We start from the raw sequence: 72,089 nt of genomic DNA, 5'->3' as shown, positions 1-72,089 counted from the left end.
TACACTTTTAGTCCGAGAACAGGCGAAAAGAAACCACCGGTGATGTTTTTCCATCCCCACTCTAGTGTCGGGGGGAAATTCGACCATGGTGCCAAAGAATCATTTGATCAAGTATTCTTGACGTTACTTATGATAGCATGAATTTATTCATATTCAACCATGAATATAGAACAGCAGGTTATATACTTGGTACCATCATTGTTAAAAAAGGCTGGACTTTCTACCAATTTACGTCACAGCCAATCGTTTATAGACTCCCTAAGTTTTAAATTAATCATGGTTTAAAAAGTGCTTTTGAAATGTCCGTTTCTACGAATATGATTTGTTCAAAGTGAATCTTTTGAAAGCCATTTTTTCCACCTATTGTGATCATTTTAAAAATCTATCATTAGTTCATTTACGTAACTTATCGGACCTAGGCTTAGCATCATTTGGAGCCAGGTTGAATAATTTTTATATCCTTGGCTACCGCTAAGAATTCTGTTTGAATTTTGGAAATATCATTTTCAATTCAGTCAAAATACTTGATTGATAAGTATCACAGTCAAGACTTGGTTTCTTATTAACTTCTGTTAACAAACGTAAATCAAAATGGTCTAGATGTTTGAGATTTTGTGGTTTTGAAATTCCTTCTTCCTTATCAATGGCTAACCTAGCAATAACCTTTTGGGTTAATTATTCACTGGCTTTATTTATTTTAGAGAAACTAAAACTAATTTCACGCGCAACTTTCGCGTTTTTCTTACCCATAATTGCTCTTATCAAACGGACTCAAAATATTTATGGACGCGAAATTTTATGCAAACGATTGTATTCGATGACGCCACTGTGGGTGGGGCGAGGGGCTGATCACTCAGCGTAATCGGTGTACAGAGCCGTACCTTCGACTGTACTAATGGGACTACGCGTAATCTTTGAAGTCCCTGCCTTTGGCAGTGCTAATCTAAGCGTAGTCCGGTGTACAGACTTTCTAAGAGTGGTTAGCCCCTCGGGGTGGGGTTTAAAAGTTCGGCCTTTTTTTAACGTGATGGCTCCAGTATCATAGGAGATCTATATTTATGGTTGAGTATGAATAAATTCATGATGATAGTGCCAGTTACTGTTAAATTGAATAGATTCAGACAGCAATCCATAGCTCTACTTGGAATGCTTATCCTGCCGTATCGCGTATGTTAAGATCACTTTGACGGTTTTGGCCCCGCCTACGAGATAAAAAATCCCCTCTGCGCGCGCTCCCCTCTCTCGTTGTTGTTTGTTAAGTTAACATAGTGACGTCAAAAAAAAAACGTCAGCCACATCGAGACGAAAATCTGCCGCGATAAGCATTCCAAGTAGAGGTATAGATTCCTAGAGTTCGGCGTTTGGATAAAAATTAACCACTTATTTTATTTTTATCCATAACCTACAATTATCCGAAAATATAAATAATTTTTTGCGTGTTAAATCGTTGTTTATCCATGAATAATATACATAAATAAACAGTTAACCAAAATATTTACAATTATTCGAAATTTTGTCAGTTAATTTATCTGTTACGTGGAGCTCTATGGATTCCTGCAAATATGGAACCCTACACTTTTCTTCATCCAATATTTTTATTTTACTTTTCAGAACAAAAAATATATATTCCGAAATTAAAAGGCATATAACGATTCAAAAACAGTACAAAAAGGAATAAATTTAAAAAGCTCCCTCTATCGGGAACAAAGGCTATCAATGGCAGTGGGAGGCGGATAAAAATAACGACGGCGGCTGTACAACTCTTAAGATCGAAAGTAAAGAGGCGGGGTGGGTGGTTCGGGGGAGGGAGTAGCCGAAAGATGTAAGACTTCCTTCATAATTTTTACATTTTATTCTCCGGAAATTACTACAAACCGGAAGTTGACCCTACCGGAAAAGAAAAGTGGAAGGCCGCCTTCGAAAAATCCCAGCGACGCGATATTAAGAAAGTGGTTCCCTTTAATTTACTTTAATATACTTTGCCGTGGTCCTTAAATCCCCCCCCTGTCTCCCCCCTCATGCACCCGCTTAACGCAACTCCGGAACCGAAACATTAAGCTTTCCACCGTTTTTGGTTTGAAGCAATAACATACTATGTGCTGAAAAAGCTATTTTGTTTTATAAAGTAAGTTATATATTGAAATTCAAATACATATAGCAAAAATAGCGCCATCTGCCTTAATATCCGTCAACTATTTAGTTCTGATATTAATTCGTATCTTGGTTGCAAAATAAACAAATTTAAAAAATGCGCTTAGGAAATACAGCGCCATCTGCCTTAATATCCGTCAACTATTTAGTTCTTATATTAGTTCGTATCTTGGTTGCAAAATAAAAAATGAGCTTAGGAAATACAGCGCCATCTGCCTTAATATCCGTCAACTATTTAGTTCTTATATTAATTCGTATCTTGGTTGCAAAATAAAAAAAATGAGTTTAGGAAATACAGCACCATCTGCCTTAATATCCGTCAACTATTTAGTTCTTATATTAATTCGTATCTTGGTTGCAAAATAAACAAATAAAAAATGAGCTTAGGAAATATAGCGCCATCTGCCTTAATATCTGTCAACTAAGTATGTGAAGAAATAGCAGACGACTTTTGAACTTCAATGTTCTTCGGTTGAGACTTTCAGCTGTTGTGAATTGAACGAGCAGACAGCTTTCATATATTCAATTGAAAACTCGATCGGTAGGAGGCGATACTTTTGGCCAAGGAGCAACGAACACAACACCCCACACAAGGAGAATGCAACCCGTAAAAGTCGTGGATTTTCTTGCATACATTATCCATTGGTTAAACGCTTTAGGGCCTGCTGCCGTCGGAAGGAGAAAATTCGGACATTGTCTTTCCCCCTTTCCGTAAAACGTTCAGCGTAAAGGCTCGTCCAATGAAATTTGTATACAACACCGCCTTAACGTGTTTAAAGGCTAGCTGCGTTCTCCTTGTGTTTGTTGCTCCTAGCTTTTGTCAAAAAAAACCTATTTTCAAAAAATCAAAGATGGTCAGACATATTTTTAGTACAAAATCTGTCAGTTTTAAACAGTCATATAATAAGATACCCTATCAAAGTTAGATTTATCAGTATTTAAGGGACATAAGGCACTACTCACGTCATTTGAGTACTAAAATAAATCGAAATCTGGGGGCTCACTAGTCAATTTGACTAGTGCAAAATGTACCTAAATATTCATAAATAATGGCGAATATGGTGTATCATAAATTCATCATTCATCAATTCCATTTTTTAAAAACAAATCACATCATGTAACTCAAGTGACAATGAACTCTTATTTTAATTCTGACGGATAAATTTTTTTTTTTTAATAATAATCAGCTAGGCTAATACCCAAGGCACCACCTTAGGCCTAAGTCATCATGCGACTTTTGAAGCCTTTTAATTCAAGCGGCCGGGTTACAACGCGTAGGAGGGTGGTGGCAAGCCCTGCATGCCACGCGATCGAGCCAACAGCTCCCTACACTAACTATTACCGTTAACCTAGACAAGTTTTTATGTAAGGGGAAACCGAAGAACTCGGGGGAAAACCCCTTAAATTAGTGGGGAGAGAACTTGCAAACTCAACGCAGAAGGAGTTGTTCCGAGTTTTCACCCAGTGCCACAAGCTGGGATCGAACCCGGCTCCTCTTGCTGCGAGGCGAAAGTGCTAACCACTCCGCCACCCCAAAATGTTGGCTGACTTTTTTGTTTTCATACCCCCTTTTTACCCCCACTAGTTAGTGACAACTTAAATAAATTAAGATAGGAGGCTCACTAGTCAGGCTGACTACTAAAAAAATCCTTATGTCCAACCCTGTTTCCCACTCGCAATAGTTGATTTTATAAAATGTCTTTACGCTTGCCCAACTTGTTGAAATGTTTCCCTGGAATAGTTCAGCCAATGCCTAAGAATGAGCTCATAAACTCTTTAGTGGGAGAGAAAACAGATCCACAGCTGAAGCGGGGTGGCAACATTTCAACAAGATGGCCAATGTTATTTTATAAAAAGAACTATTGAACCTTAAGCAGACGAAAATAAAACTAATTCTGTCGAAATATTTAAAAAAATACTTCTGATCTAAAGTAGGATTTCTACTTAGATGTCATCATAACATCATAAATTAATGGCGTCGACAAAGGGGGTGGTTTCGTGGTTCAAACCCCCCTGGGCCTACCTTTGACTGTACTAAATTTCCACCCCCTTCTCGACCCCTCTCTTAACATTCACATAGTTCGAACCCCCCCCCCCTTTGACGAATTTCTGGCTACGCCACTGGAACTCCTAATATTATCAAATCAGCTCGATATCTCATTGATGCCCGCAAACTGAAGTCTTTCAATCTCGTACCAATGCCGAAAATTCAACCACGATACCCACCAATCCTCTCAACATTATAATTCTCAATAATTAGAAATAAATACATTATTTGTCACATATGATGTTATTGTCTTAAGTCTCCGATCGTATAAAACCCCGATCTACACCTTCGTCTGAACAAAAGACACGAAGGTCCTAAGTTGCGACACGATTGGGGATTTCTATTAGCGGTGGCTGTAGACTATATTCTCGAGAAATAGTTTTTTGCTGATTATTATTGCAGGGAAGTAGTGAATTAATAAGCGGGTGTAGGTGGTAGAAGGCTGTATATATTTGTCGTTTTCTAAGGAGCTCGAAATGTAATCAAAGCCGCCTTTAGGAAATTGAAATGGCTTCTGGCGCAGTACCACTTCGCTTTGCATATCGCGTTTTGCACGGAAAATACGCCGGATGTATCGTCCCGCCACTTTCAAATCGAAGCCATAGCTTCATTTGACGTGGGACGAACGACCAAGTTTTGTCATTAAATGCCTCCTAAATTTAATTTGTATTAATTTGTAATTAATTGTAGCGCTTTCCCTCTAAATAATGAATACGGCTTTAAATTTAATTAAAGGGAGTATGGGAACTAAATCGAAATATCGCCTACTTGGTAACGTAACTATAGCGGCAATCACTGCAGTGGCGTAGCTGAGAACTAACGAGGAGACTACCCGAGGTTATAATCACCGATTTTGTTGAAACTAGGTGGGTACGTAGACCTTATGGTAACAAAACATTTCACCAAGGGAAAAGTTGCAATGGGCATTAGTTTTGCCATGGCAACCGAAAATGTTTTTGACAACACAGTATGTATATTTCACCATTGAAAATGACATGGGAAACTGAGCACTTCTAAAAAATAATAATAATAATTCTAATTAAAATTATTAATTTTGATCAAATTCAAACAACTAAATTATATTTATTAATTTTGATAAAATTCATTTATTACCGTCGATTTGGCGATTAGTTGGTAAATACAACTTTTTATTTTTATTTCGGATTTCTCCATTTTTACCGATTCTGATCAAATTTGATCAAATTGACCAAAATTCATCAAAATATCATAAAATTAATTTCATTTGTCAATTTTGATCTATGTTATTGGTTTTGAAAATTTTCACAGGGCCCTTAGAAGCGCTCAAATTCCCATGTTATTTTCAATGAGAAAATATACGTACTGTGTTGTCAAAAACATTTTCGGTTGCCATGGTGAAACTAATGTCCATTGCAACTTTTCCTTTGGTGAAATTTCATGTTACAATAAGGTCTACATACGCACCTATAGTTTCAACAAAATCGGTGATTATCACCTCGGGTAGTCTCTTACTTTCACAAGCCTACTAGCGCGCGCTAGAGTCGCGAGGAGAATAACTTTTTCTAGCGCGCGTGCAAATCGCTCGTGCGAAGAATACACTAATAAAGCTGGGTCTTGTGACGTAAGAGCAACATTTGAACACGTTGGGCAAGACCACTTTTTATTTTATAAAATCAACTATTAAGTGATGCACCATAAATTTGGTAGTTCATATTCCCTTTACAGAGGGAATGTTTACGCCATTGCCACCAGAAAGCGTTCATCAACGTGAGGAAAATAGCCAAGGCTACCTGGTGACGTTGACGGGATTTCCAAACATTTTCTGAACAATAATTATATTTTATTAATATAATTACAATATACAGGGTGTTTCAAAAGGTTAAGCAAAAATGTTAAGGAGTTGTAGTGGGTGAGTCGAGAAGTATGCCTGTTTTTCCCCCATTTTCCTACGATGAGTTAATAGAGCGCCAGAGAGCTTCAAATTTTGGCCTACTACCCCCGGAAGTAGGCTGCGACAAGCGCAAAACCAAGCAGCAGGGAACTTAAATACTGTTTAAATTTACTTTTTTACACTGGTTACCTCGATTTGTTTCCAAAGTCCTTTTTTACCTATCACACGAACCCAAACCTTAATGTTCGCGTTTCCCTGCTGCTTAGTTTTGCGCTTGTTGCAGCCTACTTCCAGGGGCTACCACACTATGAAGCTCTCTGGCGCTCTTTCAACTCATAGCATGAAAATGAAAAAAACAGGCATACTTATCAACTCACCCCCTACAACTCCTTAAAATCTTTGCATAACCTTTGAAACATCCTGTATAATGTATATTAATTAATTTACAATTTTCAATGCATAGGGTTAGTCCATAAACACTAATCTCCTTTTCTGCCTACCATGGACCAATAGAAGATACCATTGAGGATTCTTAAAAAAAAACTCATTATACCAATTTTTACCCATAGATCGCGCCACTAACGGTCGTTTTTGATGTTTGGTCATGGATAGTAGATTTTAGTGGATCGGTAAAAAGCCTGGTTTTTAGCCCCCGTAAACCAATCACATTAAGGGAGTCGTCCAAGGTTATTTGAAAAAACAAGTATCGCTAAGAGTGGACGATACTGTTCGAAAAAAGAAAAAAGATAAACACGAGGTACATTTTTACGCCAAAAGGTATTTTTTCACGTTTTTATAGATTAAATATGATATACTAAATATCAGTTGATAGTTTTTATTGAATAAAAAAACCAAAATTAAATATACTAAAATATAAAGCGCAAAAAATTACGTAACAATATCAAGCGCATTAGATTACCCTTTTTAAATTTTAAGATCACGTGGTACAAACGACCTTGCAATACTCCCTCTCAGTCTCTCGAGCTGATTGATACGCGAGGAGCAATAAAATGCACTGTGGAAGGGTATCGAAAACCTGTCCTCTTAATTTACTGTCCATGGTTGGGTGTTAATTTTTGGAATAATGTATGTCCTAGAAGAAATCTTTTACTGTCCCATGTCCCTATTATCGTGGGAACCAAAACATTACCAAAGTCCACCGACAATATGAAAAACCTATTATAAAATACCCATCAAAAACCAACCAGGTGAACCAGTTAAAATTGATGGACATCCGCTGGCAATCATTAGTACCGCGGGTTTGTTTGCCAAATATATATTTTAGTTAATAATTTCGGATATGTTCCTGCAGAGTATATAGAAAAGGTGAATAGATGAAACCCACTTGCTGACGTCAATATAATCTCTGGCTTACAAAAATAAAACCAAATTATGAAAAGCATCTGTAGGTCTAGTATCGGATTTCAATGGGTACCCATAGTACTAATTGGCCTAAAATAACGGCAATTGCGACCGTTTATTTTTTATAACGGGGTGGCTGGGTTACCCATTATTTGGACCAGTGTCTATTGTAAGAATAATTTAGAACTACCCTAAAATAATCAAATAATTTAAAACCATGGAAACCACTGTTGTACAATAAAAATTATTTTATTAACAATAAAATAAAAGCTACGCTACGGCCGTTTCGACGCCAAGTCCAGCGTCGTATGTAATCGCCTGACGATGACGCTAGAACTTGAATCTAAATTATATGACCATATAAAATATATTGTTAAAACTTACTATAATTTAATCATATATTTTAAAATTATTAAATGTCATGGTTAAAACAAAATTATAAAATAAACTAATTTAAGAGACAAGATACTTCTTACCAGTCATGAAGTATCTTGTCTCTTTTATTTTATAATACTATAATTTAAGTTGTTGACAAATTTACAAACGAGCAAATCAACAGGAGGGGTGCTTTCATGTTCCGCCTTCAGGGTCAAAATGTAGCTTAACTATCTTGTTTTGATTTATTTAATGTAATTCTAATGTGCAAATAAAAGTAACGGTTAAGGAAAATGGTCCGAATAATACGAGATATAAGGTGGTTATTATTCGCTTGTCCGAGGACAAAAAGTGTAAACCTTTTACCTTAAGACGTTTTATTCGCCTGTTCTCGGGGTAAGATTTACCCTGTCCCGAATTTTGTTCACTTGATCCAGTCTGAGAGCTCTAAGGTTACACTTTTTACTCCTCCTCGAAAGGAGGTGTAGAGGGAGTAATCTAGCTTTGTCGTCTGCTTAAATTTCGTTTCACGAAAAGATGATGGGCAAGCTTTTTATAAATAACCTTTAACCTTTAACTACTCCATTCTTACTCCAACTCGTTTTTTTCGTCAAGATAGAATTGGAGTAAAATGACGACATAGGGCTACTCTTTTTAACCTGCTCAATAAACCCAGAACAGGCGAAAAAAAAACCACCTAATTTTTAATTGTTTTCATCAAGTGCATCCGATGTATCGGAAAATCCTTCTCTTGGTTTATTTTTTTATTTTTATCATGTTCATTTGTATATCTACCTAGGAACACAATAAAATATTTGGAGGAATGCTGTAAAAATGATGTAAAACTTTTCGAATTTGGTGATGTTTAGAAGTTTGGGGGATTTTTGATGTACAGTATTTTACGAATTATTGGATATATTTAAATTAATTAAATTTTTATTTCCCTTTCATAATCATTGGTGTTTCAAGTTTGCAGTAAGTGTTCCAAGTTGACGTAAGACCGTTCCAATTACCATCCTCTTCGCAATAGGGACTTGGCAGTGCTACGTCACAGTTTTTTTTTCAATAGTTTTTATCCTGGGGAGAAAAAGTATACCAGAATGGCGGCCATGGCTAGAGGATAGCGCCGCCGATCAAACGCCGCCGCCGATTATTTAGATAACGCCGAAACGCCGCCGCCTATAAATTTAATATCGGCGCCGCCGCCGCCGCCGCCGAAACATTTTCATTTCGCCGCCGAATTAATTTCCATTATTAAAGTATAATAATTACGTTTTGAGATCTAAACTACATAGATTTTTCTTTTGGTAGTGCTACGATTCCTAGGCTGTTGGGTGCACCGTACTAGCGTTATAAAATTAAAAATAATTAATAATTTCCAAAAGATCTGGCACCACTGCACCGCGCGCACCAAGATTTTCTGCAGCAGATAGCTGGGATAGGAGAGAGAGAAATGAAAACGGCTTTGGAGTTGCCTCGCATCGTATACATAGTTTGCATCCCTACGTCATCAATGACGCAGTTCCAAGTATAGATATAAGAACCAAGAATATATATTTAATTTGAGCAAGAATGAACGGTTCTTTGCCGCCATTTTGAAGGTGTAGATTTCTTAGTAAAACGGGAGGGTTAACAGTTTCAATCGTCTGTTTGCGGATTTTAATTATTTTCAAATGATTAAGGAATTATTTTCACGTTAAAAATGGTTATCTGCCTGGTTAAAAATTGTTCGAGTAGTTCAATTACCAAGGGAGAGCGAAAATTGTTTATTTTATTCGATAGCGAAGGTAATTGTAAAAAGGATGACCGCAAAGGCCTAACTTTGATAAGCTTTCTTAACTTCTTTTCGTAAATATTTCTGTCGTAATTTGATATTTTATTTAAATAACCCGGCCTTAGAATCTTATCTGGCTTTGTTTAGGGCCCATTTAAAATTTTAAAGCATAAATCTAATACGTTTTGTAGCTTTGACGAGATTACCAACAAAATGGCTACCTATTTAGTAGCTACGCGCGAAATGGTTTAAATTTTTGATCGCCCTCCCAGTTTCCTTGGAGACCATAGGCCCCTCCCTTCGGTGCAAACTATGTATTTTGTAATAAGTACAGAAACGTATCAGCTGCAATAACTATTCTATTACATTTTAAAAATTCCTTTGATACAAAGGTAAAATAATTTGTGATAATAGACTTAAATGCGCGGGGAAAAAACCGGATTTGGTTGGATGAAATTTATGCGGTAGAGGGCTGGCTCGTTGGTTGTCTGTACGATAATGGCGGCGCCCAGCAAAAGTTTCTAAAAAGAGTGTATAGATAATAATACTAGTGAAATGGTAGTAAATTAGTACAGTATTGTTATTACTAGCGTAAATGTTTTAGTTTAATAGTATCATATGTGACATAGTTACTCATAAGTGTCCCTCTGTTTAACATATCTGTATTAAAAATTTAAATGAGACCTTGTTTCACAGCCACCAAAGACTATATAAAGCTACGCGTAACTTTATATAGTCTTTGACAGCCACCAAAGAAAATACAGCACTAACGTCGCGTAAAACTGGTTTTAACTTCCTTCCCCCCTACGCGAGAACTAGTTTTGATGACGATAAAACCGTCATCGACTGGGAAGTGACGTCAATAACGTCATATCCTTGCAACAAGGTATCATTATGAAAAAATTATTTCAGGCACACTTATGATTACATAAGTTACATCTGATAGTATGTAACCAAAGTTACTTTTTCTTTGTTTTGGAAACTAGTGGTTCCTATTTTAATAAAATACATTCTATTAAACATGTATTTTTTAAATGTGTTTAACAATTTAAGTTCTAGCGGTCTATTAAAAGGCTGGCGCTATTTCTGAGGGGGGGGGGGCAGTTTTTCCCCTTAGGCGCCGCCGCCGCCGATTATTTTCTGAAGATCGGCGCGCCACGCCGCCGCCGAACTAATTATCGTTCTCGCCGCCGCCGTTGAAAATTGGTTCGGCGCTATGCTCTAGCCATGGCCAAAGGTACGGCGTGACGTCGTGCTGCCAAGTCCCTATAGCCTTTGGGAAAATGAAGATTGTGCAATATCTAAACGGGCTTAAAAGCTGAATCCAGGGTGAAAATGTGTCTAAAGAGTCATATTTCATATTGCCATATTAATAAAAATTATGTCTTTATTAAAACGGAAGTTATTTAAGTGTTTGTGAAAAGGGTTCTATGTCACCCGTCCCTACCCTAGTTTTGAACTGATTTCATTTTCCGTGCCAAGTTACTTGTTGTAAACCTTATTCGGTCCCAACTGTTTCAGTGGAGACTTATGACGGAGCTCACTCGCTAACTTTCGAGATATAACAGGAGTCACGAAGATAAAAAAATTGATTGGACGAAACTATAACAAATCTAAAAATCCAATCGTTGCCTACGTTATTATAAAGGCTCGTGTATGCCCTTCCCGACAAGTGGGGTACATTCTAACGACTTGACGACGTGCTTCTTTGCTTCTGATTCACGAGAGGTGGCACTCTGCTCTGGACCTAATACGACCAACGTGGTGACACAACCGCGTTCTTCCCACTGTGCCCCTAACGCGAAGCGATTGGAGCCTCCCTGTACCAAAAGGGACCTACCCTCCTACGCATTGTAACCCGGCCACCTGAATTAATGGCTTCAAAAGTCGCTTGACGACTTAGGCCTAAGGTGGTGCCTTGGGTATTAGCCTAGCTGATTAACTGAACTGGACCGAACTGAACTAGGAGGTTGAACTAGTGAAATATGTATCCTCATTTATCTAAATTTCTGATATTAAAACTGAAACTAATCTTCATAAAAAAGCTTAAAAAAATTAAATGACCGTTTGCAAATCCATATTTTTGGTGGGCCTTGACTGTTGAAACCTTGGCAACGTTGTTCAGATACAACTTAACTTAGTGAAAACCCAGGCTAACATAATTATTTTCGCATCAACACTAAATATCTCCGTTAGGTTTCATTCAAATATTACTCGCGTACGTTCTTACCATCACAGTGCTATTTTGAATACCAGCCTTTCCATATAAAGAGTAGCTGACACGTACAAGCTCTATATATTAAAGCAAGTGTCGGCTCGACGTGAAGTAACTCTTTTTTCAACAGAGGTCACTAGCATTGAAATCAAAACAAGATAGTTAAGCTACATTTGGACCCAAAAGGCGGGACATAAAAGTACCCTCGCGTTGATTGGCTCGTTTTTTAAATTTGACAACAACCTAAATTATAGTAATTTTTAACAATATATTTTATATGGGATATATAATCTAGGTTAAAGTCCACTAAGTAGAGTATAAGTTGTTTAATTATAATAATTATAAATGGTTATCTGACGACGTTATTGTTTCGCTGTTTGGAATTTTAGTTTCCTTTTCCATTAATAGATGGCCCCACGCTCTCCAGTAAAGTAGTTTTTTCTAAGAATAGACGCTTCAATAAATCAACCTCCCAGGACATCGCCAAGAAGTCAAATTTCCGAGAGCCAGGAGTCCCTGCAAGTCACTGTTTATATAGTGCTTGTTAAAATAATGGAAATTTTTCACCTTTACCGCAGCAACAAGCGTTTCTTTTTAACCAGGTAGATTTTTCGACATATTAAGGCTTGGCAAAAACACGACGTTCTGTTTACAGTTGAAAAGTCTCCATTATTTAAACAAGCACTATATAAAAAATACCTTGCGGGTCCTGGCTCTCGGAAATATTACTTCTTGGCCATTTCCTAGAAGATGTGTTATTTAAGCGAATATTGGATATATTCATGGCCATCTCTAATAACAAGGGCCTTTTCATAATACAGGTGCCAATGATACAGCCGAGAGTTGTTTTAAGGCAAGTGTCGGTTCGACGTGAAGTACCTCTTTTTTCAACAGATGTCGCTAGCGTCGAAATAAAAACAAGATAATGAAGCTACATTTTTACCCAAAAGGCGAGTACTTATAGGTACCCTTCGCGTTGATTGGCTCGTTTGTAAATTGATCAATAACATAAATTGCAGTAATTTTAAACAATATATTTTATATGGGATAAAAAGTTTAGGTTAAAGTCCACTAAATAGAGTATAATAGATCTAAATATAATACTTTAGAATGGCTTAATGACGACGGTATCATTTGGCTATTTTAAACTTTAGCTTCCTTTGCCATAAATAGATGGCACCACGCTCTCCAGAAGTCGTTTTTTCGAAGCAATGCCTACGTTATTTAAATTTTGGCTACCTAGCCAAAATTTCAAATTTTTAAGAAATTCGCGCCAAAACGTTTTCAATACAAAGGCTTAACAGAAAATCTATCAACAAGAAAGAATTGTTTATACAAATTTGTTACACGTATTATTACGCAATATTTAATTATAATCGAACACTAAATAGTTTAATTTTAAACATTTAATCTTTGTAATTATTAATGATTACGAACCTTTTAATAATTCCTAGGGCAACATCTAGGTCCAACCTAATACCTTAGAGTAGTATCAGTGCTACATCACGAAACGTCACCCATGCTTTTTCCTATAGAGAAAAAAATGCGCCTAAAATGGCGGCCATAGCCAAAGCTACGAGGTGATATTATTCTATTGAGACAGTCACTCTCCTCTTCATCACTCGAGTTGTCTGCTAAATCAATGCCTACGTTATAACGTACGTAGGCATTGGCTAAATATAGCACCTCGAAAAAAAGGCGCGTAAACTTTTCAAATCGGACCGAGTGACGTAAATCGCAATTGCGACAGATTTTGGCGAAATCAAAATATCCGTAAAAAAATATAAAATAATTAGCGCGCATCGGCCTCTATAAATAACGTAGGCATTTTTCGAAGAACCGGATAGATTCATAGCCATCTCTAATAACAAAGGCTTCAATGATAGAGCCGACAGTAGCTTTAATACTTCCTGGCGAATCGCTGAATGGATTTTATTGAAACGTTTATAGGACTTAGGAGAACTTGACTCGCCAGTTTTTCGCAAAGTTGTAAGTTGGGGAATCCGAATGTCATAAAGAGCAAGAGGGAGAGGGAGAGGGGGGAAGAAAGTGACTTAAAGTGAAGAGCCACTGCGGGGGGGGACGAAGGGGGAAGGAACGGGGTTAAAACGCGTCGAGCTCGGGTGGGCTCTTAAGCGACATCGTCCGCTTAACCCGGTCGCATTAGTCGGGCAGCAGCGCCATCTGTACGCTGAAGCGGCGAATGCTGAAGGCCAAGAAGCTGGAAGCCGATGCATTTAGAAGTTACCTAATTATAATCCCTTAAGGTTAATATTGGCGAGTTTTCGACTCAATTAAGCGAGTCCGACCGGCCGCTCTGATGGAAGGACTCTCTCCGCGGCGCGGTTAAAATCTCTCCGAAACACTGCCGCGCTTTAAATTCGGTCTTAATCCGGTAGATGGCGCTCTTTAAGAGCCGGGCAGGCTTTCCGTCACTCGAAATGAGCGTCTTCGCGCGGAATGCAGAGGGGAGAGTTGGCGGCGTTTCTTGCTGCGACGCGTGTAACCCGCTTCGAGAAATCGCTTAATCTCCACCACGGTATTTCTGTTCATATTAATTTCCAAAATGCCCTACAATAAAAGATATCGACAATAGGGACTTGGCACAGTGTTTTTCAATAGTTCTTACCGTGGGGAGAAAAATGTTACCACAATGGCGGCCATGGCCTAAGCTACGGAGTGCCAAGTCTCTATAGTTTTCGAACGTTGCCTACGTTATTATAAAGGTCCGTGCACGGGTAGTTTCTTCGATTAATTTCTTAAATTTTAGTTCGACAATAGGCGCTTAAATAACACATCTACTAGGAAATGGCCAAGAAGTAATATATCCGAGAGCCAGGACCTGCAAGTTACTGTTTACATAGTGCTTGTTGAAATAATGGAAACTTTTCACCTGTAAACAGAACGTCGTGTTTTTTTATGCCTTAATATGTCAAAAATGCTACCTGGTTAAATGGAAACACTTGTTGAGTACCGTAAAGGTGGAAAGTTATTTTAACAAGAACCAAATAATCAGTAACTTACAGGTCCTGTCTCTTGGAAATATTACTTCCTGGCGATTTCCTTGAAGATGTTTTATTGAAGCGCCTTTTCTGGCCTCTAGGTTATCTCTATACCCCGTTGCCTAGGCAACAGGATGGTTTTCAACTTTCAAGACTCAAGACCAGCAAACAAACATGGCGTCTCAGAGTGCATATTTCATTCATTTAAATAATTTAAATTTAAATTGTTATTTTGGAAAAGCCTAACTTTTTGGAAACCCCTTATTCGGTCGAGATCAGAGTGCCATCTTACGTTAATCAGAAGCAAAGAAACAAGTCATCGCGTCGTTAAAATGTAGCTTACTTATTATTAAAAACTTATGGTCATAGGTTATGCAAATTAGCATAACATTGGCCTTCTTGTTTTGATGTTGCTGCTGCGTCATGGGTGACGTATCGATGACGTTCTACTACGAAAAGCCCTGGACATAAGAGAAAATTCAACGAGGCACCCTGTTTTTAAGCATAAACTGAACTGAACTTTCACGTATTACGTGACGAATGAGGTACATAAAAACCAGCTCAGCAAGCGTAGCTTATTTTATAAAAAGGTCTATTCACTTTCGAGTATAGGGTAAGACACGTTAAATAATTATGGACCCGATTAAAGGGAATATAACCTGCAAAGCAATCTTTATGGAATACCCTTCAATTTCCATGCATAGAGGTGCCAAACATTTATAAAGACGAGAGCGGCCAGAGCTGCAAACGTTGGTGTTCCACAACAAATACCTGATGTTATATTCCCTATACGCCCCGAATGTATTTGGCGCTGTATGCAACATCCAGTAAAAAAAAAACCTTCGCCAACTAATATTTACTTGAGACAAAGGTCTAAAATGAAATCGCTAAATTATTGAATATAATAATCAGCTAGGCTAATACCCAAGGCACCACCTAAGGCCTAAGTCATCAAGTGACTTTTAAAGCCATTAATTCAGGTGGTCGGGTTAAAATGCGTAGGAGGGTGGTGGCAAGCCCTTCATGCCACGCGAGCCGACAGCTCCCTGCACTAACTTTTACCGTTAACTTCAACAAGTTTTTATAGAAGGGGAAACCGAAGAGCTCGGGGAAAATCCCTTAAACCAGTGGGGAGATAACTCGCAAACTCAACGCGGAAGGAGTTGTTCCGAGTTTTCACCCAGTGCCACAAGCTGGTATTGAACTGAAGCTTATTTCGGCGAAATCATTATAAATTATTGAATTGGAACATAAAATTGATTATTATAATAGGTTTCCTATTATAATAATCAATTTTATGTATAATAGGTACTTATTTTGAAATTTCAAAATCTACCAACAAAGATAGATAAACTAGTAGCTTGTCCTCGGTAGCTGAATATAGTGATTCGTCTTTGTAGACGAAGTTTCAAACCCCTTTAAACTAGGAGTATTAAATTAATTAATTAGGATAAGATTGAGTTAAAGTCTTACATTAACTAATAGAGAAACACAGCGCGAGTTAAATGGGGCACAAAATTAAATATATATTTAAGATAAGTCTTGTTTCCTCCTGAGCTATTTGCGAATCTCTTGGCAGCTCAGAGGAGAAGTCTTCGTACAAAGTGTTTTGTTACTTCAATCGGTTTGAATGCCAGTTTTGACCGCCTACGATAATTCTTACAAGTTAGTTCACACGTGCGAAATCGCGTCAGCCCGGTTCGCTTATAGCCAAGGCTTAACGCCATTTCAAATTATGACTAGAATTTTGAAAATACTAAAATATATCCCAAAACAATTAGTTAATCAGGTTTACTATACATATAGTAATATTATTTGACATTATTTAGAATTTGATCCCCATTATTTTTTAAAATACGAGCAATTTTACTTCCCCGCCTTGTCGTTTTGAAAGCGATTCTAAGCGAACTGACTTGGACGAGTTGCTTCCCGAACCAACACGAAGCGATTTCTCACGCTGGTTTTGAAAACCAGTTATCTAAACGAAGCGAATTTAGGGGTAAGTGTGAACGTAGGTTTAGAAATTGGACGTCCCTAATCTAAGGAATGAGGTTTCGGGTCCTGGTGAGGGTCCTGGTCGACATTAAGACGAAAAGCTCCCGCTAATTCCATTAACAGAACGGCCCGGCAATTACTCTTACAGCTAGTTTCCCCGCCGCAGACGAAAGAGGCGCACCGCTCTCCTTAATTCAAGCCATGCTTGCCTTTCTGCACTTTCTTTTCAAATTGATGCTCCCGCGTAATGTAGGTTCATTACAGTTATTATCAAGAATGCGGGAGAATACGCAGCCACCAGCCAGTGATTCCCCGGAATTAAACCACGCCCCTTCGCGTAATCTTTCCCCCTTTGGCTGGTAAGGGAGAAGACACTACGTTACGATCTCATGCTGTTTCTCTTCGTGTATAAGCAAAGAATATAAAGCCCCAGGAATGGAAAGATTGATATTATTGTCCGCGTGTTTTGGTTGCGTTAGAGACTTCCGGCAGAGCAAACCAGAGTAACCGGAAACGGTTAACGCAACCCGGTCTCTCTTTGAAAACGAGAGGCGCAAAAGTTCCACTAGACGGAGCTACACCTTCCATTCCTGGGGCTTGATATTGTTTGGTGAAAGCATGGGCCAAATAATGAAAAATCCAGGACATGACTCTATGCGAAAAACCCGTCCAACAGCGCTAACACCCGACCACTATTGCCCCCTATTGGGAAAAATGCACGATCACGGACCTACGTCATTTTTGGGGCAAATTTTTTAGGGGCAGTTTTCAAAAATAATACACGTGATCGCCGTAGTAAATATCCTGGAATATTTATTCACAGTTATCATATCTAGTGTGGTTTTAAATGTAAGTACTTTTTTTACGTACTAGGTTCATAATTAGTATAATATATATAATTATATAATATTAAACATATACTTTCCTAGAATCGTTAACATTAATCTAAAAATGAAGGGCCAATATGGCAGGATTTTCGAATTACAACCGCCACTTATTTCCGAATTTCGACTTAGTCAACACAAGATGGCGTTCGGGAAACCGGAAATTTCTGCTTGATTTTGCTCCCAATTTATTTTATTTGCACCTTTTCCCCCTACTAAAATGGGCGCCTGTATCTTTTGATGGACGACCGGTTTAGTACGTGTGAAGGTACCAGAGGCATGTCCTGGATTTATCATTATTTGGCCCATGGTGAAAGTCAGAGTTGGAAAGAATCCCGTTTTTATTTTCATAAAAACCCAAAAAACCGGTTTATTTGGTTTTAACATGGACTAAACTAAACTTAGGGACAGAAGAATTTTGGCAGCCAACGATTGTTAAATGTGCGCTCTAGCGGCATTTCTCGGAACTAACGACAAACCGAGTCAAGGGGGGTGAAACCATGGGGGGTGAAACCATGGGGGAATGCAACACAAGTCACCTTATGGACGTTTTGGAAAAGGTATAAAGAATACATTTTTCATGTATTCTTCATGGTAATTACCATACTTGAAACACTGTTGCAAGTGAGGTAGACACGCAACTTTTTCCTCATAATGTCAACTATATTATTTAATTTAGTACTAATTTATTGTCTAACTATATTTTAAATAGTAAATAAAAGCAACTAAAATAAAAGAACCGTTCCTTGACTAAAATAGCAGATAACAAACTTTCAAAATTAGAATAAAATATTTCAGACGGCTGCAGAAAGAAGGCAGCATGTGTTTCCATTTTGACTCGTAGGGGGGGGGGGGGGGTTGTGGGACGCGACATTTAACAAGCTGTTCTTCATCTGCTACCCGTCCCTACATTTTGTTTAGTCCATGGCTTAAACCTGTTTTTTTTGTGGTTTAAATCAGGTTTATATAAACACTGCTTTATTTTACTTTAATCTATTTTTCACTTTTGTTTAACCGTGCATACTTATTACAGATCAACTAAAAATTAACATGAGTATTATAACAAGCCTCACGTGACCAGAACCAAGTTTTAGTTTCATTTTTGATTTTGTATAAATGCAGGGTGACCAGGAAAATGCCTCGAAAATTTTATAGAAAAAATAGGAGATTTTCAAGCGAATTAAAGGAAAACATAGTAAAAACCATAAGCAAAAATAAAGATTCTTATCGAAAAACAGTAGATAAAATAAAGTGAAATATTCGATGACGGAATGTTTTCGGTTTATACTACATGAGAAAACCTAAGGAATTTATAGGAAGGTATTGAAAATATAGGAAATGTGGTCACCATGTAAATGTTTTAGAAATGTAATCATTTCGGTAAGAAAATGTACAAACATTTTGGAATAATTTTAAGTTAAAAAAAATAAATTATTAAATAAACATTGGTTATTTTAAAAAAATCACTTGGTTTAAACCATGATTTAAACTAGCCAACCCTGGTGTATGTATCATGAAAACAGAGGTTATACTTGCAGTCACATATTCTCTGTTAAAATGAAAACATTCTTGGTAACATAATTGTAGCTGGTTCTTCCCCGGCGTGGTGACACCGTCTTGTCCTCCCAAATCTCCCGACGTGCGGACAACTGGTTCGCGTAGCCGACCTTATTGTGGGCGGGGGTAGAAAATAGGTTTCTATATTTAGCGGAGCGCCTTGCCTAATTCCCGTTGCACCCCTTTTTCCTGGAAGTTCACTTCATTAACTTGCCCAGTAATTGGATTCGCTTCCTTCATTTCCATTATTGGAAGAAAGGATTAACATTATAAACTCTCATTCGATGTTGCACATAATTTATTTAAGAAAACGAAATTGAATTCAATGTTCATTTATGATTTCACTAAGTTGCTGATAATTTATTTAAGAAAACGAAATTGCTGATAATTTATTTAAGAAAACGAAATTGCTGATAATTTATTTAAGAAAACGAAATTGCTGATAATTTATTTAAGAAAACGAAATTGCTGATAATTTATTTAAGAAAACGAAATTGCTGATAATTTATTTAAGAAAACAAATTGCTGATAATTTATTTAAGAAAACAAATTGCTGATAATTTATTTAAGAAAACGAAATTGCTGATAATTTATTTAAGAAAACAAATTGCTGATAATTTATTTAAGAAAACAAATTGCTGATAATTTATTTAAGAAAACAAATTGCTGATAATTTATTTAAGAAAACAAATTGCTGATAATTTATTTAAGAAAACGAAATTGCTGATAATTTATTTAAGAAAACGAAATTGCTGATAATTTATTTAAGAAAACGAAATTGCTGATAATTTATTTAAGAAAACAAATTGCTGATAATTTATTTAAGAAAACAAATTGCTGATAATTTATTTAAGAAAACGAAATTGCTGATAATTTATTTAAGAAAACGAAATTGCTGATAATTTATTTAAGAAAACAAATTGCTGATAATTTATTTAAGAAAACAAATTGCTGATAATTTATTTAAGAAAACGAAATTGCTGATGATTTATTTAAGAAAACGAAATTGCTGATAATTTATTTAAGAAAACAAATTGCTGATAATTTATTTAAGAAAACGAAATTGCTGATAATTTATTTAAGAAAACGAAATTGCTGATAATTTATTTAAGAAAACGAAATTGCTGATAATTTATTTAAGAAAACAAATTGCTGATAATTTATTTAAGAAAACAAATTGCTGATAATTTATTTAAGAAAACGAAATTGCTGATAATTTATTTAAGAAAACAAATTGCTGATAATTTATTTAAGAAAACAAATTGCTGATAATTTATTTAAGAAAACGAAATTGCTGATGATTTATTTAAGAAAACGAAATTGCTGATAATTTATTTAAGAAAACGAAATTGCTGATAATTTATTTAAGAAAACGAAATTGCTGATAATTTATTTAAGAAAACGAAATTGCTGATAATTTATTTAAGAAAACGAAATTGCTGATAATTTATTTAAGAAAACGAAATTGCTGATAATTTATTTAAGAAAACAAATTGCTGATAATTTATTTAAGAAAACGAAATTGCTGATGATTTATTTAAGAAAACGAAATTGCTGATAATTTATTTAAGAAAACGAAATTGCTGATAATTTATTTAAGAAAACGAAATTGCTGATGATTTATTTAAGAAAACGAAATTGCTGATAATTTATTTAAGAAAACGAAATTGCTGATAATTTATTTAAGAAAACGAAATTGCTGATGATTTATTTAAGAAAACGAAATTGCTGATAATTTATTTAAGAAAACGAAATTGCTGATAATTTATTTAAGAAAACAAATTGCTGATAATTTATTTAAGAAAACGAAATTGCTGATAATTTATTTAAGAAAACGAAATTGCTGATAATTTATTTAAGAAAACGAAATTGCTGATAATTTATTTAAGAAAACGAAATTGCTGATAATTTATTTAAGAAAACAAATTGCTGATAATTTATTTAAGAAAACAAATTGCTGATAATTTATTTAAGAAAACGAAATTGCTGATAATTTATTTAAGAAAACGAAATTGCTGATAATTTATTTAAGAAAACGAAATTGCTGATGATTTATTTAAGAAAACGAAATTGCTGATAATTTATTTAAGAAAACGAAATTGCTGATAATTTATTTAAGAAAACGAAATTGCTGATAATTTATTTAAGAAAACGAAATTGCTGATAATTTATTTAAGAAAACAAATTGCTGATAATTTATTTAAGAAAACGAAATTGCTGATAATTTATTTAAGAAAACGAAATTGCTGATAATTTATTTAAGAAAACGAAATTGCTGATAATTTATTTCAGAAAACGAAATTGCTGATAATTTATTTAAGAAAACGAAATTGCTGATAATTTATTTAAGAAAACAAATTGCTGATAATTTATTTAAGAAAACGAAATTGCTGATAATTTATTTAAGAAAACGAAATTGCTGATAATTTATTTAAGAAAACGAAATTGCTGATAATTTATTTCAGAAAACGAAATTGCTGATAATTTATTTAAGAAAACGAAATTGCTGATAATTTATTTAAGAAAACGAAATTGCTGATAATTTATTTAAGAAAACGAAATTGCTGATAATTTATTTAAGAAAACAAATTGCTGAAAATTTATTTAAGAAAACGAAATTGCTGATGATTTATTTAAGAAAACGAAATTGCTGATAATTTATTTAGGAAATGGACATTGAATTCAATGTTCATTTATGATTTAACGAAATTGCTGATAATTTGTTGAAGAAAATGAAATTGAATTTGAATAGTCATTTATGATTTAACATAATGAAAATGAATTAAAGATTAAATTATTACTAATCAATTGGTTTAAGTTCACAAAATTCAATAAAAATGTATTTATAATTAAATGCAGTTAATTTGATAAAGATAAATTAATTTGAATTAAAGATTAATTTAAGACTGATAGATATTACGGATAAAATTATTATGAAACTCAAATCAAAATATATTTAGTAACTAACCATATCGCAAATAACGTTTATAAGAAAACAAAATTGTATTGAAAATTAATTAATAAATTAGCTTAAGAAACAATAAGATTTTTTTTTTATTTTTTATTTTATTTAATACCCAAGTCATCTAGCGACTTATAATGCCACTAATTCAGGTGGCCGGGTTACAATGCGTAGGAGGAAGTGGTGGCAAGCCCTTCATGCCACGTGAGCCAACAGCTCCCTACACTCACTATTACCGCTAACCTCAACTGGTTTTTATGGAAAGAGGAAACCGAAGAACACGGTGGAAAATCCCTTTTAACCAGTAGGGAGATAACTTGTAAACTTAACGCGGAAGTTTTTCTCCTAGTTTTCACCCAGTGCCACAAACTGGGATCGAACCAGGCTCCTCTCGCTACGAGGCGAAACTGCTAAATGAGGAAATCTTTCTTTTGAAACATTTATTTGGCTCACGACAAATGAAAATTAGGAACCATTGCTATGAATAGTCCCGGGTAAGTTCAAACATGGCGATACGGAAAAATATCCAGAAAGCTTTTTGTTTAAATATTGGTTTGCATGTTTAATTACGAGCTTCGAAATTAAAGATCAACATAGACAGGAAGACCGCTTTGTTTGTTTTTAAATAAAACCGGGGAAAAAGGTTTCAAAGAGGCAGACATTAAAGTCGAGTTTGGTGGATCTAAGGCCGGCTTTCTAGGAAGGGGGCGTTCCCCAGAACAAAGAAAACAGAACCCCACGCCAACGAGGACAGCCGCACTCGTGTATAAATAAGGATCGAATTAGTTTAAATAAGAAGCTTAATGGATCTCGAAGACTACGAAACTCGACGTTGACGCCCGAGGCAATTCCTTAACTTTTGTTGATTTATTTTTATCCTGTTCGCACTAGTCACGGAATTGAGCACGACACGGGCTCAGTGGTGGGGGATTAAGGGGTACAGGGGTACATTGTACCCTGACAAGATTTCAGACGAAGGTACACTGTCTTAATGTATACCCCCTTTCGTCCAGGGGTACATTGTACCCTCACAAGATTTCAGTCACAGGTACAATGTCTTAATGTATACCCCCTTTCGTCCAGGGGTACATTGTACCCTCACAAGATTTCAGTCACAGGTACAATGTCTTAATGTATACCCCTTTCGTACAGGGGTACAATTTAACCTCCTCAAATTTCAGTCGGAGGGACAATGTATTTCTAACTACCCCCTTTCACCCAGGGGTACAATTTAACCTAATCAAATTTAAGTCGGAGGTACAATGTATTTCTATCTACCCCTTTCACCCAGGGTTACAATTTAACCTACTCAAATTTAAGTCGGAGGTACAATGTATTTCTATCTACCCCTTTCACCCAGGGGTACAATTTAACCTACTCAAATTTAAGTCGGAGGTACAATGTATTTCTATCTACCTCCTTTCACCCAGGGGTACAATTTAACCTACTCAAATTTCAGTGGGAGGTTAAATTCAGTGGACTCCCTTAAGCTTAAGGATTCATTTTACCCTCACCAGATTTCAGTTAAAGGTACAATGTATGTGTTTGTACCCCTGCGCTTCTAAAAATTTCATTAGTCTACAAATTTTATACATTTAAATTATAGAGATTTAGTAAAGAAGGATAATATTAATATTTGAACAAAGTAATTTGATCGATTTTATTAATTGTGTGGTAAAGCAGGGTATACGAGGACAGTCAAAAAGTAGCTGTCTGGACCAATATTAACAAATTGATTTCATTTTTCTTAACAAAATATAAAAAAAGTAAATAAACAATGGCTTGACCATATTAGTTAAGCCGTATTTGTTGTTAGCACACAAATTCTGAGTCCATTTTCTTTCCAACAACTCTACAACTACAATCTTCAAAAGACAATTTCAAATCGATGTAAAACACCGCAAATATACGAAATATTTCTAAAAACACTACAAAAATTATCTAAATTATATTTTTAATTTACGAAAAATTCTAGAAAAATTTACAAATACAGGAAATTTATTTATTGAACCTACAGATTTAACGAAAATGTTATAAATTCTGACAAAAAATTACAAAATCCTAGTAAAACCCCACAAATATAACTTGTTGAGCCCAATTTTCAACTCTCTCGAGCTCGCAAAACATGTTGCATTTTCGTTCGCACACGCTCGACCAAAAGTTATCGAGATTTCGCGGATCACCCGGCAAACTAAATTACTCGTAATTCTTAAACCAATACCTCTTCTACTTCCAAATATGTCAATTTACATTAGTAAAGGTATACAAAATCAATATCATAACTTAGTTTTAAAGGATTTAATTTTAATAACTAAGCCTTTGTCAGAAAAAGCAGTTAATTTTTTACCTGGCCAAGTTATGAAATATTTTGTTCGATTCACAATTAAGGGAGCAAAGTAACCGACGTTTAGAAGTTGCGTTGAAACGTCAGGAGAGTACGCTCGCAACTTTCCAAACAAAGCAGTTTCTCCGATAATTTAACAAATAAGCTTTTAAAAATATGTATCGAAACCCCAAACGAGCGTCGTCAATCTGGAAAAGAGTTAGTTTGCTCTCGAAGACAAACAAATATATTTTCGAGCTCACTTTCAGTTTTTAGAGTTCTTCGGCGCCCCGTTGCCTCCGGCCGCTGGTCGTTCAATTAATGACCGCTCAATAAAGCGATTAAAGCGAAAGGGACACTGGCCACCAGTCGATAAGAATAGGCCGCACGCGGGGGGGGGGGGGGGCGGTCAAATGATAAACTGACCAGTGTCTCTCGTGTTGACCGTTAAAAAAGATTTCATTGGTATATTGGTTCTGGTTTATTCCTACACGCGTGATTAACTTACGCGGTCTCGTAATTGAGATTTCGTCTTTAAATAGGTTCTTATCGAATGCACGCGGCTCTTAAATTAAAAATTCTTTAAAGGGAAAATCATTTAAAATGAAATACTTTATTTTTGGGGTCGTTCGAAAAATTCCATGAAGCATTTTTGAGTTCATTTAAAGCAAGTGTCGCCTCGGCGTTAAGTAACTCATTTTTCAACAGAGGTCACTAGTGTTGAAATCAAAACCAGATAGTTAAGCTACATTTTAACCCAGGACGCGGGACCTAAAAGTACCCCTCGCGTTGATTAGCTCATTTTTAAATAGATAAATTGTGATTTTTGAAGAAATTGATTTATTTTGATCTATTTGGTCAAACTCGTTCAAAATGGTTAAAAATAAATCAAATTTAGCAAAATTTTTAAATTATGAAAAAAATATTTTATATCAAACTATTTTAAATAGTAAAATTTAGTAATTTTTTTAATTGAAAATTTTACCCATTTTGATCTATTAATTCGAATTTTGATAATTTTTGACCAAATTGACCAAAATATTGTTTTTTTTTTCAAATACACTAATTTATCTATATATTATTCGGATATATCACAAATAATCTATTTCAATCAATTCCTATCAATTATACTCGTTTTTCATAAAATTTACTGCTTTTGATAAAATTGTTTTTAATTTATTTTTTTTAATTTTTAAAAAATTATTTATTTCAAACAATTTCGAAATATTTTTTTAATGTTTGTATTATTTTAAATTTCCTCTCACATTTTTCCATTTTGGTTTATTTTCACTCATTTTGTTCAAATTGATCAAAAGTTAATCAATTTTGATTTTTTCGTCAATTTTAATGTATGTTTTTCTATTTTTGGCATTTTCAAAATTTTGAAATATGTTCATATTTTCCAATGGGAAAATTAAAATTTTTTTTTAAAAACATTTTTCGTTTGCCCATTGAATAGATTCCCTTTAGGATTTTTCATGATACATGAAGGTCTACCAATCCCCCGAGTTTGAACAAAATCGGTGGGTTACACTTCGGAATGTCTCTGTAAGTAGAGTATAAGTTGTTTAATTATAATAGTTATAAATGGTTGACTTTATTGTTTCGCTATTTTGAATTTTAGGTTCCTTTGCCACTAATAGATGGCACCACGCTCTCCAGTTACGTAATTTTTTCGAAGAATCGGATAGATTCATTGCCATCTCTAATCGACCTTGATAAGTAAATACATGAGCATAAAGCAAAATATTCAAAATTTAAATTTATATGCTACTTAATTGTAATCATTTTACGTAGAGTTTAAATTAAATTAATTAAAAATTTAAACTACCCACGAAGCCTATAGGCGAAACTATAAAGTAAATTTGGTCGCAGCTAACTTGTTAAAATGGGAAAACAAAATAACGTTACAACCATATCACAGCCAACTTCGATTCGGTAACTCGTGTTCATAGTTGGCCGTTCGACAGTAAAGAAAAAATCATTCCTTCCAGATGCTGCAGAAAGCTAATTAACTTCCACCTTTCTGTTTTAAGATGTTTTAAATAATACTAATAATTAGATAATTTAGATGAATCGATCAAAATTTAAACCGCCATTAGCGAAGAGAAAATGAATAATAATTCGTATTTCTTACGGTAGATGGCGCTGCAGTTCTCCACAAAGTCACATGACTACCATCTTTTCAGCCTCCCCCCCCCCCGGACTTTATAGTTTCGCCTATTCCACCCTCCCCCATTACAATTTCAATGTATGCCTTAACATACCTTGTCTCTCCCTTGCTCCACCACCGAAAATTTGCATTCTCATTTAACATTGAGCCAAGATTTAAAAAATTAAATATCTTTTTAAAAATTCAAACCTAGAAGTTTTTGGTTTAAATCTGGTTTAATTTTAAATACGAGTTTAAATTAATTTACACTAATTGTCGCTTATCTAAGTTATGTTTAATTGTATCCATTCGCATTAAACAATAAAATTAATTTGAAAAAAAAATGTAAAAATAGTTTTCCCTTTTTTGAAAAATATTCAATTTCATTTTCTGTAAAAGACAGAATTTGGTTAACAAAAGGTTTTTCCAAAATACCCAAAACCCCAAAACGTTTTTATTAAAAACAAACAAGTGGTTTTATCGTTGGTTTAAACCCTGCTAAAGCCTTTGTCGTTAGAGATGCCAAAGAATCCATCCGATTCTTCGCAAAATCACGACTTTACTGGAGAGGGTGGTGCCATCTATTAATGGCAAAGGAAACTAAAATTCCAAATAGCGAAACAATAACGTCGTCAGATAACCATTTATAACTATTATTATTAGACAACTTATACTTTACTTAGTAGACTTTAACCTAAATTATATATCCCATATAAAACATATTGCTAAAAATTAGTAAATTACTATAATTCAAGTTGTTGACAAATTTACAAACGAGGCAATCAGCGTGATTTTCAAGGTATGAATTTTGAGAATGCATAATCACTGAAATTCGACCCGAGCTATTGAAACGATTCCGTGCCCCTTTAAGCGAGGCCTCTCTTAAATTCGAACTAGTTGAGCTTGAGGAAGAGCTGGGAAATCCAGAAGACGGAGGTTGGCGGCAGGAGCGTTGAAGAGTGATTACAAAGAGAGAGAGAGAGTCGAATTCGTGAGTCACGCGCGTCGAGATTCACGTGGCGCGGAAGAGGACAGAGTTGGTAGACGCGCGTGCTTATCCGCAATAAGATGGAAAATCTGATAACATGCCGTGGTGATTTGGTTCCGCCGTGGTACCCTGGTTTGTTTTTGGCGTGTGTTTTACAAACATTGCTTTATCGTGATTTTATTTCTTATTATCGGTGATAAATATTGAAAAGATTAAATTCTTTGTTAAATATTTGTAATAAATAAAAGTTTTGAATTGATTTTTAAATTTACACCAGAGCAGGGTTGTGCGAGTAGTGGTTTCAGGCATTCGAGTCGGTTATCGAGTGCTAAATTCTTTTTCATCGAGTATTCGAGTCGAGTAATATTGAGTACTTGATTAAGCGGAAACTTTCTCTTATTCGAGTCGAGTAACTAAAAAAACATCGAGTAATATTTTTAACGAGTTGGGTTATCGAGTACTTGATTAGGAGCTGGTTTTATTCCTGTAATTAGGAAATTAAATTTAAAAGGAGTATAAAGTAACTTTCAATGCTGAAAAATATTCCTTTAATTTAAATGAACCACAGTTTCCACAACTTTGTAGGTACCGTTTATTGTCCCCCAAAAAGTTTTAAAAACCGCTCTTTGAACTTTGAAGCAACGAGGATAGAAAAAACAAATACTCGACGAATTTGGAGAGCAGCTTATTCGAGTAATCGGGTACCCAAATATGCAACTTTTAGGTACTCTGTAATCGACGAGTATTCTCCAATTTCTTATTCGAAGCCGAGTACTCGATTATGTTCGAGTACTCGTACAGCCCTAAAAAAACGTTTTTTTTTTGTAAAATCCCAAAAACCGTTTTTTGTTTAAATCAGGCTTTTATAAACACTGCTTTATTTTACTTTTAATCTATTTTTCGCTTTTGTTTAACCGTGCATACTTATTACAAATCAACTAAAAATGAACATGAGTATTATAACAAGCCTCACGTGACCAGAACAAGGTTTTAGTTTTCGTTTCGTTTTTTACAAGTCTCACCAGAACCAAGTTTTAGTTTCAATTTTGATTTTGTATAAATTTAGGGTGACCAGAAAATACCTCGAAAATTTTATAGAAAATAGGAAATTTTCAAGTGAATTAAAGGAAAATATAGGACAAACCATAAGCAAAAATATGGATTCTTATTGAAAAACAGTACTTAGATAAAATAAAGTGAAATATAGGATGAAGAAGGGTACACGATGATGGAATTTTTTCGTTTTAAGCTACATGAGAAAACCTAAGGAATTTATAGGAAGGTATGGAAAATATAGGAAATGTGGTCAACTTGAAAATGTTTTAGAAATGTAATCATTTTGGTAAGAAAATAAACAAACATTTTGGAATAATTTTTAATTAATTAAAAAAAACACGGTTTTTTATTTAAAAATCACTTAATTTAAACCATGATTTAAACCATGGTTTAATCATACAGTATCCTTGGTTTAATAAATTTAAAACTCGGTCGGTAGGCGGTGATACTTGTGACACGAAGCATATAAAACAGAACCTTCAAGATACTGTAAATATCGGGACGATAATTTTAAATAATTTTTCTAAAAGAATTGAAGGTATTAATTGGAGGTTTTATAACCTCAACCAGTTAAAAATTGTCAAAATATACGGTTTTAAGTTTTTTTTTCAAGTTTAAGATTGTTATAAAAATAACTAAAAGGTTAACAAAAAATTGCACGGAGCAAATTCGAAAAAAGGATTGATACATTTTAAAAATAGAACAGCGTGGTTTGAAAAGTATAGCACTAGAGACAACTGAGTTATTAATTCCACCTTAGAAAATAGACATAGTTGCACAGACTAAGTCTCCATCTAGCGACACCACGAAATTATGGGTTTTCACTTTGTAATTAATGTTTTCAAATGGTATTTTTACCTTTGTTTTTAAAGTATTACTCTAGAAAATGATGATGAGCTGTTTCAGGTATTGTGGACTATGAAGTAATGTCTGCATGACACAAAAGGTTTGGTCATTTTCTTGGACATATTGTCAACCGTATTGGTCATTCTAATTAAAACATTGACGCAGATTCATAACATTATAGGCGGTATCATAAATAACATAATAACCCATAGCATAAGTAAATAAGATTGTTACATAAGTGTGACGCTTCCTATTCTTCACATACAAAGGTTTTACAGAGAGCTTTTCACAAGACAGACTGTATTACGGGCTTCATCGCCGTTTTGCTTCCGCTTGCTAACAGCACCTCTCTCCGTCACTAGCTCTCAGTAAAAAATTCCCCAAAGTGACACACTTATGAACAATATTACAGACTTATGCCCTATGGTTTTACTGCAATTTTTCTAGACGAACCACTTTTCGACACTGACACACTCTCGAAGCTCCAGCTTGGACTCGCAACTGAACTGGGTAGAATATTATCGTCCTTAGTAATAGTATATTTCGCCTTGGACATAATTAGACACTAGGGGGCTCTGTACTGAGAAATAAACTTTGATTACGCAATAGCTCTAAAATTAAGTTTGGTGATAATTTTTGCTAATTGTCATACTTATTGGTATTTAGTTACTTATGGCACTAGGCAATACATTACAGAACACCCTAACAACCCATATAAAAAAAATCAAAAAATTATCTAAAAAATTCAGAAATCAACGCAAAAATCAGATTTAAAATCTCGAAATCACTCTCTGATTTCCAAAATCTCCACAAAAGTCGTCTGCTTAGCAGTCGGAAATTTAGTAGTTAAGTGAGCGTCTCGCGTTAGCCGCTAGGTGCCTCCATGTAAACTAAAATGGCTAAATGCGATTGAAAAATCCCACAAACTTCGCAGAACTTTCAAGAATAGTATAATCCAAACGATCTAATCATAAAAATTTACGATAGTCATTGGTCCAGTTTTACCAACTTGTTTATTTTTTTAAATTTTTCCAAGTTGAGTCACACCGAGAAAGATTCGAATCACTCTTCTCCCGCTTTGATTTCCACTTTTATAATAATGTAATCGGAGGGGGTCCGAGAAGGGGCGTAGAAAGATAGCCCCAGCCTGCAGGTGGAAGGACGGCGGGGCTGCAAATGAGAAGACGGACTGACGGGACCCACGCTGAAAGATTCGCGCAAGGAGGGTTGGCTGGAACCAGAGAGGGCACGAGGCGACGTGCCCCGTTGAGGGGGCTCTGTGGGGACCGTAGAAAAGAACACCCCCGTAACAGGGCAATCCAAAAGAGAGAGAGAGAGAGAGAGAGAGAGGTGAGACAAAGGAAACGGCGCTAGGACGTCGTGGAGAGACGCTGTGACTCAGAGCGTAAGACGCAAAATCATCGCGGTGCTTCCTCGCCGTCTCGCGTCGCGCCGTTTTTCTCACAAAAGAGCGGGACTGGCGTTCGCTAAGGTGACGTCATAAGTGGGCCCGCTGCGGATCACGAAAAAGAGAGTGGAGAGAGAAAAAAAGCGCGCGGGGGTGGCGGGATGATGAGGCTACCACTCGCGCTCTCAGCTGTCAGTCTGGCTCGGCTTTCGCGCGTTGCCGTTTCGTGAGGAGTGGGCCTTAAGGCGTAAAAGGGGACAGTCTCTCCTACACTGTCGTTCTTTTGTTGTCCGCAGACGACGCAAATTATGCTGAGCTAAGAGATCAAATAGAATACGACAGATTTCGTAAACATAATTCACATGTACTTCGGCAGCAGACCACGGCCGAGTTGGCCCTTACAGACAGTGATAACAGCAACGGTACCAGGGTGACGGTACCACGGTTTTGCTATTTTTCAATTTTAGTGAATAATTTTATATCTACTATCAGAAAACTAAATCCGTGGTTATGGAAATTGGCTGATAAGCCAATAGGCTTAGTTGGCTTAAGTGTATTATGAAAAGGCCCCTGTTATTAGAGATGGCCATGAATCTATCCGATTCTTCGAAAAAAAGTGGCATTAGTGGAGAGCGTGGTGCCATCTATTAATGGCAAAGGAAGTTAAATTCAAAGTAGCCAAATGATAACGTCGTCAGAGAGCCTTTGTAGAGTATTATATTTAGACAACTTATACTTTATTTAATGGACTCTAAACTGAATTATATATCCCATGTATAAAATATTGTTTAAAATTACAGTAATTTATGCCATTGACCAATTTACAAACGATCCAATCAACGCGAGGGTTACCTATAAGTACCCACCTTTTGGGTAGAAATGTAGCTTAACTAACTTGTTTTGGTTACGACGATAGCGACATCTGCCGAAAGAAGAGCTACTTGACGTCAAGCTGACACTTGCTTTAAGTCTGAGGGCAAAGAACTTTCCAAAAGACAGGGGCCCGAAACAATGCACGGGAAAGGTCAGAAAGGGCCCTAATAAAGCTTGAGCCTAGGGTTCCCGGGGGTCCATCACGGGATACAGCAGAGGGTGCCCAAAGGAGCGAACTTTCTTAAATGGTGGCCTTGAGAATGGCGAGTTCAACCTTCAAAATGGTGATCTTTATATTTGGAAATTTGGGCAATTTAGGTTACAGCTTTGAAGGCCTTCCCAGAATACCTAGCGGTTTGATAGATTCGTTTGCATTAGGTGACGACGACAACAGATAAAGCGAGAAACACTAAGCCACCCTTCAAAACTGCAAGGGCTTTTGGGTAACATTTCGATTCACACAATGGCCACCCACATCCCTCTACATCGACCGTCTCTTTTCCAAAGTTTAAGTGGTCTTAATTAGTTATAACTGTAAATTATATATTTATAGTGTGTATTCACGAGGCGGGGTTTCGAATTTCCCGCGTAAAGACCAAACCGCCATCTCGGATCGGAACGGTTTTACAAAACGTCGGGCGGCCATATTGTCTATGATATCTCCTAGTCGCTAATCGTGATGCTATTAATTTTTAAAATTAGTTTAAATAACGATAAGGATAAATTTTGTGCTGGATATGCCGAAGGCATTTCTGGGAGTGGTAAAATTAGGTTTATGCGAAAAATATGTATTTGCGGAAATATAGAAATTTGTTGGCATTGTTAAAGTCTACACCTTGTTTACCAATAATCTTCAGCCATAAATGCCTTCGCTGTTCCGATAGTTTTAAGGTTTCAGGGCACTGATTTTTTATAACGGCTGGAACTTTGAAAAAACTCATATCTAATGGCTTATAGCGTCCATTTCTATTATCACAACCTTGTATTGCACATTTAGACATTTTTACCAGTTATCTGCCAAGGCTTAGAAACACAGCTAAACTTCCAAAATGGCCACCGGCACAACTCACGATAAAAAAATTCGCTCGTTCATCGTCATCAAACGTCATTCGTATAAGGCGTGGCTTAGACTAATACGTCTCAAGAATACACACTTTACACTTGGAATGCCCGAAACCCCATTGCCACAGCCCACACTGCCAATAATGCACCAGGAGGTACAGGCATGGCTTAAACTACGTCGAATGTATGACCTCTCACGTATTTTCAAATTCATTGGCCAATGAAAGACCATTTTTCAATAACCAAAGCTTTGAGAAATTATTGAACCGGATTATTTGCTACAAACACTCGTTACGTCTTAATAGCTAATATCAGGAGATTGTAATGTATATCTTACGAGAATAGTACTCATATCACTGTCCTCATTCTCGGTTTGATCGAAAGCCTGCAAAGATACATGTTTCAATTTTAGATTATCAATTGAAAATATCACCATTTTGATGGCCAAATATTAATTTTATTATACTATTGGTGGATCTTAAAATTCATTTTGCGCATGAAAATACGACGCCATGTTAGGGTATAAAGGCCGGTAAATTAGCCGGCGATGCCTCACAGTGTAAAGGTACTGTCACGCCCAAAAACGTAATTTTGAAATCGGTCAGTTATTCAAATTTCGCGCCATAAACTTCGAGCGAAGGAGCGCGGAAAATAGCGTTTTGACGAACGAAAAATTATGGAGCTCGTGCTGCCATCTAGCGAGGAAACTGGTGACCCTATTTTATCGAGGTAACGCTTCTAGAGGGCAAACGGTAGATGATGAAGTAATCGATCATAAAACCAATTTTTAAAACTTCGCCAACGAAGTATTTATTGACTAACTCTCATATAAATTCGAAATTCTGTGAACATAGGTAAATTACGTCAATAGGTAACATGTTTTCTTACAAAAAAACACTAATTTTCCGTGTGTTAATATAACCTCATTTTCACTTCATTAGTTCTTCCTCGGTAATCATGGCAGCCTTCATCGTAAGCAGTAGTAGTCGGCTTGCCCGTGTAATTCCATCTGTTAGATGCCTCAAGGGCAGACAGAATGTGGTCAAGGTAACTCAAAAACCATTTCTTTAATTATTATTACAGTCGAGTATTTCACATTTGGTTTCCCCATATTGGAGAAACAGGAAATATGTTATCGATTGGGATCCTCTAAGCCTTTGTCACACCTTTTGCCGGTCGTGTCTCATAACCACAGAAATATTAATATATTGGGCGTATCAGATCCGGAAACAAACAACGGTTATTGACGCTGTTTTAATTCATTTAGGTGGTTTTTAAAACTTTTTAATCGGAAAATGGTTTCAAAAGGGTAACCCTTAAGATTTGCTGTGCGTGCTAATTGTTTGACTGGTTATGAATATATTTCTTCGTTCATTGAAAGTTATAAATTCCGTAACCTCATTATTGCTGAACTGTTGGAGAAGGTATTCTTTTAATAGAGGTATTAACCTTGTACAATGAGTTGGGAGAACTTGTACATAACTACGCCTAAACAATGCCTTAATTCCAGACATTTTGTTTTAATGTCAGACTTCTTTCATTCTTTAATTAGATTGTGATGAATGCGACACAATGGAATAATACTAATAAATAATTTAAGTACTGAAATCTTCTGCAAGGTATACATGTACCCGCTACTATTTTAACGTGGGCTTAATGTCTCTAACTAATCCTACAGTAAAGCCTTGCTATCAGATTGCCCAGTTTCAAAATGGTCAACTTGATTATACAATAAACCAATTTTAAAATTCATTTCACTCTTAAAGAACTACTACAGTGTCAGGCTAGACTAACAATGTAGTGATATTGCTACACCGCAAAAATAAATGATTAGTCCGTTACATCAACGACATTTTTAATAACTCAAAAATACTCATTACAAATCCATCCACAACTTTAGGATTACAAAGATAAACATCTTTAAAAATGGGCCTAAAAAAGTCAGGGAATTTCAAAATGTGCCTATAGAATTTTAAGAATTTGTAAAAAGTCAGGGAATTTAAAAATGGGTCTAAAAAGTCAGGGAATTTAGTTTAAACTTGACACTTTTTAAAGGTAATTTTACTCTAGAGCTGTGGCAAATCCTGCTATTATTATTTGAAATATTTTTTAACGTTGAAATAACTTTGGTACAGAAATATAGGTGGATTAAATTTATTAGTTCCTGATAAATGTTAAAGTTTAAAACTGGCTAATTTATTCATGGAAAATAACTTCAAATAGTCAGGGAATTTGAATCTGAAAATATTGTGGCAAACCTGACATATCTCTTATAGTATTTTTCTTTGATGCTAGTAAAGCATTCCTCGACGGTATTTTGTGTTAAATTTCTAATTCTGTCCCTGAAATTAGGAAACCCAGTTTCATTAGTATAAAAATACTTTTGAAAAACACATTAAAATTCTTTTGTAAAGGTTCTTTTGCAAAATAATGATTATTATTCGAATAAAACAAAATTGCCTGTTTTCGAATTTTAGGCCTACCAGGTTTGCCATAGTAACTGGAAAAATTAGGGAATTTGAATGTGGATCGAAAAGTCAGGGAATTTTAAAAATTACCTTAAAAGTCAGGGAGTTTAATTTCAGTTGCAAATATAACGGCTAAAAATTGCCAAATTTAGGCATTAAATAATTCGGGGAAAATCTTCGGAAATTGCATAGAAAACCTTTAAAAGTCGGGGAATTTTAATTTGAAAAAACTGTCAAACCCGCATTTACCCTCTTATTAACAATCACACTAACTTGGCAGTAAATTTGCCAACGAAAGACTAGTTTGTGACGAGTTGCCTCTTCCGTAACTGCTTCGCGAGAAACTATCATTACCGAAATCCAAGGGTGTATCCATTATTTCATTTCCGGTGGGGTTTAAAATGTGCAACCCCCCTTGATACTTAGAAAAAAATGAAACATTTCGAACCCTCCCCCCCCCGCTTGGGCCTACCTTTGACTGTACTAAATTTCCACCCCCTTCTCGAACCCCCTCTTAACATTCACCTACTTCGACCCCCCCCTTGACGAATTTCTGGCTACGCTACTGCTCGATACATTTGGGTCTTTTCGTTCAGTGTCATATATGTTTGTTACTTTGTTGTATTTTTAAAAGCGATTTTTTTTAACTAATTTAAAAAGGAAAAATCTTGGATTTACCATTTTAACTTCCTCGATTTTTGGCATTTGACCAACCTACTTGAAAGGATAACAATGATATATCACTGTAAATCAACGTGGTAGATGTAATCGGGAAGTATTTTGCAGTTTAATCTTCTACTTAATTAGAACCACGCGTAAGTGCGTAACGTATGATCATAAGTTAGTTAAAATAATTACTGATTTCAGTGTATGGAGTAACGTAGCATAGACACGATATTCGAATAAGACAAGCGCGTCTACCGACGAAAATGGGGAACTTGAACACAAATTTCGGACATACTTTGACGACAAGGCAGGGCTATTAAACTTTAGAAAGTTATATTACTGACCCTTTTGATGGTGGCCAAAATTCCCTTCCTTTATCGATATTGCAAGGGAGCGCCATCTAGGCTACCTATTTATTAACTTGTTAATTACATTGAGTAATGATAGACATAATTTTAAATATTTACTGATATTTGTATTTTAAATTATGAAAGTGAAAAAATATTTTAAATATTAACATTTATTTAGTTTTTTCGATCTTCTCTTAATTTGCAATAGAGGGCGATGCTGACAAATAACAAAATCTCCCTCCTGCACTCAGGCGAGTCGTGGCGAGGGCGTAGCCACTTCGATAATAATTGTACACCAGATTTCTGATTTCCAAATATTTCCGTTTATTTCTCTATATTTCCAATTTTTCTTTGGATATCTCAGTTTCCAGAAATATCGAAAATATTTCCGTTTATTTCTCTAGATATACAATATTTCTCCTGGATTTCCAATATTTCCAATATTTCTTGAAGATTTCTAGATTTCCGGAAATAATTATTTCGATTTCTCACTGTTGGTATACCAGATTTCTTAAGTGGCTACCCCCTCGTGTCGTGGAAGAAAGTCTCGGTTTATTGTTGGGCACGCCTTTCGTTATCTAACCTCATAAAATTTGAATAACCCTGAACTAGGCAAAGATTGAGATAAACCTCATGAAAAAGGTATGGTCATTTCAGAAATAGCTCTATGTAAAATATTTATGTGCAAAAGATGACACACATTAGTGAAACATAATTTGAAACTTAAGTAGCGTTCCGGCGTGAACCAAATATTCTGTAAAAGGTGTTAGAGTGCCACTCTTTGTGTTGCGTTCGCTCACAATTTTATATAGCGGATTTCGATCCTATAATTGACTTGGTTGGATTGTACTTACGTTTGAATATAGCTAGCCAATTTGGTAATGGATCAACCGGAAATATTTCATTTAGCGATCCAACTTTCGTGTCGTGAGCTGGGGCGAATATATAGAAAATTTATTTTATTGAATCACAAATTGTTAAAGTGATGAATATTCGTGACTGAAAACTATCGCTACGCCCCCTTCGGTTCGCCATTGAAAGCTAGATAGGTAGTGGTTAAAGCAGACGCTATTAGATTTTACTCATCGTTATTCGTAAATTTGATTATAAATAATGTTACTTGCATTTTAATATAATTTTTGAATCGTTTCCTTATTTTAAGATAAAACGTTCTTATGACTTTTATAATAGTCAACGAAAAGTCGGCAATTTGAATCTGAAATTATCGTGGCAACCCTGTATTGTACGAGCGCCGCTATCTCGGATAGTTTGGCAAGCCAGTATTGTACGATCGCAGTTATCCCCGAAACATGGCAAGCCAGTATTGTACGAGCGCGGCTATCCCCGAAACCTGGCAACCCTGTATTGTACGAGCGCGGTTATCCCCGAAACTTGGCAACCCTGTTTTGTACGAGCGCAGTTACGCCCTTAAATTGGCAACCCTGTATTGTACGAGCGCAGTTATCCCCGAAACTTGGCAACCCTGTATTGTACGAGCGCAGTTACGCCCTTAAATTGGCAACCCTGCATTGTACGAACGCAGCTATCCCCGAAAATTGGCAACCCTGTATAGTACGAGCGCGGTTATCCCCGAAACTTGGCAACCCTGTATTGTACGAGCGCGGTTATCCCCGAAACCTGGCAACCCTGTATTGTACGAGCGCGGTTATCCCCGAAACTTGGCAACCCTGTATTGTACGAGTGCGGTTATCCCCGAAACTTGGCAACCCTGTATTGTACGAGCGCTTTTATCCCCGAAACCTGGCAACCCTGTATTGTACGAGCGCGGTTATCCCCGAAACTTAGCAACCCTGTATTGTACGAGCGAAGCATAGAAATCTCATAGGTAACTAGAATGCTGCCGCCTACGGCCGAGCTTGTCGCCAGTTCGTTTTGAACCTTCAGCCAATGAGAGGCTGTAGAGTGGTTCCGCCAAGTAGGATAATAATCCTCCTTGGTTCCGCGTAACTATAGCAGGAGCTAGGTGACGTCATTCTCTCTGGTGACATTAAATTTTTGGCAGAACCACTCTTTGAGCTCTGATTGGCTGAGATCTGGCTATCGTCTGCCACGTCGTTTGGTCCATTTGCCAGTTACACGGCAGCATTCTAGTTACCTATGAGATTTCTATGGAGCAAAGTTACACCCTTAAATTGGCAACCCTGTATTGTTCGAACGCAGCTATCCCCGAAATTTGGCAACCCTGTATTGTAGTACCGCTTCTAGTTATCCCCAATGATAGTTGACCACCCTAAAAATTCCTCAATTGACAGTTTTCTTAATTAAAATTTAATAACTTTCTTGGATCCGCAGCTGTAGTCATTCGAGCGAACTGCCGCATGAACTTTCATTACGGCAAACGTATAAATCAGTTTCTAATTAAGAGTTATATTTTTGGAACACCTAAGGGGTGGAGGGGCAAAAATACCCCCTTTTCTGGTGTGTGTGTGTGCGTGGTCGTTTTTCATTGACACCTCCGGGCGACCAGTTTTCTCGTAACCGGGAGCATTTCGAAGTGAAAAATTGTTTTGTTGCCGTGAACGCGTGGTTTTGAGAGAGGTCCCGACTTGGGTCATCTTAAACCATCAGTCCTGATCAACTGATAAAATTTCACTTTACCAGGGAGAGCCCCCTCCCTTTCAACGCCCGCGTGACTCACCACCCCGTTCACCTTTTTCCGACGCAGCCTAGAATATAGGCTTGTAAAACGTCTCCCAATCCGGCGGACGGTAGCGCCTCCTGGTATCGAGATTCCTTGGAGAGGCTTAATCGAGCGTTAACATCAAGGAGAGAAAGCGAGACGCGAAAGTGGAGGATAGGTGGCGCTACCTTCTTTTCGCCGTTACTTTGACACGGCGCCCTCACTCGGCGGGAAAAGGCGAGAGAAAATTTAAAAGGGAGGGGACACTTATCTCAAAAGTGTATATATATTTCTATGACATGATTAATTAAGATGATAATTTTCTCATTTCAAGTTAATTGCTCCGTTTTAGTCGCGGATTAAAAGGGAGTACGGGGGTCTGCACCTGACAGTATCGAGTATACGCCATTAATTGAGGGGAAAATCGTAGGCCTAACGAAGGAAAACTGTCTTAGCTTCTATTGATTAGTATGTTTTGGAGGGTACCTTACCGAACATCCGCCTTCTCTTTTAAAATTATCTTTTAAAAGCGACGAAACTTTTGGGGGAAAACTAGGCCGGCTCTTCTTAGCCTCGGCTACCCAACCCTCCGACACCCCGCGGATATTTTAAACATGCCCGATTCGGAGGGCGGTTTACCCGTCTCCGCCGAAAACGTATCTGCCGTCAGTGGCTGGGCTCTACGCGCCGGCCGGAGATACATCTCCCAACGGCGAAAACTTTCCAACCGAAGTTTTAGAAAAGGATTTGAAATTGAAATTAGTCGCCAGTCCATAATGAGGGGAAAGAGATTTAAATGAAGGGATCCATCTCGGTATTACTTTTCCTTTAAAACTGTTTTCGAAAAGTATCGAACAGTTAAATGCGCGGCGTTAGGCCCTAACTTCCCGGGAAATATGGCGCCTCTTTATCCTACTTAACTCTATAACTCACGTTGTAGGCTTCCCCCCTCGTGTATTTGGAAAGATTCCTCCGCTGGTTTTCGATAAATGTAAATAAACATAGAAACGCATTGGCTTTATTAAAGTGGGCTTCCCGCAAATTAAGCCCTAAACAAATTTGCCAGCTGGTAGTATCATACCAAGCGAGTTTTAATTTACGATTTTTATTAATTCGTTCTCTACTTTTGCAGGGTGTCATTCGTTTGCAACACAACTGTTTGGGTAAGTTAGCGTGTTTGTAAACTTATTTTACGTATGGGTAATTTTCGGTTGGAGTTAATTTTGGGTCTGTTTTGAAAGATTTATAGTTATTTCGCGTAGACTAGAACCCCATTTCTTGGCGATGTTAGAACGTGTCTCTCGCCTAGTGGCGTAGCGAAAAATGTGCCGCCTGGGCTGGACTGCCCCCTCCGCACCCCTTTACTACGCCACTGCATCCGCATTTCACCTCTTGGAAAAGCTGTTCTAAAGAATTTTAGACCTCTTCCGCACAATTCACGTCTTAATAGATTTTAATTCTACCTCCCGCCCGCGTTTCCCGTCATTTTGAACAATTTAGAACGTTTAATCTGGGTTCCCCATCTACTTAGAAAAGATAGAACGTTTCACTTATTTCCTCTCATTTTTGGAAAAGGTTGAACGTTTCACTTATTTCCTCTCATTTTTGGAAAAGGTAGAACGTTTCACTTATTTCCTCTCATTTGGGGGAAGGTAGAACGTTTCACCTATTTCCTCTCATTTCGGGGGAAGGTAGAACGTTTCACTTATTTCCTCTCATTTTTGGAAAAGGTAGAACGTTTCACCTATTTTCTCTCAGCTTTGGGGGAAGGTAGAACGTTTCACCTATTTCCTCTCATTTTGGGGGAAGGTAGAACGTTTCACCTATTTCCTCTCAGCTTTGGGGGAAGGTAGAACGTTTCACCTATTTCCTCTCATTTTGGGGGAAGGTAGAACGTTTCACCTATTTCCTCTCATTTTTATTCCGTTTATTTGGAGAAGATAAAACGGTTCACCCGCGTCACTCCGTTTATTTGGATAAAATAAAATTTTGGAAAATAACGTATTCGCATTCTAATAAATAAATAGTAATTTCTATATTTTCTTTTTCAGCATCCAGTTTGTGCGCAGTCGACAAAGTGCAAACCTCGTGCCAGTGAGTAATTTTTGTATTAGCAATAATCGTTTTAATGACGTAACATTCCCCTTAAGAATCTAGTCTATTAAAACTCTTTCCAATACGAGCTCACACCTCGAGAATTGTATAAACTTGGAAATTGCTGAAATAATCATTTTCACGATTCGAAGCGAATTTATCGAGTCTTTCGCGTTTCAAAGCATTTTATAATTCCGACCTGGAGGAATCTAAGAGGCTGCTACGACCAACGATTTTCAACAATTCTTTTTTCTCGTATACAACCAACATTCTTTCCCCGCAATTCGATTACGTTCTCTCTCTAAAGTCGAGTCCATTCAGGCCGGCTAAATTGAATTTCCCGCCCAACATTCTTCAGATTTTCCAAGACGCGATGCCGATTGCCGCTACGATTTAGTTTCTATTGTAAAGATTTTCTCAATTAGGTTTACTGAAGGCTTTATCGTAAGTTTGCGGGGGTACATATTTTATTTAGCAGCGTTATTAACGTTGTATTTTATTTATAATTCTACTTAGCTTCAATTCCAGAGTGACCAGACTTCCTATAAATTCATTTAATTTACCATTTATTCCTATATAGAGTAGTAGCACTCCGTAGCTTTGGCCATGGGTGCCATTGTGGGCGCGAATTTTTTATGAATAGGAAAAAGCATGAGTGATGTCGTGTGACGTAGCACTGCCATTACTCTATTTTCAATGCCTTCCTATAAATTAATTTAATTTCCTATTTTTCCTATATTTTCAATGCCTTCCTATAAATTAATTTAATTTCCTATTTTTCCCATATTTTCAATGCCTTCCTATAAATTAATTTAATTTCCTATTTTTCCTATATTTTCAATGCCTTCCTATAAATTAATTTAATTTCCTATTTTTCCTATATTTTCAATGCCTTCCTATAAATTAATTTAATTTCCTATTTTTCCCATATTTTCAATGCCTTCCTATAAATTAATTTAATTTCCTATTTTTCCTATATTTTCAATGCCTTCCTATAAATTAATTTAATTTCCTATTTTTCTTATATTTTCAATGCCTTCCTATAAATTAATTTAATTTCCTATTTTTCTTATATTTTCAATGCCTTCCTATAAATTAATTTAATTTCCTATTTTTCCCATATTTTCAATGCCTTCCTATAAATTAATTTAATTTCCTATTTTTCTTATATTTTCAATGCCTTCCTATAAATTAATTTAATTTCCTATTTTTCCTATATTTTCAATGCCTTCCTATAAATTAATTTAATTTCCTATTTTTCTTATATTTTCAATGCCTTCCTATAAATTAATTTAATTTCCTATTTTTCTTATATTTTCAATGCCTTCCTATAAATTAATTTAATTTCCTATTTTTCTTACATTTTCAATGCCTTCCTATAAATTAATTTAATTTCCTATTTTTCCTATATTTTCAATGCCTTCCTATAAATTAATTTAATTTCCTATTTTTCCTATATTTTCAATGCCTTCCTATAAATTAATTTAATTTCCTATTTTTCTTATATTTTCAATGCCTTCCTATAAATTAATTTAATTTCCTATTTTTCCTATATTTTCAATGCCTTCCTATAAATTAATTTAATTTCCTATTTTTCTTATATTTTCAATGCCTTCCTATAAATTAATTTAATTTCCTATTTTTCCTATATTTTCAATGCCTTCCTATAAATTAATTTAATTTCCTATTTTTCCTATATTTTCAATGCCTTCCTATAAATTAATTTAATTTCCTATTTTTCCTATATTTTCAATGCCTTCCTATAAATTAATTTAATTTCCTATTTTTCTTATATTTTCAATGCCTTCCTATAAATTAATTTAATTTCCTATTTTTCCTATATTTTCAATGCCTTCCTATAAATTAATTTAATTTCCTATTTTTCCTATATTTTCAATGCCTTCCTATAAATTAATTTAATTTCCTATTTTTCCTATATTTTCAATGCCTTCCTATAAATTAATTTAATTTCCTATTTTTCCTATATTTTCAATGCCTTCCTATAAATTAATTTAATTTCCTATTTTTCCTATATTTTCAATGCCTTCCTATAAATTAATTTAATTTCCTATTTTTCTTATATTTTCAATGCCTTCCTATAAATTAATTTAATTTCCTATTGTTCCTATATTTTCAATACCTTCCTATAAATTCCTTTAATTTCCTATTTTTCCTATATTTTCAATGCATCCTATAAATTCCTTTAATTTCCTATTTTTTCCTATATTTTCAATGCCTTCCTATAAATTCATTTAATTTCCTACTTTTTCAATGCCTTTCTATAAATTCCTTTAATTTCCTATTTTTCCCATTTTTTCAATACCTTCCTATAAATTTCTTTATATTCCTATTTTTTCCTATATTTTTATTTCCTTCCTATAAGTACCAGTTTTCATTCTTTTTAATGGTTTTATTTATTTTGATTTTCAATTTTATCTTGAATTTCCACCAAACAACGGGAAAATAGTATTCTGGAGTTGTCATAATACACACGAATAATAACTTTCGTTTTTAAGTGTAGTATAACCCAAAAACACTTCGTAGTCGTGTATCCACATGTAATCTATATTTTACTTTATTTGACGAATTCTTTATATTTTCCTTAATTTGGCCGGTGTTTTCCTATTTACCCCTATATTTCACCAATTTTGTATCCTTAATTTTCTTATAATTCGCTATCAAATTTACTATTTTTCCTATAAATTTGTCTTGGAATTTCCCTGGTCACCAGGCAATTCCCTATTGTTAAACCAAAAATGCATTTTATGCTTCTTGGGGAGGCGATTTTTAGCGTGGCATGAAGGGCTTGCCACCACCACCACCACCACCACCACCACCACCACCACCCGCTTAGGCATTGTAACCCGGCCACCTGAAAAGTCGCTTGATGACTTAGGCCTAAGGTAGTGTCTTGGGTATAGACGCATTCACATATTGCCTACAGGGAAATATGCAAAAAGGGGGCGAAATCCACCCGAGGTACCTTCCTATTTAATAATGTTTGAGGTAGATGGCGACACTATAAAGTTTATGAAAATTAAACTTTTTTAAAAAGTTATTAATTAATTACTCAATTATAGTACTTTAAATTCTTATTAAAAATATAAAATTTTTGTAATTTAAATTTACAATTAATTTTAACAGTAGTTAACTTTCTCCGCCATAGATGGCACTATAATACAATTTTAAACTATCCAATCAGGGAAGAGAATTTTGTATTTTAAATCTCGACAAAACCGAAATTTTTTTTGCTATCAGAGCGCCATCTACTAACAAATAACGCCATCACCTCGTTACCTCGGATGAATTTTACCCCTTTAAAGTCGTCTTTGCCCCTTAAAAATTGTAAATCGATCTATTAGCCTAGCTGATTACTATTTTCAATAATATAGCGATTTCATTTTAGACCTTTGTCTCAAGTAAATTTTAATTGGCGAAGGATATTCTTTTCCTGGATGTTGCATACAGCGCCAAATACATTCGCGGTGTTTTATTATTATTATTATCCCTTTGCGCAGGACTCCCACCAGGTCCCTAAAATACCGAAAAGTCCTTATTTTTTTTCAAGGTCCCTAATCTACCCCATTTTTATGAAAATTCTGGGAAATCATTATTGGCTTAAAATATTTTCATACATCAGTTCTGCTCAAGAACTGTGTACAAAATATCTGAGGATTAACGATCAAATAGTTCGAACATAGTACATAAGGTAGCTTCACAAGCTAGGTAACATGATTAAATTTCAGGACAGAGAATACCTGTTAGGTTGTAAAATTTTAAAAATATATAAATACCAAGTCAGTTTTGGAATTTAGTTCAAATGAAGGGGATCAGCTAGGCTAATACCCTTGGCACCACCGTAGGCCTAAGTCATCAAGCGGCTTTTTGAAGCCATTAATTCAGGTGGCCGGGGTACAATGCGTTGAATGGTGGTGACCATGAATATAAACATTCTTGGTAGAACACTGCTTTTCAATCTGGAAACTCAATTCGTTGGAAATTTCGTTACGTACATCCATAAGTCTATAATGTTGTTCTAGAAGTATGTCTCTTTGGAAATTGTCACCATAAGCTATAGATGGAGTGACGTTATCACAAAGAAATTCGGCCCTCTAGCGAGGCAATTTCAAACTCTTCCTAAGACGGGAGAGCGTGAAAAAAAAAACTATTCTATTTTCATAAAAAGCTTACAGCTAGGAGCAACAAACACAAGAAGAACGCAGCTGGCCTTAAAACACGCTAAGGCAGTGTTGTGTACAAATTTCATTGGACGAGCCTTTACGCTGAGCGTTTTACGGGCGGTGGGGGGGAAAACCAATTACAAAATAATCCCCTTCCGACGGCAGCAGGCGCTAAAGCGTCTAAGCAATGAAAAATGTATGCCAGAAAATGCAAACTTTTGACGGGTTGCGTTGTCCTTGTGTGGGGTGCTGTGTTTGTTGCTCCTAGCTTACGGTAAAAATGTGATAAATAATTCAATTCAATTCAATTAATGTTTTATTTACTATAATTTGTTTTACATTTTGAGCATTAAGGGCCAAGTCATGAGTTACTTATAGCCCTTTTTTGGACAATTATATTACTATTATAGTTATAAACAGAGACTGAAATTTAAATTAACTTAAACTATTTATACATAAAGAATACTTTTGGAATTTGTTTATGGACTTACGGCACGGCGAATTAGTCGACGATGTTAACTTAGTTGTAGGCGTTAGACCATGGACAAGTACGGACGGGGTCCCGGCCCTGGTGAAACATGAAAAATGGGCCCAAAAGAGAACCTCTCTTTCTAAAGATAACTATACGATTTCTCTTACAAACTGAAAAGGGTCCGAACCTGGGCCCCCCATACCAGTTATTCCTATAAATAATAGTAGTTTTTTTTTGGAGATACGTAGTTGAAGGGTCCACTAGACCCGTAATGACTGAAGACAAACTGCACGTTTCTTTGTAGATACTTACAAGAAGAGTACCCGAGGTGTTTATGGCCGATTTTATTCAAACACAGGCGTGATGTAGACCTATATGAGATATGAAATTTCCCAAAAGGAGACGTTGCACTACCCATTCGATTTGCCATGGCAACCGAAATGTTTTTGACCACTCTAAACAAAAATAAGAATTTTTACTTATTTTACCCCAAAAATGTTCCAATTTACCCAAACTTCATGAAATTTACGTAAATGTGGTCTAAATTAACCATTTCGTGATTTTCAGTTTGTTTTTTAAATTTTCTGTAAAACCGAGAAAATAATTGAGATTTTTTGTTTTAAGTGGTCAAAAAATATTCGGTTGCCATGGCAAATGGAATGGGTAGTGCAACGTCTCCTTTTCGGAAATTTTATGCTTCGTATAGGTCTACTTTACTTGGAACAAAATCGGCAATAAACACCTCTGGTACTCTCCTTGTTAGATCAATGACCAACAAGACTACACGAACTCGGTTCCGGGTACGGAAAGCAAATTGAACACTTGTGTTACGCTTTCCAAAAACACTGACAAATAGTCGATAATAGTTCGAAGTAGCCAAAAGTTGGAAATACACGTTCAACCGCAAATAAGTTAATAAAAGGTCGATATATCCCGGTTACCAATATTATAAATTCCTGTTATGAGGTGGAATAACACGGGGGGGGGTGGAAACTTCCGGGAAAGAGGGGTACATCGAAATTTGTTATTATTGATGAGATCCACATTCTGAACATATTTCTTAAAACTTTCTCCGTCGGGGGTGTATCCCCCCACCCCTGAAACCGAATTAAATTGAAATGAAATATACGGGTGACTGATTTATCGATCCGGGTCTTCCCGCCGCTTTTAAGGCAACTTCGGAATCGCCAAAACCTCGGGAAAAGTTGATACTAGAGAACAGAGTTGGGCAAAACTCGGAGTGAATTTATACGAGTTATCCCCTACCCCAATTTACTCACTCCACTCCCTAATAAAAAAACTCAACTCTTAAGATTGGAGATTTCACTTTTTCGTCACTCGGCGAGTGAGCTCGCGGGAAAAGAAGGAAGTAGTCAAGGTCACTCATCGCTTTCTAAATCTAATAAAAGATAGCGGGAAATTTGAATCAGGGTTGCCACTTTATCTGGAAAACCTGGAATTCTTTAAAAAGTCAGGGAATTTTAAAACTTCGTCTAAAAATCAGGGAAAAGTCCGTAAATTTTAAAACTTGGTCTAAAAATCAGGGAAATGTCAGGGAATTTTAAAATGGGTCTAAAAATCAGGGAAATGTCAGGGAATTTGAAAATGGGTATACAAATCAGGGAAAAGTCGGGGAATTTTAAAACTTCGTCTAAAAATCCGGGAAATGTCAGGGAATTTGAAAATGGGTATACAAATCAGAGAAAAGTCAGGGAAATTTAAAACTTCGTCTAAAAATCAGGGAAATGTCAGGGAATTTAATTTCGGTTGCAAATAGGAAACTTTTACTAAAATATCGGTAAAAAAAACAAATCTTGGCACAAAATAAGTCGGGGGAAATCTCCCGAGATGGTCAGGGAATACCTGGAAAAGTGAAAAAACTGTGGCAACCCTGTAAATTTAATTTAACGACTTTATTGGAGAGCGTGGTGCCATATATTAACGGAAAAGGAGACTAAAATATACTTTTTGGACCGAATTCAAATTTCCCTCCTTAAATTTCTAGTTTCCCGCCACGAATAAGAGTGAAAGCAGTGACATTGAGTAATCTCACTCGGCGAGTGACGGAAAACGACAGAGGGAAAGAGTGAAGATTTTAATTTAGTTCAACTCTAACTCATGAGTGAGAGTGAATCTCTAAAAATCACTAGTGATTTTGCCCATGTCTGCTAGAGAATGCGTCCGAAGAAGAGCCATCCAAAGCAAAAGGATACGGCAGCGACCCTAGCGGTTGAGGGGGGATTGTGAGTCCCCTCTCCTCGCGTTTAATTCCTCCCGTCGCCGATAGAGGGGGTGCTTCGTCATTATACTAATAGCAAATAGAAGTTTCCCTATTACACTTTACTTTGACGCTGTTGACATTTTTGTTTGGCTTTTCCGCCGCCAAATGTCGCCTACTACGTTTCAAGTTTGTACCAACACCATTTAAAAGATGTTTCGATTTCGAAATGGAGTGATCCTCTTTTCCTCTCCTCTATATCGCTTTTAAACCTTTTGGCTGGAAGGAATTTTAGGGTGCGCTTTAAAACGTTAGTACTTGCTCAGATTATGTTCAATGTTTGCCCAGCTAAACTTAAAAGGAAGTACTCGATAGTTTGGAGGGGGATTTTCGGATGGAAGTTGTCGAAAGAGAATCCCGGAAACGGAATCGTCGATGAGGGAATAGAAAAGGAATCTCCAGTAATTAGCTGCCTCTCTCTCCCGACATATCGCCTCTTGAAATTTAAACTTTCATTTTCTAAAGAGGTATTTTTTTAATTCGCGAAGAAGTTGGAGAAATTTGACGGGGCTTCTTTGGAAATTTGTTCGATTTCGGGTTGCTACAGTACCTGCAGAACCTGGAAAAATCAGGGAATTTACAAGAGGGTCTGAGTTTCTGAAAGAAAGCGAAAAATCAGTGGATTTTAAGAACTGAAAGCATCAGGGAATTTAATTTTAGTTGCAACAGGCCCTTCGATAAAACATCTTCAACAAAATACGCCGCATGTGGATTATAGAGTCCCGCGAATCATCCTCCGATTAAATCGCCAAGAAGAAATATTTTTAAGCGCCAGGACCAGCAAGGCTTCTTAAAATAATGGAAATTTTTCACCTTTACGGCAGCTACAAGCGTTTCATTTTAAAGGGCAACGCAAGTGAGCTGGCATTTGTGTGCGAAATTTACGGTAAACTCGGGTAAACTCTACATGGTCTCGCCAGTACCGAGTAGGGGTGGAGGGGCGTTAAAAAGCACCATGATTTTTCTTTTTTTTTGGCACAGAGCTTGCGTTGTCCTTTAGCCAACTCGCTTTTTTGAAACATTATAGCTCTGCTAAAACATTACGTTCTGTTTACAGGTGACAAATTTTCATTATTTCAACAAGCACCAAATAATCTAACTTCCAGGGTTGGACATAAGGATATTTGTTTTAGTAGTGAGCCTCCTATTTTAATTTATTTTAGTCACTGCCTAGTGGGGGTAAACATTGGTGTATAAAAACAAGGACAGCCAACTTGTTGCTCTACCCGCCAGAATTAAAATAGGAATTTATTATCACTTGCGTTACATGACTTTGGCCGATCACAATTGTTATTTTAAATAAAATGGGGTTAATGAATGAATTAATGATACGCCATATTCGCCTTTATTTATGAATATTTAGGTAAATTTTTCACTGCTCAAATTGACTAGGGTCATTCCACGTCAAGTCGACAACTCATGCAACCATGGGTCGGCCGAATCAAATGAAATTTAAACCACCTAAACTAGGGACAAACCATGGGGAAATTGAAATTTTGGGTGAAATCGATGCAGCGGTTGCGTAACTAGAGCCTTTCGAAAATAAGTCACTTTTTCAAACTCTTGAAAAGTTAATTTTCGCACCCTCAAACATTTTAAATAATAAATTGAAGAATATTTCGATGATTACTATGAAACTCTCGATTTTAGGGTAACACATAGCGCTGATTTCGAAAACATTGATTATTATTTTCTAAATATTACCGTTTTATTATACCAAGTTGAAACTTCGTGATTTTTATTCAACGGGAGGTCATTTTCGACGGCCAATTTCGTGATGAGGGCAAACTTCGATTTTAGATATTCATAAAAATGCTCTTAAAATAAGCTTTAATTTGATGTACTACACTTAATGTCTAAATGATTTCTAATAGGCGAAACATTAGATCAAAGTCAGTAATAAATTCTCGAAATTTTCAATAAGATTTTATTTAAAAAAATTAAAAAGGTAACACTCGATTAGCCTAGTGCTTCCAACCGACTCCCAGATAGCAGTTGCGATATCTGTTCTGATATTACATTATATTACATTATAATACATCATTGTACATTACATTACATCGCATTACATTACGTTAAATTGCATCGCATTACATCGTATCGCATCACATCGCATTACATCGCATCGCATTACATCGCATCGCATCGCATTACATCGCATCGCATCGCATTACATCGCATGGCATTACATAGCATCGCATTACATCGCATGGCATTACATTGCATCGCATTGCATCGCATCGCATTAAATCGCATAGCATTGCATCGCATCACATTAAATCGCATGGCATTGCATCGCATCGCATTACATCGCATAGCATTGCATCGCATCGCATTACATCGCATTACATCACATTACATCCCATACCATTGCATCGCATTACATCCCATACCATTGCATCGCATCCGCATCGCATTACATCATATCGCATTACCTCACTGTCCTCACATCACATTACATCCCATAGCATTGCATCGCATCGCATTACATCGCATTACATCGCATAGTATTGCATCGCATTACATCGCATCGCATAGCATCGCATCGTATTACATCACGTTACATTGATCGCATCGCATCACATTACATCACATCTCATTAAATCGCGTTACATTGCATCTCAACGCATTAGATAGCATTACATCGCATCGCATTACATAGCATTACATCACATCGCATCGGATCGCATCGATTTTTTTTATTTATTATTAAGACTACGGAAGTTACATACATAAGATTTTTAAACCAATTAACATCTTTTAAACCCCACGACATATGCGTAACGCTTGTGCGTAGTGGGGTGCTTATTTGGTAGCATTTGCTTTTAAGGTTTAAGTATCAAGGGTCGTATTTTAATATAAAAGTGAATTTACAAAAAATTTACACCAAATATAAAACTAACGGTAATATTATTGTAGACAATTGTTAATTTCAACATCATGACTCAAAATCCATTGAACTAATTTTTTTTTAAATACAGTAGAGTTATATTCTGTTTTTATGCTCAACGGTAAAATATTGAATAGCTTATATCCTAGGTACATTGCTTGTTTTTGCGTTTTAGTTTTGATTAATCCCGGCAGTTTAAAATTCATAACATATGGTAGTCGAGTGTTTTTACAGCTCTGAGACAAATAATCGTCTGCAGTTTTATATTTTGAAATGTTGGTAAAGATATTTTTGACAAATATCTGTTTCAGCGTCATAACCCTAAAATTCGCATACGCAACTTTATTTGAAAAACAGTATGGCAAGTTTAAACAAGTTTTAACAAGTCTATTATGCGTCTTAATAAGTGGGTCTAGAACAGTATTATTTGCACAACCCCATGTTATAAGTCTTCATCTATTAAAATACCAAGGTATTTCACGCTTACAACACCATCGATTGGTTTACAATCGACACACAAATTATAATTATTTATACACACTGGATTACAATGTAATTTTAGACCATTTAGCGATATATCCCCCCTTCGACTGCCAAAAGCAACGTATTTAGTCTTTTGTATATTTAAACTTAAAAGATTTTTATTTAGCGAGTAATACGCTCTGGAAATTCCATTCGTAGCTTTGATAAAAACCTCAGAACCGTATCATCCGCAAACGCGTTTAATGAATCGGACACATCGCCATTACATAGCTCATTCACATATATTAAAAATAAAATTGGGCCTAACACAGTACCTTGCGGAATTCCGCGGGTAACTGACAATGGACTACTTAAGACATTTTGTATCCTAACTATTGATTCTCGCTTTGATAAGTAACTTATAAACCATTCCAGGGGAAGACCTCTAATTCCTATTTTATCAAGTTTTTCTATTAAAAATTTATGACTTATCGTGTCAAAAGCTTTAGCTAAGTCCAAAAATATAGTGACTACTTTTTGATTTTTGTCGAGCGATTGATAAATGAATATAAAGCGTCACTGGTACTCTTATGAGATTGAAAACCATATTGATTCTTTGATATTATATTATTTTTTTCCAAAAAGTTAACTAATCTTTTTTTCATAGCTTTTTCTAAAATCTTTGAGATGTGGCTAAGTAGAGAAATTGGTCTGTAGTTTGTTAAGTTCGTTTTATCTCCTGATTTAAATATAGGTACAACTATAGCAATTTTTAATATTTCTGGAAATACGCCAAGCTGAAAGCTCAAATTAATGATATGTACAAGAGGAGTGGCTATAAAATTCTTGACTGTTTTTAGCGTTTCTACATCAATATCATCGATTCCCGAGGAGGACTTTTTTAGGCAATTCACATGGTTTACGATTTCACTTTCATTGACTGGTTCGAGGTAGATACTATTCCCGTTAATAGGATGCGCTTCCTCGAAGTTGACTACATTTTGATGATTTAAATCTTTTATATTTTGAGCCATTTTATCGCCTATTCCCGAGAAATATTCATTAAAAGCGTTTGATACTGTCTGAGGTTTTTGATTAAATTTTACTATCTTATCATTAATTTTTATCTGGAAATCATTATTTAGTTGCTTGTCGGTCTTACTTGGGCAAACCTCTTTAATAACACGCCAAATTTTAAAAGGGTCGTTCTTAACATTATCAATTTTTGACCTATAATAGTTGTCCTTGGTCAGTCGAAGGAGGTTCGCCAATCTACGTCTATAAGAATTGTAATATTGCAGGAGACGATCATTAAAAGGTTCCTTCTTAAGTTTTCGGTTTAGTTTGTCCCGTGGTTTTAAAGGTTGATATTTTTTCATGTTAATAGCATCGCATCGGATCACATCGAATTACATCGCATCGCACTACATCATATTACATCTCATTGCATTACATCGCATCGCATTACCTCACATCACATTACATCCCATAGCATTGCTCCGCATCGCATTACATCGCATAGCATTGCATCGCATCGCATTACATCATATCGCATTAACTCGCATCACATTACATCCCATAGCATTGCATCGCATCGCATTACATCGCATAAAATTGCATCGCATCGCATTACATCACATCGTATTACATCGCGTTACATTGCACCGCATCACATTGAATAACATCGTATCGCATTACATCACATAGCATTGCATCGCATCGCGTTACATTGCATCGCATCGCATCGCATCTCATCACATTGAATTACATCGCATCGCATTACATCACATAGCATTACGTCGCATCGCGTTACATCGCATCGCATTACATTGAATTACATCGAATCGCATTACGTCGCATCGCGTTACATCGCATCGCGTTACATCGCATCGCATTACATTGAATTACATCGAATCGCATTACATCGCATAGCATTACGTCGCATCGCGTTACATCGCATCGCATTACATTGAATTACATCGAATCGCCTTACATAGTATTACGTCGCATTACGTCACATCGCGTTACATCTCATCACATTGAATTACATCGAATCGCCTTACATAGCATTACATCGAATCGCATCGCATCGAATTACATCGCATTACATCATATTACATCTCATTAAATCTCATTACATAGCATCGCATCAAATTACATCGAATCGCATTACATCGAAGTACATTGCATCGCATTACATCTGTTGTGTTCCAACTAATTACAGCATGACATTTACGAGAGTAAAGGTAGTTGATTTATGATACATGAAATAGTTATTTACATGATGAATGGCGAGGTAAACATTTATATATCGTTCGGTCGACTACCCCGTTCCAGATCGTGCAGCCGTATTTATACTACGCGTGATCTAGTGATGCGATAAGAATAGCCACTACGGGTTATCTAGTGATAACTATAGTCCAGTTGGTTTTTTAGTTCGTTTTTATATACACAACATCTTACGTTAACGCAAAAATTCACCAATAGTCTTTGAACCAATTAATACAGACACTGAATTTATATAGCAAGCACCCAAACACTGAAACATTTGGCATTATAGCCACTGTGCATGTGCGAAGGTAATGCAAGGAGCAGCATAGCTTTGATTGTATGTGGTGATTTTAGAAAATACCTCCATGGTTACTTCAATCATCCTACATGATTCTACTACATTGCTACAAGAATTAAATTAATATGAAATAAAAATTGAGAATTCAATTATTATTAAATACAAATTAAGAATAGAATTAATATGAAATTAATATTAATAATTCAATTATTAAAAAATACAAATTAAGAATAGAATTAATATTAAATAAAAATTAAGAATTAAACTAATATTAAATAAACATTAGGAATGGAATTAATATTAATTAAACACTAAATTAATATTTTAAAATTAGGAATGTAATTAGTATTATTTAAACATTAAATTAATATTTAGAAATTAGGAATGGAATAAGTATTAATTAAACATTAAATCAATATCACATATCGTTATTTTGATACAGTACTTTTTTATTTATCCAACCTTAACATTTCTACCAGGTTTTCATATTTTTATTTCTAAAGAACGAATAAATAGATACCTATCTGATCTGTTCTTTTCCCCCAGATAAGATATCGCAACTGATATCTGGGAGTCGGTTGGAAGCACTAGGCTAATCGAGTGTTACCTTTTTAATTTTTTTAAATAAAATCTTATTGAAAATTTCGAGAATTTATTACTGACTTTGATCTAATGTTTCGCCTATTAGAAATCGTTTAGACATAAAGTGTAGTACATCAAATTAAAGCTTATTTTAAGAGCATTTTTATGAATATCTAAAATCGAAGTTTGCCCTCCACGAAATTGGCCGTCGAAAATGACCTCCCGTTGAATAAAAATCACGAAGTTTCAACTTGGTATAATAAAACGGTAATATTTAGAAAATAATAATCAATGTTTTCGAAATCAGCGCTATGTGTTACCCTAAAATCGAGAGTTTCATAGTAATCATCGAAATATTCTTCAATTTATTATTTAAAATGTTTGAGGGTGCGAAAATGAACTTTTCAAGAGTTTTAAAAAGTGACTTATTTTCGAAAGGCTCTAGTTACGCAACCGCTGCACCGATTTCACCCAAAATTTCAATTTCCCCATGGTTTTGTCCCTAGTTTAGGTGGTTTAAATTTCATTTGATTCGGCCGACCCATGGTTGCATGAGTTGTCGACTTGACGTGGAATGACCCACTAGTGAGCCCCCAGATTTTTATTAATTTTAGTAGTCAGAGCATTTATTTTAGTAGTCAAATGCCGTGACTAGTGCCTGGTCCTGACTCTCGGAAATATTACTTCTTAGGGATTTCCTTGGAGGATGATTTATTTAAGCGCCTATTGAACGTAGAATTTTGTTGCGTTTTGATCCTTAAAGGGGAACGGCCAAGCTTTTCCAAATATCGCCTTATTTGCATATCAAAAGATCAACAAGACGTTCAATATACTTACACGTACCTTGTTTTGTCTTGAAAAAATAGTTTTTGGCCTAAAAAGTTGAAATGCAAAATAACGCCAAGTATTTTGGTTTGAATTTTCGCCGCCATCTTAAGGTGTATCGCCAGCACCAGCAGGACCTTAGTGAGCAATTTGCGAACTATCCTAACTTTCGAAATCGCGCAATTTAGGCTTAGATCTCGTATAACTGGAGCGCGCCGCGCGTGCAAAACAATTTTGTTGCGGCTTCAGCAGCGCGCGCTTTTACGTTGTTTTTCTGTCTCACCGACTTCTCACCAGGTGTCGCGGCGGACGCGCGCTTTTCAATTTCCCGAAATTTCTTTATTTTATTAAAAAATTAAGCGCTTAATATTTTTTATGTGGTTTTTAACGGGCTATAGGGTTATCTAACTGGTTAAAGCTTGACCGTTCCCCTTTAAGTTGAACACCGTATTTTGTTGCGTTTGATCCTTAAATTGAACACCGTATAGTTTGGGGCGGTTATTGCAAGGGCAAAAGCTAAATTCAATGGGGTTCTTCGATTTCCCCTTCCTTAAAAACTTATTGAGGTTAACGGTAATAGTTAGTAGAGGGAGCTGTCGGCTCGCGTGGCATGCAGGGCTTGCCACCACCCTCCTACGCATTGTAACCCGGCCACCTGAATTAATGGCTTTAAAAGTCGCTTGATGACTTAATTGGGCCTAAGGTGATGCATTTGGTATTAGCTTATCCGATTATTATTTTGTTGAGTTTGTGTTGAACGTCGTATTTGTATACCAAGGTCGAACACCTAATTTTATGGTTTGTGAGCTTTCATTCAAAAGCAAATTGTGGATTTTGATCTGCGGAGATCTTTAGGTGAAACTCAGAATTTGGTGTGTGCCCTTGAGCCAGCGTTGCCAGACGTACGATAATTATCGCACAGTGCGATAATTTAATCAAAAATTTTAGGGCGTACTATAATTTTCATAGCGTACGATATCGTACCATTATTTCGATAATTCTGCCTCAACGTACTATAATGTACGATAATCTTTAGATTTTTTTAAAAACCTACGAACGATTTATATTTTATTATTAATTTATATAACTTTTCTACTTAAAAATGAATGATATACATTTTCTGTACGCGTAGTCCAGAGTGTGAGTTTATTACTCCTAGCTATTACCGCATATTTTGAAACATTTTTAAACATATTAAGTTAATAATGATAATAGACATTTTGTTTATTTCCCTGAAATAAAACTCCTGTAGTGCTTTAAAAATCATCTAAATTCAACGCATTTATGTATGAATTAAAATTTATCGCCAAAAAGAAATGTACGATAATTTTCCAGGAAAATCGATAATTTTTTGGCCTAGATACGATAATTTCAGATTTTCGATCTGGCAACGCTGCCTTGAGCGAGGGGCTAACCACTCTTAGAAAGTCTGTACACCGGATTACGCTTAGATTAGCACTGCCAAAGGCAGGGACTTCAAAGATTACGCGTAATCCCATTAGTACAGTCAAAGGTATGGCTCTGTACACCGATTACGCGGAGTGATCAGCCCCTCGCCCTTGAGGTTGAAAATCAGTTTGTTGATTCTAAACATTTGGGGTTTCAAATATGTAAAGGTATTTTTAAATATAGCCAACTTCAATAGTTTTATTGAAATATTTTATCGCAAATTTCCAAGATGGTTCTTTTGCGAGATACTTATTATTCAGTGCTAAATTTTTTAAACCGATAGATGGCGGTAATTTTATTGAAACTGGTAAATTATGAAAGGACATTATTAAGAATTTCTAAATTGATCTTATCTTGATCGACCTATTCCCTAAATTAGAATAGTTACCTATTTCTCCGTAATTTTCATTTGACTGTATTTTTATTGCAGTACTTCTAGAAGAGAAAAGAAAGCTTTATGTTCTAAGCATGGAAATCTCATCAATATCAAAGCCGGAATCTATACATCCAGGATTCATTGTAAGTGCCTAAATTATAATTAAATACCAAGTTCAAGTAGTAAAAGTAGTTATTATGTTGTGTTAGTATTGGTTCAGAAATTTCAAAAATATTGTATCCATTGTATTCCTAAATTTCTTGTGGTTTGAAATATTCAGGCAGTCCAGTGGTCCTATCAAATTCTAATACGCGAGTTAAAACTATCACTTGAGGGGGAAGACTACAGTGGCCATTGTGTACTTTCGCGCTCTTTCAAACTGAACTCTTTTAATTTTGTATTTTAACTTATAAAATTAATATGTAAGTGTAGAACAGCCTCTGGCTTAGTGACTAAAATAATTTTGACAATTTTAAATTTATAAGTAATTAAGTTATTACGTTTTGATTCGGACCACCGGAGCTAAACAAGTTCGGCATGAGCCCAAACTATCCTTTAGTTAGGACCTTATATCTCGTTATCTATTAATATTATAATTATCAACATTATTTTAAACACTAGAGGAAGGTTCAGCCTAATAAGCAAAATATAATTAAATTATGTAATTGCAAGAACGTGGAACCTTAACATTCGCCCATGCTGCCTTGTTATACTTTCAGAAGCAGTCTAAGCGGTCGACGGTGCACTATGTAAAAATCCATTACACCAAGGCCCAAGTTAGGCTTAATTCCCGCCAAACAATTACCCTGGTGGTAGGCCAACCGAAGAACATGTTGGCCTACCACCAGGGTATTTGTTCAGCAGGAAAGTAAATTTAAAGGGTGGCCTAGGCTCGACGTGAAGTAGCTCTTTTTAAAACAGATGTCGCTAGCGTCGAAATAAAAACAAGATAGTTAAGCTACATTTTGACCCAAAAGGCGGGTACTTATAGGTACAACTCGCGTTGATCGGCTCGTTGGTAAATTGATCAATAACAAAAATTTCAGTAATTTTAAACAATTTATTTTAGGTTAAAGTACACTTAATAGAGTATAAGAGGTCTAACTATAATAGTTATAAATTGCTAACTGACGACAGTATCATTTGTCTAGTTGAAATATTAGCTTCCCTTTCCATAAATAGATGGCCCCACGCTCTCCAAACTACCAACTTCTTCCATAAGATAACAGCCAAACTGTATTTTGAAGTTGCTCGCTGTTTCCTAAAAATTACTCCAAAACTAGCAAATAGTTTTCACATAGTATTTCACTTATAATTTTTTTCTTGTTACTTAAATGTTTTTAGGCAATGATATTCATGAAGTTAAAGTTCCTCAGCTTGCAGATTCACTTAGTGAAGGTGACATAAGGTGGGAAAAAGGTTAGTTAATTATTTAATAGTAATTGTGATGCTGGAATTAAAATATTAATTACTTTCATTTTAATAGCTGTTGGTGATAGTGTTGCTGTAGATGAAGTAGTAGCTGAAGTGGAAACTGATAAAGTTAGTTTTTAATTGTGACCTATTTAGAATCATAACAGTATTAAAAAATTCTTCTAAAATAGACAGCTGTGCCAATTATGTCACCAGTCGCTGGAGTTATAGAAGAGCTCTTATGTGAAGATGGTGCCACAGTACAACCTGGAAAAGTCATTTTAAGAATTAGGATTGGAGGTAAATGTCTTATTTCATTTTTAATTATCAATTAGTTATCAGCCAAAGCTCTTAGGGCAGCTTGGTATAGAACCAAGATATCAGAGTTTGCTAACCAAGTTCTGGTTAAACATTTATTACCTCTAAATGTATGGGGCAAGTAATTAAATGTTTAATAAATGTGCAAAACTATTGACTAAACGGATATTAGGCTTATCATATGGTATACTTATGAGTGATTTTGTTGCAAAAAAGCATTTTCGTTAATAAAGCCTTATAAAACGAAAAATATTTTGTTTGGAAAATTAAGTTAGTGAAGCAGATAATACAGGGTGTATCGTAAATGGTGGTAGTAGTGGAGTTTTATGAGTGGTAAAGGTCATTTGTAATTGAAAATGTTCTATTACCTTTTCCCCTAAGGGCTACCAATTAAAGTACCTATCAAATTCCCGATCCCTTTATCATTCATAGGGATGTGCACAAGCCAATAAACGACGCTTTTAATTTTTAATAAAGTAAAAATTTCGCGCAATTATTTTACTACGGAGTTAAACAAGTTCTCATTGAAATTTTTCTTTGGAAATGTCATACTGTCTCATACTTATGAGTGATTATGTTACATGCAGTGCTCGAAATGGACCAGAACGCTGTTCTGTTTTGTAAAAGTTTTCCTCATATCGTTCTGGTAAAGATTATTTTTCATTGCACAGCTCACTTTTTCAGAATAATCGGAAGCTTTGAAAGGAAATACGTTCTGGTTCATGAATAAGTGCATTTCGAGCACTGGTTACATGGGCTATCAGAGTTGCTATAGTTTAAATAATACCTTAAACATTGATACTGGGCATTGACTTAAGTACCCGGCCACCCGAATTAAAGGCTTTAAAAATCACTCGATGACTTAGGCCTAAGGTGATTATTATTATTTAGTTTTTTAGTTTTAATTAATTAGTACCCAATTTGATGTTTTATGATTACAACTATTTCAGGGTGACCACACTTCCTATATTTTATAATAAAGACATTTTTATTATTTTTATGGCCTTCCTATTTCATACTTTGTTTTCAATATAGTTTAAAAGTTTGATAGAAGGCACTCAAAAACCACCAGCATTTTACTAAAGCACTAATATTATTGGCTTTTACAACTGGCTGGTGTTTTAAATTGAAAATTTAATATAATTTTTATGTTTTCATATTAAATGTAATGTTATTATTGAACCAAAGTTCCTTTAAAAGCATTTTTTTTATCTTTATTAAAATTATTTCTATAATTTCCTATAAATTCACCTAAACATTTCTATACAAGGTGTCCAGGGTGAAAATCTCAAATCTGTTTTTGTACGAATTTGTAATATCCAGGTAACATAGAGCGTGTAGGGGGAACACCTACTATGAAAATGACGATGACATCAAACCATGTCTTCAAGGTCATCCAAAATTTATCTTGAGAACCGTAAGTGTTAGAAAGTTGGTTCCAATTAGAAAAGTATTCCACGTCACGTTTTATGTCTAAATAGCTTTGACCCGATCGTATTTGACCATTAGGAAGTCGAGAAAATTTTGACTAAAATCACAAAGGTTGCAAAAGGGAAAATTGCAAGAAAGCGCTAATAACTCGAAAACAAGTTGTGTTACATTATTAAAATTTGCTAGACAAACTCACCATGGAAATTTGTGAAATTGGATGACCTTAAAAAAGCGGTTCAAGGTCGTAAAAAATTATATCGCGATCCGTTGGGTTTAGAAACCAGGTTTAATAATAATCAGCTAGGCTAATACCCAAGGCATCACCTTAGACCTAAGTCATCGAGCAACTTTTAAAGCCTTTAATTCAGATGGCTGGGTTACAATACGTAGGAGGGTGGTGGCAAGCCACGCGAGCCAACAGCTCCCTACACTAACTATTACCGTTAACCTAAGTTTTTAAGGAAGGGGAAACCAAAGAGCTCGGGGGAAAACTCGTTAAACCAGTGGGGAGAGAACTTGCAAACTCAACTTAGGAGTTGTTCCCAGTTTTCACCCAGTGCCACGAGCTGGGATCAAACCCGGCTCTTATTGCTGCGAGGCGAAAGTGCTAACCACTCCGCCACCGCTATTAGAAAAGTGCGTACCTTCAAGGTCATCAACATTTTCATAGTAGGTGTTCCCCCTACACACCTGGAAATTTCCAATTCTTACTTAAAACAGATATTGAGATAATCGCCCCCTGCTTCATTTTTTAGTGGACACCGTGTATGTCAGTAAAAATTACTCCTATAATTTCCTATAAAATGGTTATAAATTTCCCATTTTTCCTATAAAAAATTTTATCGTGGATTTACTTGTTTCTAATCTTACCAGATAAATTTTGTTTGAATTTTTAAATAATGCTAAATTTGGTTATTACTATTCAAATAACTTACAGGGGTCAATAATTTGAAATTTGTATACATTTCGCAGGCGCGAAAATTGCAAATAGCTATGGTATCCTGATGCACTACAATCTGTGCACTTTCCCCCACCCCCTGTGGTGAACCTTGAATGTAGTTAGTGTAAGTAAAATTAACCTCAAATTGGCTTGGCAATGTCAAATTTTATCACCTTTGTTAGTATTTTGTTTAAAGGCTTAAGGTGCTGTGCACACTATCATATCAAATTTGTAGTAGATTATAAAATATACTAACATAAAAAATTTTCTTTACATAGTGTTAAATATCGTAAGTTGACTTTTCATTTATCATTTATCTTTCTTATAAAATTATTTAAAAATATTCCTTTAGCTGGAGGTGCACCACCTGCAAAGGCAGCTGCTCCAGCTTCGACACCAGAGCCTGTGGCTACACCAGCACCGCCAGCAGCAGGTGCTCCCATTCCAACATCTCCACCACCAGCACCCGCTATACCGAAAGGTCCCGTTAGTGTAACACCAACTGCAGCTGTTAAACCAGCTCCCATTGTGCCACCGGGAGGTGGAGCACCCGGTACTACCATAACTGGTACAAGAACGGAACAAAGGGTAATAGTGGTTTTGAACTATGAGCTAACTTTCCTTCTCACTAAAACTTTGGGGGTTTCGTTTAAAGTAATTTTATGTAAATCACCTCAGCCTAAACCTAAAGTCGTAATTTCTTATGGCATAATTATTTAAAAAGAATGATACAGATTCGATGATAATTTATGCTGTGCAAACATTTCCTCGTGTATTTAATTTTTAAGCCCTACCGATTTTTGAATTTCTCAATGCTGAAAATCAGTCACTTTCTCACTGCTGACAATTTTGACAACTCTTACAATGTCTGAGTTAATCCTTCAACGTGGAAGCAAAAAAGAGGTTTGAATCCTTTTTTAGAGTAAGGGGGTGAACCTAGGCCTTTATCTGTTATCGTCTGGCATTCAAGAAGCCAGCTTTCCTCACAGTACTGATGAGCTCTAAAATGGTGAAACCAAAATACTGTTGGAATACCTGGCAAAAAATTGGACTTTAGTACCTTTAATTTTTCAAATAAAAATGTTTTGCGAAGGCTTAATATGTCCTATCAATTGGTGTATGTTACATTTCTTAGCTTATGCAGTTTAATGTTTTAAAAATTTCCCAAAAAGTAGCTAATGAGTCATTGTTTTTTTTTCTAAAGGCAAAACTTTCAGCAAGCTTTTGAATAACATTTTTGTTTGTAATTTCTTTCATAGGTAAAAATGAATAGAATGAGGCTAAGAATTGCACAGCGCTTGAAAGATGCTCAAACTACTTACGCTATGTTGACAACTTTCAATGAAATAGATATGACGTAAGTTGAATAACTTAAATTATTAGATGGATTGATTGGTTTTTTGGTTAAATGGAATAATAAAAATAATTTGAAAAGTAAATTTTATCTCTAGTTTATTTATTTACTAATTTATGATTTCTTACTCAAATTTAATCTGAATGTACTTCATAACTCTTCTCCAGAAATTAGTGATGGTATAAGCTCATCGGAAAACGAAAACTAACCAATATAACTTATTAACTTAATGGAAAAGCTTTTGAATGTTTAGTAACGTTTTCTGCCTAAACATCGTAAAGTTCCAATCATCAAAACATCTTTTAATTCATTTATATCTCGGCTGCAAAATAAACTAATTGAGAAAAAAGAGTTGTTACACGTGTTAAGAGGTATTGCAACTAATCAATATGAAAACCCAACTTATAAAATGCTATAAGTATTGATGACAACGGTTACAGTGTGACTTAAAACACCTATTTTGCACAATTTTTATGAAATAATTAAGTGGTTAATTTAGAGATGTGCTTTGAACATATTCTAAATGTATTTCATAAAATAAAACAAACCCCACTTATTTTATGCCAGTTTTAGGAAAAAAATTATTTAAAAACTGTCAATGGGTGGGTTTTGAGTTCGTAAGCCAAGTTTTTTATTTATTAAAACCATATCTAGAGGGTTAATCAAAACATTTATCTGAAAGAATTCAAGAACTCATGTCAAAGTTTTATCAACAAATACAAACTATTCTTCTAAAAACCCAATGGCAGATAAACTGAAAATCACTTAAATTGTGGCATTTACAGGATTATTGGCATTAACAAGTTAATATAACTTTACAATGATAGCTGCTTTAACGTGTTTATCATTTCTTTTTATTACTGTTTTATGAATTGATTTGCCTATTTACTGTTATTTTTAATTTGACATTACAGAAATATTATGGAAATGAGAAATCGCCATAAAGATGCTTTCTTGAAGAAACATAATGTTAAACTTGGTTTCATGTCGGCTTTTGTCAAAGCATCTGCATTTGCGCTTCAAGATCAACCTGTTTGTAATGCTGGTGAGATTCTTAATTTTGTCATTTCTTCTTGGGCATTGTTTTTATTTCATTTTTCTTCCAGTTATTGATGAGGGCGAGATTGTTTACCGAGACTATGTTGATATTAGTGTTGCAGTTTCGACACCTAAGGTAAATTTAAAGAAATGTTTTTAAGCTAAGTTTTTCTGACTGTGTATTTGTTAAGGGTGAATTTTGTTAAAATTATTCTGTGTAGAGTTTCATTCATAGAAAAAATGGTCCTAAATCACATAATACATGAGAACAGTGATGCTAAGCCTTAGGTATATGGGCTCCATTGATGGATTTATTCGTCCCACATTGAGTATGATATCTAATGACCACTTAATCTATACAGTTGATGATATCCCCATAGAATACCTTTAAAAATACATCGGATGTTGGGTGGGTGTTGGCTAGCATTTCTGCGTGGTGGTGAATCTGTATGAGAGGACACTCTAATAACCTAACCTAATAATCAGCTAGGCTGACACCCTTGGCACCACCTTAGACATCAAGCGACTTTTAAAGCCATTTACTCAAAATGGTTGACCTACCTCACCCAAAATTCTGGCGCCGCTACTGTTAAAGCTACTACCCTTGGTATTGCACAGCAGGGCTACAGGTGGACGTTCTTTGAACTAGATCATGCCACATTTTCTCCTGTTTGGGCAGATTTTGCCACTTACATTTTCCTACGCTACTTTCATTGTCCATTAAGGTCTGATACTTTCAAAACCATTGATGACACCAATAAATTTTTAATCTTAATGAGTCATAGACTGAAGTATTTTGGGGGCATGCAATTTGAACTAACTAATGCGATGTTTTTAACAGAACAATTTAATAAGTTTAGATTATTTGACAATTTTAAGCCTCTTGCTACTTCTATACTTATGTTATAAAGTTAATTTCAATAATATGAGCCTTGTTTTGTCATCCAAAATTGAACTAGTTATTGCCTCAAAAATTTGCAAGTTTCTTATGGTATAATAAGTAGTTTAATATCCATGAGGCTTCACTACTTTTTAATTTTAATTGTTTTCTTAAATCAATTACCTTAAGAATATTTCAAGCAAAATTTATCAATTTTCTAGGGGCTTGTAGTACCAGTACTTAGAAATGTTGAACACTTAAATTATGCCGGAATTGAAAAAGCTATAAATGATATAGGAGAAAAGGTAAGTTTTTATTTATTAACATTATGGCTAGTTTAGTACTACAATTATACAAAAAAATCTTGGACATTCAGTAAATTGAAATATCTAAAAGCAAGTACACTTGAATAGGCAATTGTCATATCTCAAAATTCAGTATTTATATTCAGCACTTACACTATATTTTTGTTCTAGAACACTTATTTATCTAAATTTTTTACCCTAACATGAAGTATTTTCATGTACAAAATTAATTCTAAAATTTTTCAATTGAAATAGAAATCAATCCAAAAAATATCTGTTAACTTGTGGAATTATGAATTAATTTTAAAACCATCTAACCATTTTAACAACTATAATCTATAGCAGCAGTTCCCAAAATGTGTTCCGCGGAATTCTGGGGTACTGTGGAAGGGTGGTCACAGGGGTTCCGAAAATTAGCAGCACAGCCATCTTTGTTTGTGTCAAGAGTCTTTTAAGATAAGTAAAAAAATGAGTTGGGGTTCCGCCAGAATTACCTGGATAATTTAGTGTTCCACAGCAAAAAAATTGGGAACCGCTGATCTAGAGTAAATTTTCAACCTACAAGAGTCGAAACAGAATCTTTAACATTTTTTGAGCTAGATTGCACTAGCCTATAAGCTCCACCCACAATTTTCAGACTTAATATACTTTGTATGTCACAGCCTATATTCTGTTCTGAACAGTGTATACCTGTCAGTAATACTTTATTAATTTAATACCATACAATTAATAAAATTTAATTTAAGGCTAGAAAAGGAGCACTAGCCATTGAAGATATGGATGGTGGAACCTTCACGATAAGTAATGGTGGTGTCTTTGGTTCACTTTATGGTACACCTATCATAAACCCACCGCAGTCTGCTATTCTTGGAATGCATGGTATTTTTGAAAGACCAATAGCCATTAAAGGAAAGGTATACTGCTTCAACTGTTATTTATTAAACATGAAAACCAATGAATTTTATAAAAAAAATTAGGTTGAAGTGCGACCAATGATGTATGTTTGCGTAACATATGATCATCGTCTTATTGATGGCCGAGAAGCTGTTACTTTCCTTCGGAAAATCAAAGCTGCGGTTGAAGACCCAGTGATTTTATTACTAGACCTTTAGGATTCGTAGGCCAAATTATTCACCACTTATCCCATCCCTCCAACATTTCATCTGCAATTTAATAGTTAAGGAAGAGAACAACAGAAGCAAAGAATTATATTGGTAAGGATTATGAAAAACTGGGAAATTTTCATAGTATATTTAGCACATTAAGTTTTCAATGTTCAAATATCATTATTTTGGGATCAAAATGAATATGAAATATTATTTAGAAACTAAGTAAAATAATAGCTCAAATATTTAAAACTGACAATAGTTCGGTCAAATGTTTTTGCAAAAAAATCTTGTTGAAATTTTTTAATGAAAAACCAATAATATATATATGGTGTGATTGGTTCTAGTTACATTAAAAACCAGTCGTAGCGTGTGTTAGCACACGATTTTGTATTTAAAAAGGGTAACTAAAGTGGTGTAGGATCTAGTTCAGAAGGAAGACAAACTGTGGCGCGGACTTGCTTATGCCAAAGGTATAAGCTGCATCAGCAGAGTAATTTGAGCAGATTATTTCTCATAATTTTCCACATTCCCCACACTACTTTTTCCCTTTAAAGTGTGTATTAAGAATGTATTTATTTATTCTTTGCAAAATTAAATATGTTGAGATGATTTTTAGTTTACACTTAGAGTAGGAGCAAACTACTTCCCCCTAAATTAATTAAACAAGCCTGTTATAATCCGATTGATTCCCTAAACGCTCAAAAGTAACGTTTTTCGTTTCCCATGCCAGATTGTTTTAATATAGTCATTTTTCCGAAGTATGAAACTTTTTTGTGAGTATTAAGTTTGTGAAAACATGTAGGAAGAGAGAGGAGGCTTTATGATTAACCTTTTTACCCAGGAGCTTGATGCCAACTCCCACAGGGTAGGAGAGTGGGGGCTGACAAAAATGGGGATCAGCATCCGTTGGTTTTCGTGTCGTCTCACGCGTTCCCTATTTGGCGCCCTCTTTTAGTGTTTAGGCGTACTCTGTGTAATTTCACAACGGGCAACAATTTCAACAAAAATAGAGGGAGCCAACTAGAGAACGCGCAGCCAGGCCGTGAGAGTTGACGGATGCTGATCCCCTTTTTTGTCAGCCCCCACTCTCCTACCCTGTGGGAGTTGGCATCAAGCTCCTGGGGTAAAAAGGTTATTCATAAAGCCTCCTCTCTCTTCCTCCATGGTGAAAATTAGGGGTCAGGCCCTAAAATAGTGGGCAGTTCTAAAAGTCATTTGTCGTTTTAAAATAGAATTTTAGCAGTGCTATTTATCGCAAAAGAGTATGAAAAATTTAAAATACCTGATAACCTCATAGCAGATGGGTCTTTCTGGTAAATATCGAAAAACGCCATCAATTTTGCTGAACTAAGTTACTTATTTACAGCCCTGTTTTCTCTCATAATTTTGTTAAAATATTAGTCTGCTACAAATTCTGAATTCCAACTGCTTATATAGCTCATTGAAATTAGTTTGTATACAGCCTTATTTTTTAGGCAGTTCTAAAAAACCTTACTTTAGCCTCTTTTAGGCGTAGTACATTAGTTTTGGTCCTACCATCCTATTAAATTTTACGCTACTTTATCTTTTATGCAAAGACAAAAAAGTAATGAATATACTGTCTGTGCATATAATAAACTAATTTTTTTCATAATTTTGTGTTTATTTCTACAATTTGTGGGGTATATTTTTTAAATTTTAATTTCTGATTTTTTTTCTTTCAGATTTGCAAAGTTTAAAGTAATTTTCTCGAAACAAAATTTCTTTGTAAAGATAGTTTTATGAATTTATTTTGGGCCCTCCTATGGATTTTCCTTAGTTTTTCTTTAATAAATATGATTAAATGTTTTTAAGACCAAAACATTATTGCAAACACTTTTGTCTTATTAAAGCTTTTTTAGTCAGTTGTTGAAAAATTAAAAAGTTACACAAGTATTAAAATATCTTTTATTTAATCTTTGTTTTGTTGGATCACAGAGATTGTGATTTAATTTAGAAATGACTTGAAAACATCTTGAGTACTAGAAACTCAAGAACAAAGTAGTGTAGACAGAAATATGTCAGAGGGGGGTGTGTAATTTCACTGTAAAAACGTTCAAAACATTTATCAATTTATTTTAAAATAACATTTCAGATTTCCCAAATAGCAAAGAATAGTTTAATTTTAGATGTGCTCATACAGGGTTGCCACACAATTTAAAGATTAAAATTTCTTGACTATTCTCTGATCATTTTAAGAGATTTTCTCTGACTTTTTAGGCCAACATTTTTCTTTTATACTTTACTTTTATCAGAAGTTAATAAATATCAATGGACTTATATTTCAGTAAAAAGGTCATTGAAATGTTGAAAAGTTAGCTAAACTTTCAAGGAAATAAATGATAATCATAGAATTGGTCATAAATTTAGAAAAAAATTATGGTCAATGGAGGTAAGTCGTAAGTGTGATCACCCCCTGTTATTTCCCCAAATATTTTTATACTAAGATTGATGAATGGATATTATACCTTGGGGACGAGTCGTCCCCTAGGTATATATAGGTAAGAAAGATTTTAACATTAGGCTGGGCTCGTAACGCTGATGTATGGGAAAGTTACATGGTTGGAAAATCTTAGTGACGTCTTAGTTTTTTGCGCGCCTGTAGCGTTAATACGGTTTGGTCGATTGTTTTAAAATTTTACCGGAAAGTCCATTAAAGCATTTCCCTACCCCTTTGCTAATTAAAATTAAGGGTAAGATAATTTTAAAAATATTGTTGTACATTTCACGCAAAACATGGCAACAGCGCTGTAATAACCAAATATTCAAATATCGCGCAGTTCCTTAAGAATAAGGCGCCACCTGTATTGTAATATAACATGCCGTCACATGATCTAGAGCAGGAAGAAGGCTCGAGAAGGAATACGTGGGCCAGTGTAAGACTGATACTTTGTACCCTCCATTGTTATTAAATATTTAGTTCTTATTACGAATCAAATGTCTTTTAATTTAACGCAAGAACATTACAAGCGCTATCGATCCAATTTATTTAATGCTGTTGCAATAGCCTGTACATGGACCAAGAATTTGAGGGGACTCACTATTCCCGATATTTTGACACGGTATACGTGCCTAAATCTGAAGGTTTACTGAGGTCATAGACAATCTGTTTATTGTCTATGCTGAGTTACATCAGCCGCTTTGAAGCGCCTCAAGAATTCTGTTCAACTATCCATATTAATTAGTCCATGAACTATCACTGCGATTTAGGGCTTAGGAAATAGAATGTGCGAGCTAGGAGCAACAAACACCAGGATAACGCAGCTAGCCTTTAAACACGCTAACGAAGGGTTGTGTACGAATTTCATTGGACGAGCGTCACGAGCCTTTACGCTGAACGTTTTACGGGCGGGGAGGGGAAAACAATTTCCGACGGCAGCAGGCGCTAAAATGTACACAAGAAAATCCCCGACTTTTGACGGGATGTATGGCACGCCAAACGGGACAAAATTATAAACCGTCTGGTGGAGATATGCTTTTCTCTCGTGGGGATCTTAGTCTCGTGGGGAGATGTTTTAGTCTCGTGGGGAGATGTCGAAGTCTCGTGGGGAGATGTCGAAGTCTCGTGGGGAGATGTTTTAGTCTCGTGGGGAGATGTTTTAGTCTCGTGGGGAGATGTTTTAGTCTCGTGGGGAGATGTTTTAGTCTCGTGGGGAGATGTCGAAGTCTCGTGGGGAGATGTTTTAGTCTCGTGGGGAGATGTTTTAGTCTCGTGGGGAGATGTTTTAGTCTTGTGGGGAGATGTCGAAGTCTCGTGGGGAGATGTTTTAGTCTCGTGGGGAGATGTTTTAGTCTCGTGGGGAGATGTCGAAGTCTCGTGGGGAGATGTCGAAGTCTCGTGGGGAGATGTCTTTGTCTCGTGGGGAGATGTTTTATTGTCTCGTGGAGAAATATATTTGGTCTCGTGGAGAAATATTTTTTTGTCTCGTGGGGAAATATATTTTGTCTCGTGGAGAAATATTTTTTTGTCTCGTGGGGAAATATATTTTGTTTCGTGGGGAAATATATTTTGTCTCGTGGAGAAATATTTTTTGTCTCGTGGAGAAATATTTTTTTGTCTCGTGGGGAAATATTTTTTTGTCTCGTGGGGAAATATATTTTGTCTCGTGGGGAAATATATTTTGTCTCGTGGAGAAATATTTTTTTGTCTCGTGGGGAAATATATTTTGTCTCGTGGGGAAATATATTTTGTCTCGTGGGGAAATATATTTTGTCTCGTGGAGAAATATTTTTATGTCTCGTGGGGAAATACTTTAATGTTTCGTTTTAAATTTCGAATTTGCCGCGCCGAGAGCGCATGACTACTCCCCACGAGAACTTTCAAACATCTCTCTCTGTAACTCCGAAAAGTTTCTCTCTGTAACGTTTTAAAATTTCTCTCCACAACGTGCGTATTTTTCATACCCCCACGAGACAAAGTAAGCTTTACCCGAGGCCTTCACCCACCGTGCCTCTCTCCGTATCTCTGGGTGGGGGTAGGAAAAATACGTTCGTTGTGGAGATATTTCGAAGTTTCGTGGGGAGATATTTTGAAGTTTCGTGTAGAGATGTTTGAAAGTACACGTGCACTCTCGTGGCGCCAATTTCAAACACAAATAAGGAATTTCCTGATTATTCGCTTTTATTACAATAGTTTAATTCCCAAACGTTTTTTTCGGGAATTGTTTTTTAATTTAATCGAAACTCATCATTCAAGGCCCCCACTGAGTGGCGTAACGACCAATTTTGGGCCCCCCGCGGGATTTCAAAAGGGCCCTTTATAAAAGAGTTTTTAATAGTTCTGATTTGTAAAATGTGCAGATATAATATATTTTGGCAGTGGCGGACTGGGTTTAGAAATGTTGGTTGTCAGATCAGGGGGCCACCATGTGGAACACGTTCTCTTATGTTTAAGAGGAAGGGGCATTCCATGGGAGCCAATATGGCCCACTTGTCATCGAGCACCGCTGTATTTGAGCTTTTTTTACAAAATATATTTTGTTTATTAACAATTGGTACAATTGGAGGTTTTTTATGACAATATTCAAACAAGGAGAAACTTAACAAACTTCAAAGTATAGGGAACTAACACTCCGTAGCTTTGACTGTGGCCGCCATGTTGAGTAGAATTTTTTTCAATAGGAAAAAGCATGGGTGACGTCGTGTGACGTAAACTGTTAGCTCCCTATATACACCGAATGTTATGTTATTCAATTTATAAGATTCATAAAATATTTTTTAGATTTTATAGAAAAATTAATAATAATAATAAATTAGCTTTTACTGGATATTCCTATATTATTACGCTTTGTAAATAAAATTGATGATCCTATTTTCTCCGACTCAGATATTAATTAGTATTTTGATATTGTTGCGTTGTCTCCTTTTTCAATGCTTAATATAAAATGTAATACTGTAGGACTCGTGAAGAACGCACTAACATTTAAGAGTAAACAAACAATGCAGCGCTGCCAGTCAAATACTAGAACATTAATATCTATCTGTAATAAATGGAAAATCTTTAAATTCAAGAATAAATACGAGGATGACGTTGTCAAGATCAAGGATGTATTTATTTAAAATTAAGGTGAATATCAATATCGAGATGATTTCAAGTCTTTCTCTCACGGCTCCCCGTGTCCTAGCAGTGGTTGGACTGGCCATAAACTAGGTCTGTCCAATGGCAGGTGGGCCCCATGATTAAGCTGCACAGTGGGCCCCTTTAAACCTTTAACAATATTATAGTAACTTCAATTTTAAAAACTTTCAATATTAAATTATATTATTACTGAATAGAACTATAACATAACATAACCCTATATTTTGGGATGGGGCACTTTGATGGAACGTGGCCCTGTTTTGCATCATCTCCCCCAACTATAAATATATTTTTGTCAAGGTACAAACTCAAACCCAACAATTTAATTTTAAAATCGTAATTTGACCTGTCAACTATGTGTGAGAAAATATCCGACCACATTTGGAGTTCAATTCTTCTAGGATGAAACTTTGAGCTGAAGCTTTTACAATTTTTTCAAACTCGATTATGTTTTCCAAAGCACTACTTTCTGATTGGAAGTTAGAATATCTGACCTCCGT

At 35.6% G+C, this 72,089-nt stretch overlaps 1 protein-coding gene across 2 annotated transcripts; it reads left to right on the top strand.

Moving 5' to 3' along the window:
* The first annotated feature begins 33,620 nt into the window (after window positions 1-33,620).
* Window positions 33,621-67,820, top strand: LOC149944536 (dihydrolipoyllysine-residue succinyltransferase component of 2-oxoglutarate dehydrogenase complex, mitochondrial). Of its 2 annotated transcripts, none has more exons than XM_090175140.1 (16): window positions 33,621-33,756; window positions 33,844-33,949; window positions 40,160-40,190; window positions 41,079-41,121; window positions 57,260-57,348; window positions 58,550-58,624; window positions 58,692-58,747; window positions 58,810-58,918; window positions 61,660-61,895; window positions 62,567-62,664; window positions 63,576-63,706; window positions 63,768-63,835; window positions 64,801-64,884; window positions 65,631-65,798; window positions 65,862-66,098; window positions 67,697-67,820. In XM_090175140.1, exons 2-15 carry the CDS (start codon window positions 33,860-33,862, stop codon window positions 65,994-65,996), a joined length of 1,413 nt encoding a protein of 470 aa, XP_090031266.1. In that variant the 5' UTR covers window positions 33,621-33,756; window positions 33,844-33,859; the 3' UTR covers window positions 65,997-66,098; window positions 67,697-67,820. The 2 variants fall into 2 exon arrangements, with proteins under 2 accessions (XP_090031266.1, XP_090031265.1); XM_090175139.1 differs by having other exon boundaries at window positions 33,630-33,773.
* The last annotated feature ends 4,269 nt before the right edge of the window (window positions 67,821-72,089 follow it).

Source organism: Leiobunum rupestre, chromosome 5, assembly GCF_980474605.1.
Source record: "Leiobunum rupestre chromosome 5, qqLeiRupe1.1.hap1, whole genome shotgun sequence".
NCBI classification, from domain to species: Eukaryota; Metazoa; Arthropoda; class Arachnida; order Opiliones; family Sclerosomatidae; genus Leiobunum; species Leiobunum rupestre.
This window is presented reverse-complemented; position numbering and strand designations above follow the sequence as displayed.

Excerpts from the sequence above, each read along its gene's own strand:
- LOC149944536 (XM_090175140.1), top strand. The coding sequence starts at position 33,860 with ATGGCAGCCTTCATCGTAAGCAGTAGTAGTCGGCTTGCCCGTGTAATT. Across the intron at positions 33,950-40,159 it reads GCAGACAGAATGTGGTCAAG|GGTGTCATTCGTTTGCAACA; the intron begins GTAACTCAAAAA and ends CTACTTTTGCAG. Across the intron at positions 62,665-63,575 it reads TTCAATGAAATAGATATGAC|AAATATTATGGAAATGAGAA; the intron begins GTAAGTTGAATA and ends TTGACATTACAG.